The sequence below is a fragment of the Miniopterus natalensis genome, chromosome 2, assembly GCF_054644295.1.
Source record: "Miniopterus natalensis isolate mMinNat1 chromosome 2, mMinNat1.hap1, whole genome shotgun sequence".
NCBI classification, from domain to species: Eukaryota; Metazoa; Chordata; class Mammalia; order Chiroptera; family Miniopteridae; genus Miniopterus; species Miniopterus natalensis.
In genome coordinates this window covers 66,020,606-66,092,694 of record NC_142082.1, presented here as the reverse complement: position 1 = coordinate 66,092,694, position 72,089 = coordinate 66,020,606, and positions in this window count along the sequence as shown.

The window sequence follows — 72,089 nt, the reverse complement described above, 5'->3', positions numbered from 1 at the left end:
CATTTACAAAAACAATGTCAAAAGAATGGTGGGGGTGGGTTATATTATCTCCCTGTGTTGTTGGTTTGTCCTAGTCAGTGCCCAGGAAGTGGAATTTTTCTTAACTGCCTGAAAACTGTTTCATTTGAGAAATGACATTAAACAGTAAAGAAAGCCAACAGAATATTACTATTCTTACTTATAATGACTACATTGAGGACATAGACAGAGTGACAGCCAAGGGAAGCTGCTTCCAGAATGTCAGAATCGCCCAGTCTTTGGGGGTGCTGGATGGGGCAGCTTCTCTTTCCAGAGCTGAGGCTCTGGAGCAGCAGCAGCTGAGGTCCTCCTTGCAACTGGCTTGCATCAAAGCACAAGGCATTATTCTTCTCAAGTTTCCCGATTAGTAAGTTACTTTACCTCCTTAGAGTCAAATTCCTCCTCATGGCAACCAGAAGTGGGGTAAAGGTATTCATTTCTCTCAGTATGAAAAGTTATTTTATTACTTAAAACACATTGATTTCTGCCCTGGCTTTGTAGCTCAGTTGGTTAGAGCATGGTCCTGGTACTCCAAGGTTGCAGGTATGATCCCATTCAGGGATAATACAAGAATCAACCAATGAATGCATAAATAAGTGGAAAAACAAATCGATCTCTCTCTGTCCCTCCCTCTTTCTCTAAAAAAAATAAAATAAATCAATTAAAATATTTAAAAAACTCATTGATTTCTGAAACAAATTTAATCCCCATGAATAATCTTGTTTAAATGATTAGTTTGGTTAGAGAGTTCTCTTTTCATTAAATATTTAAAAGTTTAGCTTTCCTTTTTTAATTCTTCAGAATTCCTAAAAATTCTGAATGTTTTTCAAATAATATGGCACTGACTTGTAAAGTAGCTGTGATAAATGCTTTTTTGTTCTAAAAAAGACCTCCGTGTTAGCTCTATGTTTTCCTTTAATCAAGGAGATACTTTTACTACAAAGGGTTTTCAGAATATGAATAACAGATCCTTATTGGCAAGTATTGATTAATCCTGGCTGCTTAAATTATATCAATTCATTTTAAAGATAATTAGGTCACCCTTACGCAGAAAGCACAATACTTAATATAATTTTATTTTGGAAAAAAAATTTACAATTTTTACTACATGATCAATCATCTTTTTGATCAGCCCTCAAAACATTTAAACCATTTGGAATAAAAGTTTAGATTAAATACTAGCACTAGATTTAAATTATATTTATCTTTGAGAGTATTCATGAAGTTTTAACCAAATACTTAAATCTAATAATTTTATAGTACATACAGGGTGTCCCAAAAAAATGTATATACACTTTGAATAATTATTAATTCCAATGGGTTAAATCTGAAAATAATGAAACATCAATTGAGCTATGTTAAAGTGTGTATACATGTTTTGGGGGAACACCCTGTATTTTTAAACATAGCTTATCACCAAGTGGCCTAGCTGGATAATATGCACACTGTACTTATTTAAAATACTCTCTCTCCCCCTCCCTCCATCTTTCTCTCTCTCTCCAATCTCTGTGTGGAGTATCCTGCTTTTGAAAAATGTTTTCCTGCCCTGGCCAGTGTGACTCAGTTGTTGGAAGTATCATCCCATACTCCGAAAAGTGGTGGGTTTGATTCTCACTCAGGGCACATACCAGGTGGCGGGTGCAGGTAACATGGGGGGGCAGCCAATCAATGTTTCTCTCTCACATTGCTCTCTGTCTCTCCATTCCTCTCTTTAGAACCAATAAAAAAATTAAATAAATAAACAAAAAGTGTTTTCCTCATAGTTTTTTATGAATATGTGTAAATAATGTTTGGGGAATATTTCAGGAACAGGGACATGTGTTATTTGAAGATAATCCGCAGTTGATAATTATATCCTTGACTGTCACTGTTGAGAAGCATTCCTTCCTTAATACATAAATTCTCACCTGATTTCACAGCCTGCTCTTGACAGCCTGAAGGATTAATCATTCCAGCACCTCTCCAACCAGAATCTCTAGTACCTTCATGCTTCAGATCTTCTACCTCATTCATCCTGCCAACATGAACTCTTGAATTAACTTCAATATTGCTCATGAGTTTGCAAATGTAAACTTCAAGGCTGATTTGCAATATTATATCTTCAAAGACGCCTTTGTCAATTCTCAGCATTAGAATTTGTTAATAGACTGTACACTTGCCATACACAGCCTGTACACAGACTGCTGCTTTTTTCCTTGCTTTCTCACATTTCAAATCAAGCTGTTTGAGTAAAGGGAACATGCCTATTGGTAAAGAGAATTCCATCACATTGGAATGGAGAGTGTCACTGGTCCCTTCCATCTTATAACATGTACCCAATCCCCACCACGCGTATGCACAGACCAACAAGAAAGTCAGAATTGATGACTAGGGCTTTTCTTATGTACCTCAATTTTTGGAGGCAGTTATATTTAGGATCAGAACAATAATAGAAATGCATACCACTTGCTACTTATTATATGATATCACATTACTGGTCATTTTAATATTTCAATGGATATAAAAATCTGCATATCTTATATATTTTATTATTCTGTTGCTCAGAAAGAGTCAATAAATTGCTGTATTAGATGTATTTGTTTAGAAACAAAATAAGCCAAGTTCTCTCAGTAGGGGACTATCATCAAGAACTCATCTTCAAATTCCAATTTCCATTTATCTCTTGACAAACTTAATTTCTGAAAGAAAGAAATTGAGTATTCATGTTAGGGAAAATCAAATTCTCTGGTACATTAGCTATGAAAGATAGAGACAGTTTGATATAGCACAAAAATAGCCACTCAGAGTCGTAAGTAGAAAAGGGAAACACATTGTAAACTAAACAGCCACTTGGTCTATAGTGTATTCACGCAGGTAATACTAAATAATGAAGTACTAAAACCAAGTAAAATTTTGCTTTTGATATTTTACTACTATGATATTTTACATGCATGCAAATTTACAATTTTTGTTGTCGTTGAAACAGCTGTTGAGAAACTCAGTTTTCTCTCATGTGAAGTCAACTTTTTATTTTTCATTGCCTATACAATCTATTTTTCTGTGTCCTAAGTATTGACATTGATATGGGTTTACTTTACTTATCCTGCTTGAAATTTGATTGGTTAAGTATATTTTTTCTGAATCTAATATTTTCTTCAGTTCTGAATATTTTCATTCAACCCTTTGTTAAATTGTCCTGTCTCTTGTCTCTATTCCCTCTCTGATGAAGTGTTTATATTTTGTAAGACCTTCTTACTTTACCTTCCATATTTTAAACCCCCAAAGTTTTCTGTCTAATTGTCTCTCTGTGTTGAATTCTAGATAATTGCTTCTGATATATTTTTCAGTTCAATAATTCTTTACCCAGCAGTGTCTAATCTGGAGTCAAATCAGTTCAATGAGTTTTAACTATTAATTATTGTTCTTTTCTATTTCTAGATATATATTTTAGTTATTTTTTTGAAATATGCTGCTAGGTCACTTTTATATTTATTAATAAACTCATTTTAGTGCTATTGATATGGTGATATAGCAGTCCCTGTGATCTTGACATTTACAACCTAATGAAATGAGCTGACTTCTCATCCTTGACCCACTTGTAAAATGTGGCTATTTCTGGCGATTTCTCAATATATTACCCTGATCCTCATGTTTTCTCAGTGTAACCTGCATATGCTCCTGGGCCATCCCCATATACTCGTACCTTCTGCTATCATGTAATTATAACTTCTAAATCTAAATTTCTAGACCTAAACTAATATGCTGTTTACTAGTTAGCTCTTTATAATTTTTTTTCTATTAGCAGATGAAATTAATATAAAAAGAAATCCTGAACATATTCTTTATCTCCCCTCCAACTTTCTTCCTTGCCTTATTAGGCGAATGACCCCATAAGCCAGGCAGAATTTCAAACTGAATCTTGTGAATTGTCTGTAATTCCTCTCTAGTACAATACCATGTTTTAGTAATACTTCCTTTTATTACTTCTCAGATATGCTTTTTTTAAAAAATCCCCTTTGCTATTGCTTTATTGCAGGTATTTTACTTCTCCTGTATAAAGTCTGTATAGCATTATCCCCTCACTGGTTTCCTTAATTTCATTTTGCCTTCTTCTGATCTGTTTCTACCTTATTTCTGGAGTAATCTTTTTGAAACTAAAACCTATCATTAATCACCCTTCACCATCATTCATGAATAGTTTGTCCCTTTCCTAGAGAATAAAATCCAAATTTCTTTCTATACAATATAAACACTACAGATTTTCACTCATATGTTTGACTCTTTTGCACTTTATGTCTACTCTGTTGCACGTTTTGTCTTTTTTTTCCATTCTCTTTTCCAACACATATACAGCCTATGGTAAACACATATTATTATTATTTTTTAAATTTTCTCCAGAAAAGCACTTGCTTTTACATTTCCCTAAGATCATGTCTCCCTAGCATTTCCTTATTTAGTTTTTTTCCCCAAACATAACTCAAATTTTTATATCTCTTTCAGAACTTTGTGGCCACACCCAAACTTATTTATTCCTTGCTCTGTGTTTTTATTCTAATAGTTGAAATTTTGATGATTTGTTTCTGTTGTGTGTTTGTTTGTTTTTTATCTCCCCTGAAGTTCTCACACATAGTGTCTTATTTTATTTTTTCTTTTGTGTCTGATTGTCATTAACATGTGATAGACATTAATCTTTTTCTTTTTCTTTTTTTAAATATATCTTTATTGATTTCAGAGAGAGGAAAGGAGACAGACAGACAGACAGACACGTCAATGATGAGAGTGTCATTGGGGATCGAGGCCGCAACCCAGGCATGTGCCCTGACCGGGAATCGAACCCCGATCGCCTGGATCCTAAGTGGATGCTCAACCGCTGAGCCACGCCCGACCAGGCGACATTAATCTTGAAATAGTATCTATAGCAATAATGTGAGGTCTGGGTTGAAGTTTCCTTTCCTTCAAAATGTACAGGCACTTGTCTAAGCGAAGGATCTGTAAACAACACTAGCTTAAAGCAATTTCACGGTTTAAGGTTTCCTAGTTTGTCCAAGCGAATTCTGTGGGAGAGCAGTCCCCCATTTCTCAGTCTCATCCTAGAGGTGTTGTTTTATGAGATGCCCGCACATAGTGGGGAAGGTAATTGTTTGAACTCACTGCTTTCAGTTGCTTTATGCTTTGAATTCAATCAGCCTCACTTGGTGGAAAGTTTAGATTCTTAAAATCTGCATATGTCCTTAGGGCAAAAGCAGATTTAGAATTTATTTATTTCTCTAAATTTAATTTTTGTTGTGATATTTCTTCACTTCCTAGTTAATTCTTGATACTCTTACAAAAATTTTAATAATGTATTTCATCCTGATGTTATTGTTTTCCTTAGAGGGAGTTGTAGTGTAAATATTTTACCCTGCTATTACCAGAAACAGAAAATCAGAAATGAACCTTCAGTATGTACTACAGAATATAAAACCAAACTCATTTGAAAAGATTCTTATGTTTAAAAGTATTATACTTTTATTTTTTATGTTTTTTGAGGTATGATTGACAATATTTGTATATATTAAGACTGTAAAATGTGAATTTTAAAAGATGTACAATATGTTGATTTAATATAAATATACATTGTGAAATGCTCACTATAATCAAGTTAATTAAAGCACCCATCACCACATATAGTTGCAATATTTTTGGTGTGTGATGAGAAGAGTTAAGATTTATAGTCTTAGCAAATTTCAAGTATACAAGAGTTACTATTAGCTATAATCATTATGTTGTATGTCGGATCCCCAAAACTTATCCATCTCATAACTGAACATTTGTATTCTTTGACCAATATCACCCCATTTCCTCCAAATCTCAGCCCCTGCAAACACCTGTTCTATGAGTTCAATTTTTTTTAGATTACACATATAAGTGCAATCATACAGTGTTTGTCTTTCTGTGTCAGCTTACTTCTCTTAGAATAATATGTTCTTAACTATAAGCTATATACTAGAAATATGATTATTCTGAAATAATGATTATCTTTAACACAATTACCAGAACATTCAATTGGTAAATACATCAGAAAACATCCCCCCCCCCTTAATGCCTTAAATTAATAAGTTTGAAACTGACAAGCATACTGGTAAGTATACCATATATGAAAAAGACTTTTAGATTGAAAGAGCATTCTGAAAAGTCACAAAATACTGAGTCAGCTTTTTCACTGATATAATCTAAACAGTTGTCTGGATTCTTGACAATTTAGAGTCTTAAGGAAGCGAGACAAAACCTCCTAGTTCCGCTTTTTGAAAAATTTTTGAAAATGCTCACCTGAAGATATTTTTTCCACTGCTTTTCAGAGAGAGTGGAAGGGAGAAAGAGAGAAACATGGGTGTGAGAGAGACGCATCTTTTGGTTGCCTCTACTTTGCCCCTGGCTGGGGCAGGATCTAACCTGCAACAGAGGCACATACCCTTGGCTTGAATCAACCAGGGAACAAGGCTCTAACCACTGAGCAAACCAGCTAGGGTCCAATTCTACTTTTTTAAAGAAGACATGATAGTTCTTGTGCTTTTTAATTATAATCATGATTAAAATGGACCTGTGATGAGTTAAAAACCTATGTTCTCCTTTTACTCGGACGACTTGACAGATATTATGGGTTCCAGAGCATGCATGCACTTTCATAAACAAGATGACTTGCTCCTGCACAAGATGACTTGTCAAGCAGAAGGCGGCTTACTAATATTTGTCCCATGGCCAGTCATGGTGAAAAGCCTTTCTTTGCTGATTTCTATAAGCACTCTCTAAGATTCCTCGCTCATTCATTCATTTTAATGGAATACTGCAGGCAGACTATAAGGAGGTCAGTACAGGATCACTTACTAGTTGAATATAGTCTTATATTTAATAAACATTTTTATGATTTGCTTTGCATTTTTTAAGTACCAAATTTTTTCCCTCATACCTTTGTTTTCAACAACAATGAAATAATGTTTTTAGCCCCTGACTCTATATTGTTTGTACTACTCATTTAACAGAGGTGTGTTTCTTTGGACAGCCTAAACTTGATCAAAAAATATCCTTTGTAAATGAGAGCAAATTTTGCACTAATTATGCCTCTTAGAAGGGAAAAAAAATCTAAAATGAAGAGTCATAGATATATGTGTTTTTCTTTTTATTTCAACTTTATTGAGATATTATTGGCACATGATATTTAAAGTGTGCACTGCAGTGATTTGATATACATATACATTGTAAAAAGATTCCCCCTCGGCCACCTAGTAAATAACAGATCCATCACCTCACATAATCTTTTTCTTTAAACTTTTATTTGCTGAAAACACTTAAGTTTTACTCTCTTAGCAAATTTAAATTATACATTTAAATGTATCAACACTGTATGTTGATAAAGTGCTATCAACTATAGTCACCATGTTTTATATTAGATCCTCAGATCTCATGCATCATAAAGCTGAAAGTTTGTACCTTTTTATCAATATTTAATTCTTTTTTTAATCTTTTATTATTATTTTATTTATTTATTTTAAAATTTATCTTTATTGTTGAAAATATTACAGGTGTCCCATTTTCCCCGCAATTGACCCCCTTCATCTCGCTCCCACTCCCTCCCTAGGTCTTCACTCTATTATAAACTGCGCCCATGGGTTATGCTTATATGCATATTACTTCTTTGGTTAATCTCTTCCTACCCTTCAGGCCCCCTCCCTCTTTCTTCTGAAATATGATTGTCTGTTGCATGTGTCAATGTCTCTGGATCTATTTAGTTCATCAGATTCTTTTGTTTATTAGCTTCTTCTTAAAGAAGACCCTTCAACATTTCCTGTAGTGCTGGTCTGGTGGTGATGACCTCCTCTAGCTTTCCCTTGTCTGAGAAGCTCTTTATCTGATCTTCAATTCTAAAGGATAGCTTTGCTGGGTAGAGCAATCTTGGTTGTAGTTCCATGTTTTTCATCACTTTGAATATTTCTTGCCACTCTCTTCTGGCCTGCAAAGCTTCTGTTGAGAAATCAGTTGACAGTTGTATGGATGCTCCCTTGTAGGTCACTAATTGTTTTTCTCTTGCTGCTTTTAAGATTCTTTGTCTTTAACCTTTGGCATTTTAATGATGATGTGTCTTGCTGTGGGTCCCTTTGAGTTCCTCTTGCTTGGGACCCTCTGTGCTTTCTGGACTTGTAAGTCTGTTTCCCCAATTAGGGGAAGTTTTCTGTCATTATTTTTTCAAATAGGTTTTCAATGTCATGCTCTTTCTTCTCCTTCTGGCACCTCAATAATACAAATGTTGGGCCTCTTGAAGTTGTCCCAGAGGCCCCTTATACTGTCATCATATGTCTGGACTGTTTTTCTTTTTTCTTTTCTGGTTGGGTGTTTTTTGTTTCCTCATGTTCCAAATTGCTGATTTGATTCTCAGTGTCCTCTACTCTACTGTTGATTCCCTGTAAATTATTCTTCATTTCAGTTCATGTGGCCTTCATTTCAAATTGGTACTTTATTATGTCATCGATTTTCTCAGTTATTTTTGTAAAACTCTTACAAATATGGTTGAGCATCCTTATAAACAAAACTCTGAACTCTGTATCTGTTAGCTTGCTTGGATCTATTTCATTTAGTTCCTTTTCTAGAGATTTCTTCTGTCCTTTCCTTTGTGACATGTTTCTTTGCCTCCACATTTTGGCTGCTTCCAGGTGTTTGTTTCTATGTATTAGGTAGAGCTGCTATGTCTCCTGGAATTGGTAGAGTGGCTTTGTGTAGTAGGTGTCTTATAGTGTCCAGTGGCTCAGCCTCCTTAGTCACCTGAGCTGGGCCTTCTAGGTGCTCCCCTGTGTGGGCTGTGCACACTGTCCTGTTGTAGTTGAGCCTTGGTTGCTGTTGGTGTCCCTGGGAGGAATTGACCCCCAGGCCAATCGGCTGTGAGGACCAGCTGCAACTGCAGCCAAAGAGCTGCTGTGCTGGAGACACCCCTATGGAGCAGGATTTACTTCAGTGGAGCTTGGGTGTTCACCAAGTGCACCCCTTGAGTGTGTCACTCATGGATGTGGCAGGGTTGTAATCCAGCGTGGTGAAGTCTGACAACCAGGTGCACTGTGTCTGGGGCCTCCCTGGAGGTGCGAAGTCAGCCTGTGCCAGTGCCCTGCCCAGGGCCACCCAGCATGAGCTACACAGCAAACCGCAGTTGGCTGCTACTTGTGCTGGGCTTGTCCAGGAGAGGCCAAGCTATGAGCCAGTGCAACTGCCGCTAGTGCCAGGCCTGGGGCCGCTTATCGAGCCATATGGGGCCCACTGCTGCTTGTTTGAGAGATTTTAGGAAAGTCCTAGGCATGAGGCTCGAGAGGCCACTTGCACAGAAAAGCCCCTGGAAATGGCCTGGATGAGCTGCAGGTGGGGAGGGGCGGGGCCTCCGGGAATCACGGGGCGGGGCCAAAGGCGTGAGTCAAGTGCTGGCGACTCAAACATGGCGCCTGCCTGCCGGCTGTGTGCGGGGAGGACTCGCCAAAGGAGTCATGGCCTCTGCCAGCCCTTCTGCCTGGGAGGAAGCCGCCCCTCCACCTCTCGCCCGGATTTCAGGCAGGTTAGTTCCTCCCCGAGTGTCCCAGGTCCTTTCCGGCTGCTGCCCGGCGCTGGGCTCAGAGGGAGCGCATCAGAGTGAGTCCATGTGCGGGCCCTTTAGGAGGAGCTGCCGGGGCTCCTGAAGCCTCTATGACCCTCAGGGACAGTCCCCGCTGGTTTCTCAGCCCAAGTTTGGGGGACTTCTCCTCCAGGCTCTGGATCCCTGGGCTGGGGGCCTGCTGTGGGGCTGGGGCCCGTCACTCCTCCGGGAAACCGCCGCCGCTGAGATTCCCTCCCTGGTTTAAAGCACGCCACTGGGTGTGGGCCCACAGCTGTGTCTCTGGGATTCTGCCCCGATCTGCCCTCGTCTTTGCCCCTTCTTCCAATCTTGGTGCTTCTTCAGTCCCCTGGTTGCAGGGCTTCTGTTCAGCCAGATCTCAGGAGGCTCAGGAACTGTGGTTCTGTATTTTAGTTGTGATTTTGATGTGGCTGTGGGAGGTGGTGGGTGCAGCTGTTACCTACGCCGCCGTCTTATTTCCCCTCTCAGTATTTAATTCTTAATGTTTGGACAGATAGGTAAGACAAAACAATTTTAGGGTGATTCATTTTATTTCCACTTTTTATCTTAGGGTCATTCATTTTATTTAGTCTTTTTACTGGCTCCTTTCACTTAGGCATTAAATACTAACAGTATCATTTGAAAACTTTGATAGGCGGAATTCTAAGATGGGTAGTCTGTGGTGTACACAGCCTTAAATAAAATCCTCCAGTTGAGTGTAGCAAAACCTGTGAATACAACTGGGTATATTTCCTATGATTGTGTTACCTTTTACTGCAGAACAACTTTCCCAAATGTTATTAAGGCTCCTAATCAAAGGGGAAGTTATCTTGGTTTGGCCGCAGACTATCAGTTGAGCACAGTAAAGAGTCAAGAAGCAGCAGCACAGATTCTCCTACTGATTTTAAAGGAGCAAACTAAAAGTGGTGGAAAGAACCAGGTAGCAGGAAATGGTGGGTGGCCTCTAACAGCTGAGAACAGCCCTTGGTTAATGACAAGTATGAAAGTAAGAACCTCAGTCCTACAGTCACTGGGAACTGAATTCTATTAATAATCACTGAACTCAGAAGAGGTCCTTGAGCTGCAGGTGATTGCAGTACTGACTGGTACCCTGATTTCTGCCAGATGACACAATGAGCAGAGGACTCAGCAAAGATGTGCCAGATTCCTTTCCCAGAAATGGTTAGATAATAAGCACCTGTTGTTTTAAGCCATGAAAAGTTTGGTAATTTGTTGCATAGCAATAGAAAACTAGTTCAAAAGGACACTTGGGTACAAGTTCATAATTTCTTTTCTTCATTATTCATTGTGAGAAACATATTACAATGGATAAATTGGTTATTGGAAAAATTCAGTATCAACTTGCAAATATTAACTTGAAATTGTAAACATATAAATTAAATTTTAGTTTAAAATTTTGTGTCACTTTCTACAGGATTATCTCTCAAATAATAGCATTGCCATCTATACAAGATGATTTCCAGATAAAAAGAGATGAGATTTTCCTCCTGTTAGTCTTCCAGAATTATAATTCCATAGTCTTAGGGGTGTGGGCTAAACCAAGTTACTAAATTTCTCCGTGCTTCAGTTTCACTATCTATAAAATTTAGGTCAATTATATTTCTCAAATATCTCTTTTATGTCAAAAGTTCTATAATACTCTGATACTTTGGTGAAAATGTTATTAATGTATTTTGAGTTAAAAATCAGAGTTTGATCTCTATTAACCAAGAAAATACATAAAAATAAGTAGTGGAAAATCTTTTGCTACTGGGAAAACCAGATTTTCTAATGTGAATCAAGAGCTATATCTTGTTATTCTCTTTTTAAGAAAAATAAACAAAAAATCTTCTATGTAAACTCATAGGAACCGTGAAAAGCATTTGGGTGAACATTGAGAAAAAGGGAAAGAGTACTTGCACCATTCTCTCTAATTCTGGACATCATTTTTCTCTATTACTAGACCTATGAAAGCTGAGGAAACAAAGTAGATATGAGGATGAATTCCATTCCAGTTTAATTCTGTAAATATTCTATAATAATAGATTAATGTGAACATGAAAGTCAAATGAAGTCAATACTATTAGCTCATGGAAAGCATAATTATAATGAGGTCGATTCTCACACAGGGATATTATTCATTTTAGCATATAAAAGAAATATAAGACAATTAACAGTTTCCAAATTAGCTTGATGGGAGAAAACCTACAATAGGGCAATCCATTACTTACTAATGAAGTTACATTCCATAAAGCAGTTCCTCCAAGGAATTTCCTTTTGAAATAATATTTATGTTCAGATTAGCAGAGGTGAGTATTGATTGCTTATCTCAATTGCAAATTTAGCAAGTTCCCCAGAGAAAAAAGCACACAGATTGTTTGACTGAATTGTTTTGGTGATTTAAAATTACAATGAAAGACAATGTAAGAACTGAAACCATGTGGGTTTCATGTAAAAATAGAAACCATGTGGTTTTCTTAATTTTGCTGGAAGGGAATGTTACTAATTTATTTTTTCTATAAAAAGTCAATGAAATTAGAATTTACATTTTGTTTCCAAATTAGCAATAACAAAAGGGGAATTAAACTAACAAGTTTGTTACATTTATTAGTTTTATGTTGTTCATTTTAGCCAGCCCTGAAGAGGAGTACCGAATCCATGGCAGAAAATACTATCTAAGCAGAAATGAATTAAAAAATGATATAAAATAGTGTGGGTTGTTAACTATATATGTGAATATGAATTTAAAACAGTCCATAAAGATTCAGTGACTTTGGGTGATGAATACACAATCCAATATACAGATGATGTATTATAGAATTGTACACTTGAAAACTATATACTTTTATTAACCAATGTCACCCCAATAAATGTAATAAAAGATTCAGTTCATACATATGTGTGTGTGTGTGTGTGTGTGTGTGTGTGTGTGTGTGTGTGTGTGTGTAGCATAGCTAGAAGCCTTGGGGAGGTACAAAGAAGCATATGTATCATCTCTGAGTTTAGACACAATGAAGTTGGTTGTTTGTAAACATGTGAGTTATTTCAAACCTATAATAGTCTATTGTTCATTTATCTATACAATAAACAAGTTCTCATAGATACTTGGTTCTGAAAAAAAGACATAATGGAATTTACTCTTAAAAGAGTAAGACAGAAAATAAACATGAAGCAAAAAACTTTAAAATTAGAAATATTTTTCTCTGGAGATACTGAAAATATTTTAGTGATAGAGAAAAACAGATGAGAGGAGAGGCAGAGTAGATGGAAGAGAGGGCAATATATGCCTTCTGAATAGGTGCCATTTAAGATGAGACATGAAGTGAAAAAAAGGTACAACTATGTAATGAACACACAGAACACCTTCCAAGCAGTGTGAATGGTTTGTGCTGGGATAAGAAAGGACTTAGTGTATTTAAAGAATCTACAGAGTCCAGTGTGATTGGAGCATAGAGAACTAGAGTAAGAGTTGTTTACACTGTGGCTGAAAAGGTATATAAGGGACAGCATTTTTATGCGATGTGCAGGATTTTAGATTACAAAGTTCCACAAGAAGTCAATAAAAAAATTTATGAGGTATGACAGTCTGATTTATGACTTTAAAAAAGATGACCCAGGCTACTTTGTGTTTTAAAGATTATTGGCAGTTCCGAGTATGGAGGACAAGAGTGGAAATCAGGAAACCAATAAAAGACTGGCAACAGTTCAGCTGAGATGTGGCCTGAATTGTAATAGTGGCACTAGATAGAAACACAAGGAGGCAAAAAATAAAAAAATAAAATAATGGTGGCAATAACAACACTCGCCAATATTTTGGATAGAGGAGGATAGAGGAGAGAGATAAATAAGAAAATCCCCCAGAGTTTTTTCACTTGAGAAACTATAGGAATGATTGTGTCATTTACTAAAATAAGAAACACATCCAAGTTTCATAAGCAGAAATTATCATGTCCACTGTGGACATGTTACTTTTGAGATTTGAAAATAAAACAAGAAAGTTGGCATTAAAAATAGGCAGTAAAGAGATCCAACAAGAAATTTGTCATTAGCAGACATAGAAAAGAGGAAAGGACTCAGGAATAAGCCCTGGAGACTCCAACATGAAAATGTAAGGAAGGTTATTGGAAAGGTTATTGGAAAAAACAAGATATGATCAATGTCCTTGAAGCTAAAAGAGGAGATAATTTTCATAAGAAGGGAACATGCAACTGTGATAGAGGCCGTGCATAAGTAAAATTAAGACAACAATGATTTCTGAATTTGGCAAAAGTAAGGTTTCCAGAGATCCTGATCAAAGACATTTCCATGTAATAATAAAAACACAAGCTAAATTATTGAGCCCCGAGGAGCAAGTGGAAAGTGAGAAAGTGAAGTCTGTATGTGTAGCTAGTTCTTTCTAAAAGTTTATATATATGGGTAAGTATAGAAATGAAGTAGTAGCTAGGAAGAATTCTGGATAAAAAATAATGGTTTCTTAAAGAATAGGAAGTAATAAAACAAGTTTGTATGCCAATATAAATATTCTTTTTTAAAAAATATATGTTTATTGACTTCAGAGAGAGGAAGGGAGAGGGAGAGAGACAGAAACATCAATGATGAGGATTGTCACTGATTGGTTGACTCCTGCACTCACCTGACTGGGGATCCAGCCCTCAACCCGGGCATGTGCCCTGACCAGGAATTGAACTGCAATTTCCTGGATCACAGGTTGATGCTTAACTGCTGAGCCATGCCCAGCTGGGCTGAATATTCTTTTTAAATTGAATTTATTGGGGTGACAGTGATTAATAAAATTATATAGATTTTAAGAGTAAAATTTTATAATACATCATCTGTATATTGTACTGTGAGTACACGACCCAAAATCAAGATTTCTTCCATCACCATTTATCCCCCCTTTGCCTTCTTCAACCCCTCTCAAGCCCACTTTACCCCTGGTAATCCCCATACTGTTGTCTGTCAATAAGAATTTTTGTTGTTGTGTTTTGTTTTTTGCTTAATACCTTCTCCTTTTTCACCCAGCCCCCCCAAACCTCCTCTCCTCTGACAGCTGTAAGTCTGTTCTCTGTATCTATGAGTCTGTTTCTATTTTATTAGATTATTAGATTATTTTGTTTATTAAATTACACATGTAAGTGAAATCATATGGTATTTGTCTTTCCCTGACTGGCTTTTTTCACTTAGCATAATAATCTCCAGTTCCATCCATGCTGTCTCAAAAAATAAGATTTCCTTCTTTTTTATAGCTGAGTAGTATTCCATTGTGTAAATGTAAGACAGCTTTTTTATCCAGTAATCTACTGATGGGCACTTGGGGTGCTTCTAAGTCTTGGCTATTGTAATTAACACTGCAAATGAACATAGGGGCACATATATTATTTCTGATTGGTGTTTTGGGATTCTTAGGATACATTCCCAGAAGTGGTATCACTAGGTCAAAGACACTTCCATTTTTAATTTTTTGAGGATACTCCATTCTGTGTTCTACCATGGCTGCATCATTCTGCATTCCCACCAACAGTGTACTAGGGTTCCCTTTTCTCCACAGCCTCAGCAGCACTTGTTGTTTGTTGATTTATTGATGGTAGCCATTTTAACTGGTATGAGGAGGTACCTTATTTTAATTTTCATCTCTCTGATGATTAGTGATGTTGAGCATCTTTTCTATGTCTATTGGCCGTCTGTATGTCCTCTTTGGAGAAGTGTCTATTCAGGTCTTTTGCCCATTTTTTAGCTGGGGTGTTCGAGTTTTTGGTGTTGAGATGTATAAGTTTTTTATATATTTTGCAAATTAACCTCTTATCAAGTGTATCAAAGAGTATATTCTCCCATTCAGTGTGTTGTGTTTTTGTTGTTGAAGTTTTATTAGCCACGCAGAAACTTTTCAGTTTGATGTAGTCCCATTTGTTTGTTTTTTTCTTTTGTTTCCTTTGTCTAAGGAAATACATCAGAAAAAAAAAAAAATTCTACAAGTAATGTCTCAGCTTTTACTGCCTATGTTTTCTTCTAGGATTTTTATGGTTTAGACTCTAACATTTTAAGTCTTTAAATCATTTTTAGTTTATTCTTGTGTACTTTATAAGAAAGGAGTCTAGTTTCATTTTTTGTGAGTGTCTGTCCAATTTCCCCAACACCATTAATTGAGTGGACTAGCTTTACCCCATTGTATGTTCTTGCCTCAAATATTAATTGACCATAAAGGTGTGGGTTTATTTATGGGCTCTCAATTCTGTTCCACAGATCTCTGTGTCTGTTTTAATGCCAGTACCATGCTGTTTTGATTACTATGGTCTTGTACTATAGTCTGATATCAGGTAGCATAGTTCTTCCAACTTCTTCTTTCTCAAGATTTCTGTTGCTATTCAGGGTTTTTGTGGTTTGATATAAATTTTTGGAAAATTTGTTCTGTTTCTATGGAGTATTCCATTGGTATCTTGGTGGGAATTTCATTGAATCTATACATTGTTTTGGGTGGTATGAACATTTTAAGGAAGTTAATTCTATCTATCCATGAACATAGTATATGCTTCCTCTTATTTGTATCTTCTTCAATTTCTTTATTAAGTTCCTTATAATTTTCTGAGTACAGTTTTACTACACCCTTGGTTAAATTCATTCCTAGGTGTTATTTGTGTGTGTTTTTTCAATAGTAAATGGGATTGTTTTCTTAGTTTTCCTTTCTGATAGTTCATTATTGGTATATAAAAATGCAACTGATTTCGGGATATTTATTTTGTTTCTTATTACTTTATTGAATTTATTTATAAATTCTAGTAGTTACTTTACTGGAATCTTTAGGATTGTCTATATAGAGTATCATATTATCTGCAAACAATGACAGTTTTATTTCTTCTTTTCCAATTTGGATGCCTTTATTTCTTCTTGTCTTATTGCTGTGGCAAGGACTTCCAGTACTATTTTGAACAAGACTGATTTAAGTTGACATCTTTGTCCTGTTCCTAATCTTAAGGGAAACACATTGAGTTTTTGCCCGTTGAGTATGATGTTGACTGTGATTTGTTATATATGATTTTTATTATGTTGAGTTATCCCTGAATTCCCACTTTGCTGAGAGTTTTGTCTAAAATGGGTGCTGGATTTTATCAAATTCTTTTTCTGCATCTGTTGATATGATCATTTGATTTCTGTCCTTCATTTTGTTTATGTAGTATATTACATTTATTGCTTTGTGGATATTGTATCAACCTTCCATCCCCAAAATAAATTTCACTTGATCATGATGTATGATATTTTTAATGTATTGTTAGATCAAGTTTGCTAATACTTTGTTGAGAATTTTAGCGCCTATGTTCATTAGAGACATTCACCCATAATTTTCTTTGTTTTCAGTATCTTTATCTGCTTCTGGAATTAGCATAATGCTGGCCTCATAAAATGAGCTTAGGAGTCTTCCCTACTGTTGAATCTTTTGGAATAGTTTGAGAAGAGCAGGTATTATTTCTTCTCTGAATGTTTGATAAAATTCACTTGTGAAGCCATCAGAGCCAGAACTTTTGTTTGTTGGAAGTTTTTTATTATGGCTTCAATTTTATTTATTGTAATCAGTCTATTCAGGTTTTCTAATTCTTCCTGATTTAATTTTGGAAGATGGTATATTTTTAGGAATTTATCCATTTCATGCAGGTTGTTCAATTTGTTGGTGTATAGTTGGCCAAAATAATTTCTTACAATCCTTTTTAAAAAAATATATATATATATCTTTATTGATTTCAGAGAGAGGAAAGGAGAAAGACAGAGAGAGATAGAACCATCAATGATGAGAGAGTCATTGATCGAGCCCACAACCCGGGCATGTGCCCTGACCGGGGATCGAACCCGGATCACCTGGACCCTAGGTCTTTGATCAACCGCTGAGCCATGCCTGGCCGGGCTCTTACAATCCTTTGTATTTCTGTGGTGTCTGCTGCTACTTCTCTTCTTTCATTTCTAATTTTATTTATTTAGATCCCCTCTGTTTTTTTCTTCATGAGTCTGGTTAAAGTTTTGTCAGTCTTGTTTATCTTTTCAAAGAACCAGCCCTTGGTTTCATTGATTTTTGGGGAGTTTTTTAGACTCTATTTTGTTTATTTCTGTTCTAATCTTTATTTCTTTCCTTCTATTCAATCTGGGCTTTGTTTGTTGTTATTTGTTTGTTGTTATTTTTCAAGTTCCTTTAAGTGTAAAGTTAGATTGTTTATTTGAGATTTTCTTATTTCTTAAGGTAAGCCTGTAATGCCATGAATTTCCCTAATCTTAAATCTGCTTTTGCTGTGTCCATAGGTTTGAGGTTGTTGTGTTCTTATTTTTATTTATTTCAAGGTATCTTTTTTATTTCTTTCTTTATTTCATTGTTAACACATTTATTATTTAGTAATATGTTATTTAACTTCCAATGTCTATGTGCTTTTCAGTTTTTTTCCCCACCCTTGTTATGAATTTCTAGTTTCATATCATTATGGTCAGAGAAGATGCTTGATATGATTTAAATAGCTTTAAATTTATTAGGACTTGTTTTGTGTCCCAACATGTTGTCTGTCTTAGAAAATGTTCTATGTGCAGTTGAAAAGAATGTATATCCTGCTGCTTTGAGGTGAAATGTTCTGAAGATGAAATCCATCTGATCTAATGTATCATTTAAGGTCACCATTTCCTTGTTGATTTCCATCTGGAAGTTCAGTCCATTGATGTCAATGTGATGTTAAAATCCTCTACAGTGATTGTATTACTGTCGATCTCTCCCTTTACATCAAACAAGATTTGCTTTATATATTTATGTGCTCCTCTGTTGGGTGCATACATTTTTACAAGGGTTATATCCTTTTGTTGGATTGATCCCTTTACCATAATGTATTGTCCATTTCTGTCTCTTACTATAGCCTTCATTTTAAAGTCTATTTTGTGAGATATAACTATGGCTACCCTGGCTTTTTAAAAATTTCCAATTGCATGAAATATCTTTTTCTATCCTTTCAGTTTTAGTCTGTATGTATCTTTCATGCTGAGGTGGGTTTCTTGTAGACAGTATATATATGAATCTTGTTTGCTTATTCATTCAACTACCCTATGCCTTTTGATTGGAACATTTAAGCCATTTACATTTAAAGTGATTATTGACAGGTATGTATTTATTGCCATTTTATTCTTTATAACTATGTTTCTCTATTTTTTCTTCTTTCTCTTAAATAAGACTTTTTAACATTTCTTGTAATACTGGTTTGGTGGTATTGAACTCCTTTAGGTTATACTTGTCTGAGAAGCTTTTTATTTCTCCTTCAGTTTTAAACAATTTCCTTGCTGATTAAAGTAGTCTTGTTGTAGATTCTTGCTTTTCGTCACTTTGAATATTTTATGACAATTCCTTCTGGCCTGAAATGTTTCTGTTCAGAAATCAGCTGACAGTCTTATGGGAACTCCTTTGCAGGCAGCTAACTGCTTTTCTCTTTTGGTTCTTAAGATTATCTCTTTGTCTTTAACTTTTACCATTTTAATGATGATGTGTCTTGGTGTGGGCCTTTTAGGGTTCGTCCTATTTGGGACTCTCTGCACTTCCTGGACTTGGGTGTATTTTTCCTTCACCAGCTTAGGGAAGTTCTCAGCCATTATTTCTTCAAATAAACTTTCTCTTTTCTCCTTCTGGCATTCTTATGATCCAAATATTGTTACATTTCATGTTGTCCTAAAAGTTCCTTAAACTATTCTCATTTTAAAACTATTTTTCTGTTTGTTCTTATTACTCTTATTTGGTGTTTTCTGCTCCCTTGTATTCCAAAGTGTTGATCTGATTCTTTGCTTTATTGCACCCACTTTTTTTTCCTTCAAGTGTATTCTTTATTTCATATATTGTATTCTTTATTTCTGACTGCTTCTTTTTCATGGTTTCTGTGTCCTTTTCCATGCTATTGAAGTTCTCACTATATTTTTTGGAAATTCTTTAAACTATCATTTTAGAACTGTGCATCTGGTGTATTGCTTGCCTCTATTTTATTTATTTCTTTTTCTGAATATTTCTCCTGTCCTTTCATTTGGGACATACTTATTTTTCTCCCTATTTTGGCTGCCCCTTTGTGCTGGTCTCTACTTATTTGCTAGATATGCTATTTCTCCAAGTCTTGGTAGGGTAGTCTAAAGTAGTAGCTGTCCTAAGGGACACAATGGCACCATCTTTTTGATTATCTGAGTTAGGTGCTCCAGAAATGTCCCTTGAGTGTGTTATGTGAGCCTTCCTGTTGTAATAGAGTCCTGATTGCTACTGGCCTATTTGTGTGTGGGAAGGACCCTCATGCTGTTTGACTGTGAGAATCAGCCGTGACCACAGTATATAAGCTGCTGTGCAGGTGCTGACCACATGAGGCAGGTTTCTCCTCAGGAGAGTCTGGTGCCTGTTGAGATCTTCTTTAGGATAAGCCATTTGTGAAGCTAAGTGGATTGTGTTCTGATATTTTCTGAAGGTTATCGCTGTTTGTGGCTTCTCGGGAGGGACTCTGTCAGATGCCGTTGCAGGTCAATGTCAGATGCTGCCTGTAACTGGCCCTGAGCAACCTGTTTGGGGCTACAGAGTGATCCACAATTTGTGGCTGCCTCTGCTGGGCTTTGGTATGTGTGAAAAGGACCAAACTGCACAACAAGGTTAAATTCCATCAGCTCTGAGCTTGGGGTCTGGCCAGCAAAAGTCTCAAGACACCCAGACATCCATCTTCACTTTCCTCTCACTGTTGGCTGCCTGTTAGGCTCAGTCACTTAAGGAGCCTCTGGTGATACTCCAGTTGCATGAGGTACATTCTCAATGAGTCACCAGGTTGAGGTGAGGAGTGTTCACCAGATTGATACAGGTTCAAACTTGGTGCTAATGCTGGGTTTGAGGTCATTCAGCAAAGTTTAGGGTATACCAAGTCTAGCTGCCCCTCCCCCCCATTGGGTGCCCAAAGACTTTTGTAGTTGGGTGGGATCTCAGGGTGTCATCAGATTGAGGCCAGTGGAGTTAGCCTATCAGGTCCAAGTCTATCTTCGTCTGTTACTCTAACAGATCAAGATTTGGCTATGTGAAAGGAGTCAAGTGTGTGAAGGAAAAATGGTGTCTGTCTTAAAGCCACACAACTCAGTCTGTCCCAGATTCTGTCAGGAGCCTGAGCTCACCAAGGATGGACCAACAGGAGTCAGGAGGGTGGGGCTGTGGGGAGCCTATAAGGTGTGGCTACTGGATCTTCCCTGTGGAGAAGACAGTACTTGTCAGATTCATGGGAAAGTGGGGGAAATAGCTCTCACCCAAAAGACACACAACACATTCACTGACACCTCACAAGTCTGCCCAGACCTCTATACTCTGTCTCAGGAGTTGACTCATCAGCACTTTGTGAGCACCACAGGGTGGGCAACAGGGAATTCACAGCGTGGGACTTTTGCATTCCCCAAGGCTGATGTGATAAGTAGGGGAGTTCCCTACTCAAGAAAGATGGCTTCTTCAGTGTGAGAGAAGGATTCAACACAGGGATCCTCAATGCTCTTCCTTCAGCTCTCTCCCCAGAGCAGCAAACCCTAGTCTTTCCTCACAGGACTCTAGTCTACTCTGCCCTCCCTCTCCTGGATCCTAGGGTGAATGGTTGTTAATGAGGTTTTGTGTGTTGGCCCTTCAAGAGGGCACTTGTATCTCTGGCAGACTCCTGTCTCTCCCTGGTGATGGGATCCCCCTGCTTTTCATAGTCAGATGTTACATGGGTGCCTCTTCCAGGCTCTGGTGCTCTGGGCTGGAGAACCCAGTGTGGGGTTGAGACCCCACACCTACCAGGGAAACCTTTGCAGCTGAGATATCCCCCTGGGAACTCAGCTGCCACCCATGGGAGCAGGGCTAGCCCTTTTCAAGTTTCCACCATTCTTACCAGTTCTATGTGGCTTCTTCTCTAAATCCCTGGTTATAAGACTTTTGTTCCATTGTATGTGTTAGTTGTAAATCCAGTTTGGTCCTAGAAGGTGGTAAGTGCACCTTCCACCTACTCTGATGTCATCTTGAATCCTGAATATCCTTTTAGAGACAGAGAAAGTGATGAGAGTCCACTTGACATCTGTTAGTATAAACTGAACTTAAAACTTTACTTTACATCAACATGGATGGTTATGTGACTTTCATTTTCATCTATCTACATGTGCTTTGGAGGCTAGTGGAGTTCATTTATCTGGTCCAAAGAGACCAAGATTTGGCTGTGTGAAGATGGGTAAAGAGGGGGAAAATGGGAGACATCTGCAGTAGTGTCAACAATAAATTTAAAAAAAAAAGAAAAGGTATAAAGTTGAATTAATATATATTAAGTCCTTATATCATTGAGCTTCTTCCAGATGAGCAGGGAAGAAGGTGAATCGAGTATAAGTTAAATATGTTTGCAAAGGAACATGTATTTTTTATGGATCAGGAAATCTAAGCTGGATATAATGTAAGAGAAGACAGGAAGGTGTTAATAGATACCATGGTGGTTTAGTATGTAGAAGCAAATAATGAGGTTATACTTGAGCAGGTGAGAGGAAAGGAAGAAGATTGGGGCAAATGAATAAGATCAGATAATGTAAAGTTGGTAAATTTGGGAACATATGGCTGAGAAGGAAAGGAAATTAATGTTGGTGGATACATGAGTAAAGAAATATATAAAATAATATATTTGGGGAAAATGATAGGAAATGTGGTAGAGCCACAGTCTTTAGTTAGTATAGAGAGATGATTACCAGGTTGATGAGTGATAATTATACCACTTCTAATTTTAGACCACAGATAATCAAATATTTTCAGTAATATGCTTAAACTGCTGCTTATTTTATTTATTTTAGAAATGAGTGTTTGATTTCCTGCTATGATAGAAGGGGATTTTTAAAAAATCAGTGACAGTCCTTCCCCCAATCTCCAAAAACAATTTTGTCTATGATTTTTGTTCAGCTGCTTTGTATCAGTACAGCCTTAAGAGTTGTTGAACAGGCCTGAAAGTTAGTAAATAGCCACTGCTGAGGACCCTGAGTGCCCTCTGTTGCCTACCTCCACACTTCTCCTAGGACAGAGGGGTTTTTCAGAGCCTGGCTCCAGCACTGATGCTGGTGGGTGGGTGCACTCTGATGGGTCTAACTAGCTATAAAAGTTGACATATTATGTAAATGTCACTCCCATGATATTCTAATCTAAGTTTCTTGAGAGATTTCTGTTGCAATATCAAATGACATATTTAGCACTTTGTTTTATTTTATACCATCTACTATAAAAATATCTCCTGAAACTTCACTCTTAAAATTAGGCATTAGTGCCTAACCCTTCTGTTCACTTACTTTTCCTTGCCTTCTGCCCTGTCATATACAGGCTTTACTTCATTAAGATTGAAAATAACTACATTATAGTCCTTATACATAATTAAATGATAGTAATAGAAAACCATTAACTTGTAATTTCTATGTGCCACTCTATCTCATATCATAGAAATGATTGAAAAATTACTTACCTTTTCCCCCCACTTGTTTTGGATAACAAGAAAAGGTAATTTGTCTGAATGAGTTTTCTGTAATACGTTTTCTCTATCTGGCATTTGCAAATAGCTTAGTGAGCTCTTTATAATGAAAGTAACAATTTACATTTTTAAAATTTTTCAAAGATAGTAATTGAGTAAACAAAATTAAACAACTGCTAAGAAGACACTTCAGTATTCTTGGAATCTCTTATTCTAATGTGGCCTTTTCTTGGTGGTAGTTGTATTCTGTACTTGGATGATGACTTTCGGGTGCAGCTTCACTACTCACTTTGCTTTTTTTTGTTTTGTTTTGTTTTGTTTTTTAAACATGTCATAACACTTTTGTACACTCCCCCTAATGCTATATTGCTTTTAGGATCTACCTCTTTTCTAAAGGACAACCCTCTGGCCTGGCCGGGCGTGGCTCGGTGGCTGAGCATTGACCTGGGATCCAGGCGATCAGGGTTGAATTCTTGGTCAGGGCACATGCCCAGGTTGCGGGCTTGATCAGTGACTCTCTCATCATTGTTGTTTCTATCTCTCTCTCTCCCTCTCCTTTCCTCTCTCTGAAATCAATAAAGATATATTAAAATAAAATAATAAAATAAAATAAATAAAATAAAATAAATAATAAAATAAAATAAAATATAAAGACAACCCTCTGAACACATTATAGTCCACCCTTGAAACGATTGTTTGAACTGTGTGGGTCCACTTATAAGTAGGTTTTTGTTTTGTTTTATTTTCAATAAATACAGTTTGCCCTTTGTATCTGTGGGTTTCACATAGGAGGATTCACCATCCTTGGGTGGAAAACAGTTTTTTCACATTCATGGCTGCGACTTTCAAACCCAGATTCCCAATCACATACCAAAAATACTGTTTTTGACCAGAGGTTGGTTGAATCCTAGATGCAAATGGCCAATGCAGAGGCAAAAGTTATATGCAGATTTTCTACTGTGCGAGGTCCATGCTACTAATCCCCAAATTGTTCAAGGGTCAACTGTATTTAAAATTGCATGAGCAATGATATAGAGAAAAACAAGTTTCCACAGGCCAGCTTAGGAAAGAAGGGGTACCAGAGTTTGCACCTGTGGACATCATTTGCTTGCTCTCAAACTTCTTTCTCTCCTCTGCCTGTCTGAGCTAATTACCATTCTAAATTTGTAGTTTATTATTACACTGAGTTCTGAAATAAATATATCACCTGACATGCATATGTCATTAAATATCGTATAACATGTTTTTATGTACTATAACTTTATTTAAATATTACCATACTGGGCATACCATTCACCGGTTTGCTTTTTCATTCATATTGTTTTAACAGTCACTGCGTCTTATTTTAGATCATTCATTTCCACAGCTGTAAAGTAGTATTTTACTCCATGTTATTTATGCTGAAGTTGACAGATGTTTAAGATTTTTGTTTTTTATTCTTAAAAACATCATTTCTCCAATGACCAGTTTTATATAAATGTGTACCTATGAGTGTCAAAAGGTTTCTCTTGGAGATATATATATATATATTTGTGTATATATATATATATATATATATGTATGTATATATGAATGAGAATAATTGTTGGATCACAGGCATAAGCATATATCTTCAATTTTACTAGATACTGCCAAGTTACTTATCAAATTGCTTTCAACAATTTATACTTTCACAAGTGACATATCATTGCTCCAAATTCTTGTCAGGAGCTGAGGCTGTCAGACAATATAAAATCTTTTGAAACAACAAAGTTTTAACTGTTTTTTTGTTGCTGAGTAATTTGCATATTATTGATTACCAGTATTATTTAGGTTTCCTCTCCTACAGATGTCTTCTTCATACATTTGATCATTTTTTCTAGTGAGTATATATAAATATACAATACATATTAATTCAACTTGACACATTTTCTTTGTTTTTAATTTATTGTTGGCACTATTATAGATGTCCCCTATTTCCCCCCTCTTTATCACCTCCACTTAGCCCCTGCCCCTCCCCCCAGCCATCATTGTATGTCTTTCATTTTCACTTACTTAAAACAGAATTTTGCTCAGCACAGGTTTTTTTAAATATAGCTTTTAACATTTAATGATATTTTCCTTAAGGATTTGTGCTCTTTTTTGTTAGTTTCTTCTTTAAGAAATGTTCCCCTGTTTGGAGGACATCAAGCTATTTTTCTCTATTTTCTTCCAAAAGGTACATGATTTTTCATTTCACATTGAATCCATCAAAAGACTTTTGTGTAGGAGTAAACACAGCATTTTATTTGCTCTCAGGAGATTAACAATGCAATTCTGCCGGCATCGTTGGTTGATGCCTCTCCCATTGAACTTCACTGTTGCCTCTCTCCTCTTGGCTCAAACTGGACTTATGGCTCTTGATCTGCTGCCCAGCTCTCATTGTGAACATCATTCTTCTCAGTTATATCCACTTTTTTACTAGATAGAGTCCGGCCACTTCCTAAGAAAACAAGTGTGGGAAGCAAAATATTTTATTCTTTATATGGCCAAATCATATCACGAAGGCAGATCTTGAAACCTGCCCCTCAGGCAGTGCAGTGTGGTAAAGAACTCCAGGCAATTTGCCAAGATCTGTGTCCTGGCCCTTCCATTTACTACCTATGTGATTATCATGCCAATCTTCACACTGAGCATGTGCACCACTTTGCAGTAACTCAAGATCTTTGAAGAGATAAAAGGGTATAGATAATTCAATGGGATTGATTTCCATACCTCAAAACTACGTTTACATATATTTTCCAAAATTGACCTGACAGTGAAGGCACCTGATTTGACTGAGGTTTGCTTTTTTATTTCCTAAACATCTTTTCTAACAGCTTGGTAGCAAATACTTTTGCGAAACAGATAATATACATTTTATATATGTCAACTGAAAAATTTGCTTTAACATAATTGAAAGATGACTTGATGCAGTTGTCAGTTTAAATATTAAACATGCTTGGTGACAGATACCTTTGAGATATCTAGCATATATCTCAGGAGTCTGGCTCCTGGTCAAATACCTATGTGTGATATGTTAGTGCATGTCTATAGTCAGTTACAAAGGCTTTGCCTGGCAGGCCTCCTGGGGAAATGGTGCCCTCCCCACCCCAGGCTTGTTGCACTGCCAAAGCATTGCAGCCTCTGAAGGGAGTTATAGTCAATAATTCAAGTTCTCTCCTCACTCTCCCCCCACCACATGCATACACTGGCTAGTCAGGCTTTTGCATATTTGCATTCCTAGCTCTTGGAGTCTCCACTCCTAAGTCTCTCCATCAGAGGCCTTGGGCAGTCTTCCTCAGGCTCTTCTGCTGAGGCCTCCTTATGTGGAGAGAAGGAGGAACCTTAGAGACATTTTTCCCCACTCTGACTCACTACCAAACACTTTTCCACTCCTAGCCCACCCTCCCTCACGCTCCCCTCCTTTTTCCCTTCCATCCCTTCTTGCTCATATTCTGCCAAAGTAGTTTCTTCAGAGCTCTGTCAGCAATGTGACAGCCCACATCTGTGATCCACATGGCCCCCTAACTATGAGCCATCCCATGGGGTAACAAGAGAGTCAATGCTTTCTCAGTTTTATATTCCTCCTTATATCATCTCAGTAATGATGTTAAAATTTTAATATATTTTTGTTGCTTTGCAATCAAATTGGACCTCAAACCAAGAGAATATTTTTTGTTTTATCCATTCTTTTTTAAAATTTATTTTTATTGTTGAAAGTATTACAGATGTCCCTTTTCTTTCCCCATTGACCCCCTCCACTCAGCACCCACCCCTTTCCCCCCAGACCTTTTTAACACATAGAACTTATGGGAAAAATTTCAATGTTAATACATATATATATATATATATATATATTTTCACTGAAATATGAAAGAGGATCAATAAAATACTTTCAAGAATGAAAGCATACTACATTAAGTTATAATTCTGTGCGGGAAATGAAATGGAAATATGACTACAAGGAGAAGAGAAAAATGATATAAAATTTCCATTTATTGATGAAGAGATTTTTCATCAATATTTAAACTGGATGATAACAGTGTCAAATTCCTATGGTATTCTGATACCATTGAGAATATATGATTGAGTGATTAGAGAGAAATGCTTTACAATATCTTTTTACAATGCAGAGAAATAACATCCTTTGCAGCTATGTATAAACTTCAGATAAAATGCTTTAGGTGTTAAGTTAAAAATATGTGATGAAGTGCATTGCTTTTGAAATTTATTTTAATGATACATGATCAAAAATATTTGATGGCCACTTATCTAGGAGACCGTGATGTTCTGGGACACATGAGAAACAAAATGGAAATTTCCATTCTGGCCAGGTATAGCTTCAGTGGAAAAATAAACTGAGCAAAAGAAGGCAAAATATTTGTCTCTTACACAGATATCCAGGGAGAGCTGCAAAATTATGTTAAGAACCTAGAAAAAAATTAGACATGAAACTTTTTAGGTACTTCTACAAGCCTCTTAGAGCAAAAGTATAATCTCACACTTGAGAAGATTAGTCCCCTCAGGACTTATCCTTAAATACTCAGAGTCCTTAGTAAAGTCCACTGCACAAATAATGGATACAGCATAGAAAAGATGCTCACTGTGTTAATCAAGGGCCTGGTAGATAACAGATGATGTATTCAAACAGGTGGCTGAAGAGAATATGCCAAAGAATAGCCAAGGAAAAGGGGGCAAGGAATGATGAAACACTAACACAGTTGGGAAGACTTTGACAGCCACTGTCTTTTACCAGATCCCACTGACAGAACAATATGGGGAAAACATGGTTGCTTTCCAACCTTTGGTCTTAGGCAGAGAAACACAGCCAAGCTCAAACTGAGGTTGATAGTGAGAGAAACAGGAAAATAAATGCCCAGAGTATCTTTCCTTCTTTCTTCTTGATATCTTATTGGTCAAACCCAACTGGAAGCTTGAACGCAGGAAATCCTGGTGGTGCAGCATGGTAGAGATCAGACTCCCATGGTAACGGCAGGGTGTAGAAGTCTATAGTGGAGGGGAAAATAGAGACAATCCAACTCAACTTTCAAAGCTGTTAATGACTCTAGTTTTTGAGTAAGTTAAAAGTTTATCCAATGTAAATCCTCCTATATTAACCCTAAATTACAGATACCAACAGAGTAGAAGTGTTAGATACCCAGATATCTTCATTCAGAGTTTATAATAAAGTATGGGAATTGAAGATAATGAAAGGTAAATGACAATTTTAAAATATACATAACTGTAAGTAACTCCATTTTAATGTGTGAGACACTCTTAGTTTTATAGATAAATGTATTTCTTCATTCTAAAGACAATTGGAGTACTGAGAGTCACATATACATTTTTAAAATTTATCGAATTAAGAATGATGTCCAGACATTTCAGGTCTCAAGATCGATAGTCTGTGTGGGAAGATGTTCTAACAAACGCTGATCAATACAAATGTAATGAGAGCCACATAGGTGATTTTAAAGTTTCTAGTGGCCACATTTAAAAAGAAAGAATAAGTTAATATTAATAAAATTTTATTTTACACAGTACATCAAAAGTATCATTTCAACATATAAAGTTAAAATTAATAATGAGATATTTACATTCCATTTTATTTCATAGTGTCTGCAAAAGCCAGTGTGTATTTTACACACATGCTGCATTTCAATTGCCTAAGAGCCCTACATGGTAAGTGGTGAACTTCCTGGTCAATGCTGTTGTAAAATTAAATGGTACTTGATAAAGATGAAGGAACATTTATTGGTAAAAGTATAATGAAGAGAATGTGTTTTAATGTTCCTGTTGAATGTGTTTTTATATTTCTAAGCAGAAAGGCAGAAAGATCATACAAGTGAATTTTATGATGCTAAAAATTATGTGAATTAAAACCACTTAAATTCAACAATCCTTCGTATCTCTTTCACTCTCCCTCGCCCTTGCTCTCTCTTTCTAGTATAATTTTGAGGTGAACTAGAAAATTTAAGCTTGGACTGATAACTACCCACAGTGGGAAGTAGTAAAATAAAAACTCATGAATGGGACTACAGATCTTTGAAAAGAGAGGAGAAAAAAAAAGCAGACTTTTTTCCAGTTGTCTTTTACTGAAATATGGTTCACATACCATAAAATTGAGCATTTTGAAAGTATATAACTATGGCTTTAGGAATATTCAGAAAGTTGTATATGAATCACCACATCAAATTCCAGAAAATTTTCATTACCCGCAAATAAATGCTGTGTCATTTAGCAGTCACTCCCATTCTCACTTCACCTCAGTCCCTGTGAACCAACCAATAATCTATTTTGTCTCAATAGATTTCCCTATTATGGACATTTCATGACGCAAACACATACTGTGCCATCCTTTGTGTTTGGCTTTTTCATTTACCATAATGTTCTCAGTCTCTTTGGAAAACAGTTTGATAATTAATCAAGAAGTTAAATGCTCAGTTACTAATATGACCTAGCAATTCCACTCCTCATACATACTCAAGAGAATAGAAAACACAGGTTCCCACAAAAAGTTGTATACAAATGTTCATAGTAATATTATCCGCAATAGCTAAAAGGTGACATAACACAAATGTTCACCAACTGAAAAAAGATAAGCAAAATGTGATATATCCATACAAGGCAATATTATCCAGTCATAAAGAGAGACAGAGTACTGATACATGTTACAACATGTACGAGTTTTGAGAACAGCCTAGTTTGAATTAACACCAACTTAATCTCAACTTGATACAAAAACTTTGCTCCTATATAACAATATTAGCCACTTCCTTTTTGTTATTATTGTCATACAAATTGCATTTTTCTACATTATATACCCTTCAAAACAGATTAGCATGTATTGCTTTGTATAGCTATATTTTAAGTCATATAGGAGAAAAAGGGATTACAAACAGAATAGCCTTTTATATTTACACTTTTACCAGATCTCTTTATTATTCCATGTAGATCTGAATTACTGTTTGGTGTTATCTCATTTCAGTCATAAGGATTCCCTTTTACCATTTCTTGTAGGACAAACTTTGTGACAGATTTTTTATTTTACCTTACATATAATGTCTTACGCTCTCCTTTACTTTGAAAGGCTAATTTTCCTGCATATAGAATCTTAGCTGACTGTCTTTTCTAGTTCATCAGAGTAATTCTACTGTCTTCTAGCTTCCATGGTTTCTGATAAGAAATTGACTGTTAATCATATTCAGTATTCCTATGTGATGAGTCACTTCTCTTCTGCTGCTTTCATGATTCTCTCTCTCTGTCATTTTACCATTTGATTATGTTAGATATGAATGTCTTCAAGCTTATCTTACTTAGGATCTTAAGCCTCTTGACTGTGTAGATTGTTTTACATAAATAATATTGAACTAATAAGTCTCTAGGTCTTTGCAAAGAGATTCTTTGTGCATGTTGACTCATACACTAAATTCTCAGAGAGACGGTCTACAATTCTGCCTTAGCTTCAACTACTTTCTTGAACAGAGCTTCATGGTCATCTTGAAGTGAGATTTCAGGGCCTTCTCAGATCTTTCCTGGGTATGTGCACAGGTGTGCGTATGTTCATTACTTTTTTTATTTCCATAAATAATGTCAAAGCTTTCAAAGCTCCCAAAGGATATCTTATTTTCTATCTCTTCCTTTTAAGTTTCTTGGTCAAATCCTATTTGCCCCACTGTATTGCCTCAGACAGCTGCATTGTTAAGCAATTACTGTTGATTGTTTTCTACAAATGCCCAGAGGAAAAGACTCTTTGCACAGAACAATTTCAGAGTCAGGTGAAATGAATACAACATCTAGGAGTGTGGATTCCCAGGGAACTGCCAAATAGGTCAAATACTAACAGTTCTCTGGGAATGTGGATTTTGAGTAGTTCCAAGTCCATCTACTTTTTACAGCGTTGCTGTCCTGCTGGCTATCATTATAATTGTGTAGCACTTGGTAATCAAGACTACTGTGTAGCAGCAGAGGGAAAAATAGAAATTGGGCAAATTAAAATGACACAAATCTCACTGCATTTACCAGGAGTCAGCAGTTTTTCTTGCATAAACTTTGCAGATTTCCCCCCCCAAAACTTTGGTTAGTTTTAAGAATTCTGAAAAAGTTATTTCTTTAACCAGTGTTCTGATTGTTTTTATGTAGAAACAGATTTTTGGAAGTTTTCATTTCACTATTGCCACTGATGTTGCTCCAATAGAAGCATATTTAAATCATATTTAATTACAGCAATGACAAAATAACAACAAAGCCTGATTCTGGAAATATGGAGATTAAATATGCTAGTTTTAAGTTTTTACTTAATTTATAACATACCAGCATTTTTTTTTTTTTTTTTGGTATAGTATTGATCATAATTTTATAGGAAAAAAAAAGTGGAACCTGAGAGATATAGCATATTTTTATACAAATTAAGAATTTAGATTTAAACACTAAAACTTAACTAATGTTTTATGTGATACAAAATATCATAATATGAAGTATATTAATCAACTCTGTCATAAATTTAAAGTATATTATAGTTGTTAAAAACATGGACGTTCTTTTATAAATTATTACTAATAAAACTCAAATAATTTAAAAATTATATTAGTGATGTAATATATAACTGTTCAAATATTATTTATTTGTTAATTTTTTTAATATTATGGTTATTTTTTTATTATTTCTATTGCTTTTGGGAATTTGCATCTGTAGAGTAGGAATATTATATCTACACAAGACCTCTGAGACATTGGATTTCTACTCTAAAGTTGTCCATAATTAAAGATATTTTATGTTGTTTACCATAAATTAAATGGGCTTTCAAACCAAATTTTAAGAAATTTTTATTTCTCTGTATTATTCTTTACCAATTATGTCAAATTCTATGATACCAGATATCTCCTTGGTCTTATTTGGAGAAAATTTGTCTCCAGTTGGTGTTGGCTCAAGATAATGCCAACTAAAAGAAGCAGTTGGGTTTATACACTTCAAATCCAAATTATGCCTAAAGTGTTAAGTTAAAATAAAAACAACTCAAAGTGTAAATTTAAAATTTTAATATTAGAGTGGATTTTATCATAACTAAGTTGTATATATGAAAATGTGTGGGTTTAATATTATTTGAAATCATTGAGGCAGACATTGTTTATCCAACCATCACTTCTTAATATCTTGACAAATAAAACTCTGATATAAATTAGGAGAATGGATAGCTCATTTTCTACCACCTAAAAAAAACAAAAACAAAAATCTCAGAGGACACTCCATTTTCCTGTTGCTACATTTCCTTACCTTTCAAAAAATTACAACTGTTAACAATTACAATGCCAATGTCTTCCAATTGAAACACTGAACCAAAATTACCACTACTTAATCATTTATATGATCACTCACAATGAGGAATTATTATTGATTTTAGAATAAATTTCATTGCATTGTTATAGGGAAATACACTTTAAGAACAAAGCATCTACAGAGAAAAAATTGTGAACTTTATATAGTAGCTTTATTTATTGTTTTCATATTTTATTGTTTTAGAAATATTTTGTCATCTTATTACTTGCAGCAAATAGGTAATTGTGTGTCTTTGTTAATACAGTAGTATTTTATTAAGAGGGAAAGGAGATATAATGCTAAAATCAAAAATTAAAGTAAAAACTTTATATTATTATATTATTATTATTGGATTGGATAACATAGACACATTCTTTCTAGATGTATACATGGGAAGATGTTAGGAGTGATGCTACTCTAGATGGCTGAACCTAAATAAAACCTAAATGAGTGATCAGATTGTGATTACTAGTGGTATTTTTCCACTGAAGTTCATGGAGAAATGACTATTCTGTCTGCAGCAGACAGGTTCAAAAGAAGGCTGAACAATCTTGCTATTCTATAAGCAAGAATGCTTTCAAGGATCAATGGGATTTTTTCAAAAGGACAGAAGCCAACTTAAAAAGGCTCCTACAGGCCAACATTTGTTAATTTGAGCATAAAAAAGAGGATAATGATTGTAGATCACAATACATTAAATCTTTGATACCTTAAAATAAAAATTTAACATAATGTTAACATAAAGTATTTTAAAATGAGACAATAGCATAAAATATAATAATTTTAAGCTATATTATTAAATTATATTGGTATATTTGTACTTTTGTTGTAATAGTGAAAACTATAGAAACTAATAAAAATTATATACTTCACTTCAAATGCATTTTATGACTAAGGATCTGACAAAACAAAGTCAGATATCCAGAATTCCATTAGTTATAATTTTAAATATCAATTTAAAAAGCATGGGTTATAAAGGAATGATGTTTATTGAGTGTAAATGCTCTGGAGTTTAATGAATTACATATACAAGCATCTTAAGAATCCCAATCCCAATTAGGAGTTCAGTCTCAGTGGAATCAACAGGTTTCTATGAAATGACAGAAGAATCAAGTACTAGGTATAACTTGACACCAGGTAAATAAGTAATTACTCATATTTTTAAATTATAAGGTCATTGGCATAATCACAAAAGACAATAAGCACATACAATTAACTAGTCTGGAAAAACTGGCCAGAATCAGAAAATCCCAGCTAGTAAACAGCCTCAATGAAATGCTGGCAAATGTCTCTAAAACCTTAGACGATTATGTATAAGAAGGTTAAAAAAACCATAATATTAATATTTTATGTTGAGAAGAAATCTCTAAATAATTAACATTGTATTCACTTGTAATCGGAGGGAGGATTCAGCCTGTTGGAGTGACTGCATTATAACTATGCTTTAAATAAATAACCGAATAACTGATTTATCTTTATGATTTTAAACCTTTCCAAGCTTACACTTAGCATTAAACTATCCCAGAGAATAGTTTATTAAATAGTAAATAAACTATTTAATTTTTTTTTCTGGAGTTATAAGAATTATATAGCACCGAGGAAGGTTTATGTATTTCCAGGCAATTGCACATATAAAAAGGAAATTTAACTTATATATAAAGTTCAAAATCTTTTAAGGTATATATTGACTACTTTGTACACTAGTTGAAACTTTTTTTTTCTTCTAAAACATTCTTGAAAGTGATTGTAGAATGTGGCAAAATTAAAAACAGAATATTAAAGTTTGCTAGCTGCACTTAAAAAAAAAAAGCCTAATTGAGGACCACTAGGCTTTTATGTTTGGTGGTAGCTCTAATCTAGAAGGAAAATAGTTACCCTAGAGCATCCCAGCGGACTGTGGGAAAAACTTGTAGAACTACATGGCCACCCTGAACAAATACCTTTAGGAATTGTAGTATGGTCAGAGAAACCATTATTCTAATTTCCCCTGCTGGAATAAAATTTTATCTTATTTCTTCATATGTTCCTCTCTCACACGTGTCTACTGAGTGATGATTTAAATTTCAACCTTGGGACTGGATAGCCTACATAGTACTTAGGTATAAATGTAGGATTGCATAATGATAAGGGAAGCAAAGTAGAAAAATCAGCCTCTATAATAGGACAGCACTCCTGCAAATAGGAATAAAATGATGGATCCTTCATATGTACTGCACAGCCCATGTAACCTTACCCAAATATGTTACCAGCATCCTTTTCAAATAGACTTTTTAAAGCTTGCTCTTTTGACAATGTTACTTCTGAATAACATGGATTTTCATTTTCTAACTGTCAAAGACCCCTCTCCCCTGATGACCACAGGACAATTTTGAAGGAGATTTAAAGTTTTACTAGTGTGTAAAAGAAAACTTGTATTTTTGATGGGTTAAGGAATCATGTGCTCAGGGTCTTTCTTTCCTGTGATAAGAAAGTCTTAATTTAAATTTGGGTCCTATTTTCTTCAACACTACATTTTAAGAAGAGTGGACAGGATAGAGTCCTTATCTAGGGAAAACTCTCATTGCCAAAATAAGGGCTTAACTAAATCGTCAATACCAAAACTAATTGACCCAATTAAACCCAATTTATTCAATCTTTAAAGAAAAAATATCTAGTTTTTCTCCCCCCTAGGCAAGAGCTAGCTTATAACAGCCGAAGTTGTGAAGAGGCTTGGGGAACTTTAACCCATTCTGCATGCAGACTAAGGAATGCCCATTTCCCTCTCTGCTGTCACTGGGGCCTGGGCCTCACCTGCGGTTGTGAATCCAGCCTCACATGTCCCACTGGGCAGATCAGCCCTTTCCTGGCTGTATTGGGGGCTTCTTCTCTAAGCTGCACCATCCTCAGTGTCATTTTATCCATCAACACTTCATCCAGTTTCTGCTTTTGAGAAATGTGTCACAATTTATTGCCCCACTGGTTACAGTCTCCCTGTTAGCTTAATTGCCCTGGGTTTATTCTCTCTTTTCTTAACATAATATTGTTTTAAGGGTCTTAGCAAAAATGAGGGCCCAGTCAACCACCTAGCTATTAAACTTTATTTAAAACCACCCTTTCCCAGGCACTGTGCTAAGCACTTTTCTTATAGTTCTTCATTTTTCCCTCTCACCAATCTTTCAAAGTGAATTTTATCTTCTTTTTGCATACAAGTATAAGAACTTCTAAGATTAGGGAAGCAGAGTTACCTGCTTGACATTATCCAGTAATAACTCATGGAATCAAGTTTTTAGTCCAAGTTTTTAAAATTCTAAAGCCAGTCTTCTGATTTTTTTTTTTTTAATAGAGAAAAAAATTCTCCACAATTTTAAAATTTTGATGCAATTTTGATGTAAGTATTTTTTTCCTCCTACACCATTATGGCCATTGAAAACCAGGAAAAAGATACTTATTTATATAACAAATTATTGAATATCTATAATGTATAAACTTGATTAGTACTATTTAGTACCTAGTCTATTCTGTATAGTCAATCTCCCCCAACCCCCAAGATGGAGAGAAAAGGTAGAAATATGAATAGTGTAAAGTTTTACCAAAATAATACTAAATTATTTTAAAAAATGTAAGAGTTGTACAAATTAGAGAAAGAAGTAACTGATAAAAGTTGTGGTGTTAATATCAGACTTTGTAAATTACACAGGATCTTTCTTTCCTTTCAATCAAAGATAAGATTAGTAGTTACAATAGTAGTAGCAGTAGTAACAATTTCTTCTACTCCCTTATTCAGCTTTATTTGGGCCTGGCTGGTGTGGTTCAGAGGTTAGAGCATGGGACTGCGCACCAAAGGGTTGTAGGGTCAATCCCAAGGCCCAGTTGGGGCTCATGCAAAAGGCAATCAATCAATCTCTCTCTCTCTCTCTCTCTGTCTCTCTCTCTCCCTCCCTCTCCCCTCCCTTCCACTCTCTAAAAAATCAATGGAAAAATATCCTTGGGTGAGGATTAAGCTTTATTCAGTTGAGGAAGCTTTTACCCTGTTGCTTGATGAAAATTCACAAAGTACATGACTTGTCCTCCCAGTCTTAGGCAAAAATCATTCCTATGGCCACTTTATTTCAAACAGCTTCAAGAAGAGTAGCTAAAATGCTGAACAAAAATATTAATTGACCTATAAGGACCTTGATATCCTAAAATCAACATGGAAGGGAAATTTAACTCAGTATTTCTAAACATTAGTCATTTATATTCTCTTAAATGTGGTAAGTGAAACAAAACCTTAAAAAATAATGAATTAAAAGCATATTCCTAAAGAAAAATGTGTATTTACTAGTATCTATAGTTAGAGAATAATTTTCAGAAATGTTTAATCCCTGAACACTAACTTATCCTATAATTTTATTATAATAAAACTAGTCACATTCACAAAGTTATCAGAAATTAGTATTTTTAGATATACTTTGTAGTATAGAATATAGAATAAATACATTTTATATGATGACCAGTTTGTTTTTAATGTGTATGTACACAGAAAGCAATTGAATTCAGTTGAAGTGTTGTGACATAGCTGATAGAGATAAATAGATAATAGATAGATGGGGATAGATAGATTAGATAGATGATAGATGATAGATAGATAGATAGATGATAGATGATAGATAGATAGATAGATAGATAGATAGATAGATAGATAGATAGATGATAGATAGATAGATAGATGATAGATAGATAGATGATAGATAGATAGATAGATAGATGATGATAGATAGATAGATAGATGATAGATAGATAGATAGATGATAGATAGACAGATAGATATAGATGATAGATTAGATAGATACATAGATTTTGTATGCAATTATAAAATAAAAGAAACATAGAATCTGACCCAGTAATACAATTCTTAGCATTCTAAGTAAAATTCGTGCTTGCACATGTACTGAAACTTTATGACCACTGACTGCTAAGGCTCTTAGGCCCTCCAAGATACTGTCATTTCTTTCTTATTGACACCTGGCATTAATGATTTGATAAGGATGCTATTGCAGTTAAAATTCACAATGGAATGGAATGCTTTAAACCATTTTAGTAGAGTGTTAAAATGCTTTATAGTAGAATTTGCTTGTGATAGATAGCAGTAATGAGAAAACAAGTCATTGGTGGAATGGAAAAAGGACCCTGATTATGAGGCAGAGAAAGAAGCTTGCAAATGTAAGAATGTGACATGAATGGTAATAGAGGACACATTTTTATCTATAAAACAGTTTTCTCCGGAATCATTTCTTGTTGGTGCAATGAGCAAAATGGTGATACTTTGAAATCCATGAATTGCCAAGTACTGTCAAGTGTATTATTACTGTAAGTCTAATATCTGAGGATTGTCACCCCCAGGCATCAACTAATCTTTGATTAAATGTACCACAGTCAATTCTGCCAGTATGCAAAAAAGAATGAAAAAACACAGAAATGGTCTCAGTAAATTTCATTGAATTGTCATCTACACTTAGCCTCTGCCATGGCATCGTGATTCATATTGTCATGGCAACTAAAATTTGAAAGAGAGCAAAGATTAAAATGGACCTTCTTCTTTGTTTGATTAACTAAGAGACATTCTGGAGAAAGAAAAGGTGGGTTTTGATATAATTTTTATAGGGATCTTCAATTTTAACAATGTATTTTCTAAGAGGTTTGCATTTTAATGAAGTAAATAATTTTGAATCTACCTACAAACAACCTAAGAATTATTTTTTATTCAGTATTTGCTCTATGCTCACCAATTCCCCATAATATAAGTGAGGCTTTGAAGACACAAAGATGAATCAAAGCTCCTGACCTCAAAAAATTCACTATCGAATATCCACAACAGTTAAACTTACTGTTAAGGTAATTATAATGCAATTTATATAGCACACACACAAATATCTAAGAATATAAATTAGGGAGAATTTGTAATTCTGCTTGAGAAACCTGAAAAGTCTCAAAGAAGAGCTGAGATTTAAACTGGGATTTTAAGAGTAAACACTTCTTTTCAATCTAGGGTCATAGCTCAACCATGAACATGGCATGATCAAGAACTATGCAAGAGCTGATCATAGGATTGGGAAATAAAAATATTTGTTGAAGAAAAGAGACTACATACTACTGTTTTGACAACACAGAATACTTTGGATAAATATTGGTTTGGAAAGAATGGCATATCAGGCAGAAACAGTAAAACATAAACTCTTGGGTTCTCCTTTACAGATCCATTCATCAGTCTGTTCAGTATTTATCAAAATATGCTTTAGAAACATTATGTGAAAAAAATTCTCATTATTAGACACCACTAGGACAAATATAAGGTGGCAAACAAGCCTTATAATTTAGGTTGTTGCATAATAAAAGGTTTATTGATATTTATTGGGAAACATAATGAAATGTTTAATCTTTGTTTTCAGACTTTATGGTCATACTATAGAATAGTGAAAGAGATCATTCAAGGAGAAATACCTTAGCCTGGATCTGCTCCCTCTGCAAGATATTGATGATAGGACAGGATATGAATTTAATGAATTCAATTAAGATTGTCAAAATTACTCTGTTTGATCAAGTTGTATATAATACTTTAGCAGTAATTGTTTCATCTCTATTTGCATCCTGAAGAATCTCAGAGAAAAGGCAGGGGTGGGGGAGTGGGGGGAGAGATTAGCCAAAATCTTATATGCATATATGCATAACCCAAGGGCACAGAAAATAGCATGGCATGGGGGAGGTACATGGTGGAGGGGGTCAATGGGGGGAAAAGGGGACATATGTAATACTTTCAACAATGAAGATATGTTTTTAAAAAAAGAAAAACCAATAGGCAGAAAAAAAGAAAAAGAATTAGAAATGTGCCTTGAGTGTACTGGTATAACAAAAATACTGACAGTGTAAACAAACTTTTAGTTAAGAAACTTTATACACTTGCTCGGCATGAAGCATATGTCTTACTGCTCCATTTCCACTGGGATTTGGGAAATTACTTTTCTTACTAACTGCAACACAAAGCTCCATGCACCTCTCTTTCTTCTTCTTAAACTGAATCATGCAGTGATTACGTATTTTTAAATTTCCTTCTTTACCGCGTATAACCTCCCATCACCCACACTCACACAAATCACATTTTCATCTTAGCAGTCAGAGTTCCCTGCTAGTTACTTGATGAGTTCTGATGGTAGTGCAAAAGTTCTGGCATATATATATTTTTTGATGTGTGTAAGCAAAGATCATTTTGATGCTCCAGGTGCACAGAATTTGTTGTTAAGACTGAGAAATTTCAGAAGTTAGTGTAATAAGATGGTTGTACTTGACTTAACTCTAAAAGACACGAAGAGCTTTCAAAGTTTTATTGTGCTGAACCACCTCTTTTCATGCCTAACAATTTTACAGTGCATGCAGCCCTTGCTAAGTTTCGCAGACATCACAAAATAGCTGTGGAGAATTTCTGTAAATATAACACTCCAATAATTACTTCAAGTGCAGTACACATGTCATCATATTCATTTGCCATTTTCATGGTGGCTTGTCCTTTCCACATTTTATTATTCATTTATGATAGCTATTATAGGCCTTTCAGATTCTATCTTGCTCTCCTGAGGAATATTTATGGCTATTATAGGGCTCTTATGAGAAGACCCAAAGATAGTTATTGCAGAAATCCTGTGAAATGCTACATTAGTACAAGGATCGGCTGGCAGTAAAGATCTCAAGTTGTGCAGAGTCCCCCTTGATGAAGATAAAGAGGCAGGTCGCTCCTGGTGAAGCTTCCTTGTCAGCCAAGAGAACCAAGTTATTTTTGAAATAGAGGTTAGAACACATACATTAACACAGTTCTGCAAATATGAGCTGTTTTGCAAAAGTTTCCAGGAGGAAAACAAGAAAGGATTTAGAATGTATTTGCAAAAAAATTGGTGAATGCAGTTTAGGACTCTTGCAGAATTCTCACAGAATGTACTAATGGGGAGGTGTGAGGTGCATGAAAAAGGAATGGCAGTGTCTTAGCCAGATCAAGTACAGATTTCATCTCTCATCTGAACGGCACTGTCATGGGACTTAGAATGTAAGCTCCTCAAGGGAAGGATGCTAGAGTGTTTCATTCATTGTGTATCCCAAGCAGTGAGAATAGTGCCTGGCACATGATCAATATTTGATGAATGAATACAGAAACTTATAGCATATCTGCAGAAGATGTTCATTAACTTATTATTCTTCAAAAGAGAGTATTTTTTGCTGTTATTTTTTATTAAGAAAGTTGATTTGCTGTACTAGAATGGCTTAATGTTTAGCTCACAGTAAAAAGCTGATCAGTCAAAATACCTTCCGATCTCTTAAACTGCCGCATTTTCTTTTATTCCATAAAGCTATTAAATTATTTATTTGAAAATGGCATATTATTTCCATTGCTTTCTCTGAACCCCTATAACTGATCATAAGACCTACACATTATAAAATTCATTTAATTCTCAATTCTTTCTAACTTCATTAATGTTAAACATAATGTTCCACATTGTACCTGTCAAATAGTTCCGACTTTGATTGAAGGAAACCAGAAGGGACAAGATGAAATAATTGAGATAGGTTTCAATTTTCACTTAAGTGAAGAAAAATTTTGCCTGTGGTTTTCTCATTTACCCTTTTCTTCTGAGCAATTACAAAGGTGAAATATGGTTCCATTTAGAGGTTTGTTTAATTCTTATATATGTTATTTGATGTTGAATTGTAACAAGTGCCCTGGCCAGTTTGGCTCAGTGCTTAAAGCGTCAGCCCACAGACCGAAGGGTCATGAGTTCAATTCCTGGTCAAGAGCATATACCTGGGTTGCAGGTTCAATCCCCTGCCCTGGTTGGGGCTCCTGCAGGAGGTAACCAATGGATATATTTCTCTCACATCGATGTTCCTCTCTCCCTTCCTTTTTTTTTTTTTCTCTCTCTCTCCCTCCCTTGGCCTTTCTTTCCCCCTCCCTCCTACACTGCCAAAAAAACCAGCAAAAAACAATGGAAAAATATCCTTAGGTGAGGATTTAAAAAAAAAGTTGTGACAAGTGTCACATTATTACCAAAAATATATCAACTGTAGTTACTATTTTAACTTTATTAAAAACAACTCATAATTTATTTACATGAGCATTAAAAATAAAAACAAAAATACTATTGCAGGTTTTGAAAACAAATAAAGACAAAATATGACTTTTTTGCTTGGATTCCAGCCTAGCTACTTACTAGTTGTATAACATACTTTTAACTTTTATAGTCTAATATTCCTCATGTGATAAATGGTAATTTAAACGAGCTGTAATTTATAGGGTTCTTGTGAGAATTAAGTGAAATGAACACTGTGGACACAAAGTTGAACGATAAAATTTAAATGTTCTAAATGGTTAGAAATATTCTGGATTCATAGACACTTAACACTTATGATAGAAACCTTTGGCAAACACTTACAGCAAAAATTGTGTGGTCTGTGTGCAAAAGGGAAGGGCAGAAGTCAGGCATGAGGCTTGGTGGCTGGCTCCAGTTTTCTGCTTATCTGTAATGTCATCCCGGACATGCCAGTCCTTTTGTTTAGACTCCAATCTCTTAATTTACAGAATATTGAGACTTGTCCATCTCACTCAATTATTATCAGGATACCATTAAATAGTATATTGTGTGGGAGCGAGGTGGAGGGGGTCATCTGTAATATTTTCAAGAATAAAGATAAATTTTAAAAAAGAATAAAATTTAAAAAGTGCATTTTAACATTATGTAATTTCTCTACATATATAAAGCATTTTTGCAGCCAATCATGATGTTCATGACCCCTCTTTATAAATGAACATTTCCTTGAGATATTAAAAACATTAAGTTTTATCTTCATTATTCCTTATATTCTCATATATTTCTGGCCATTTCTTACTTTCCCAGTATATCGGGTGTCCCTAAAAATGTTTATACACTTTACCAGCTGATACCTCAATTTTGAAAATGAAATGTATTTTAATAAACATTGCCTTTATAATTATTCAAAGTGTATGTATACATTTTGGGGGGACTCCCTATATTTAGCCATTTTATCACTGATACATTACAATGTCCTCAGGGCCTAATGAGAAAATAAACAGAATTGGCCCCTCAAGGATCATGTCACTGAGAATTTTAAAAGAGTAAAAGCAAAAATTCAAAAGAGACTTAGAAATAAATGTTCTATGTGATGATGCAGTATCTACCCAAAGCATTCCTTTCTCCTCTCTCACACGCCTACTTTCATATTTAATTATTGTTAGACTATTGACCAAGAAGGTCATCTAGGCTCAAGAACATAGGGACCTCTGAGTGTGCTTGGGATTGTTTTTGTTTTCTTCTATCTACAGTTTGTGGATAACACAAGACAGAATCAATGCTTTGAATTTCACTTCAGCTCAGCACAAAGCTCTTTAATGGATCATGCTCGTTCTAGTGATGTGCTCACTGTACCCAACAGCTTGTGCCAGTCATCTTAGTTGTGTTGGCTACCTGTAAATGCAGCTCCCTGCAAGATGAAATGACCTGGGACCAATGAATTGAAAATGAAAAAAACAAAACAAAAAGAAATGTAGTGAATGCTGTTGGGAGTGATTAACAAAACTAGTTATGCATCAGTTGCAGATGGCCAGGACACTGCTTGCCAAATGGAGTTGGCTACACAAAGGAGAACATATTGTTTAAGCAGGAGGACTTGTGAAGGATGCAGAAATTCCAGCAAAATGGGCATGAACAGATGCAACATTACCTAGATGCAGCAAATGTGTCGTGTTTTCTTATTGCTTAGTTGGTGGTGGTGGTTCAAGTAAGATATACATTATGGGGACAGGTACATTAAACTTCAAAAGTGATTTACTAAAGTCATTAAGCCTGGAGCCCTGAGGTCTCCTGGCTACTGCCCACCCTAGAAAGCTATTCACTAATTATAGTCACATGGGTAAGAACCCCATTCTCCAGGTCATTCATACTGTAAACTATAATTTTTAGTTAATAATAAGCTTTCTTGTTTAATCAAAGACAAACCAGTCTGTGTCTGAGAAGCTCTTTTCCATTCTTTAAACAACTTAAGGTTCAGAATCAATCAATCTCACTTCTTTATATGTTAAGTTATGGATTTGAGAAGTAAATAAATTTCCTTGGAAATACTTTCTAGTGCCTTTATAAAATGAACATTGGGCCAAGACAAGGACCTTTCACCTGGTTTTACAAACACATCTTTATTGACAGTTTTTTGATGATTCTTTTTTGCTTTAGGATATCCTGATATAAGAACTTTCTGAATCTGTACCTGAACATTCAACTTAGTGATAATCTCTATGAAGCGAAGCAAACTAGACTGCAGGAACATTTTTGATAAGCAAATAAAATCATCATACACTACTGTTCATTTGTTTTTGTCACTTATAGCATGACTACAACCTGCCAAGGCTATTTACTAATTAGATCTGTCACAAATTCTACTGTTCATCACAGTTGCCTTACAGCGTCTATTACTCAGTAATCTTTTCATTTTAAGCCAGTGCCTTTAAATATTATCAACTCTAATTTTTTTCCCAAAATAATTGTTACTAAGCTAGTCAGTAAACCCACAGTCACTCTAAGATTGAAAAGTGGCATGGGAATATTACTTCTCACTTTCTGTGCCATATACTTTCTGAAAGTTACATGAATGGCATCAAAAGACAGTTTATACTATTAGAAAATTATTTCTGGAATAATTCATCTAATGTGCTGGTACTTAACCATTTCAACCCAATGCCTGGGACATTCATGAGCTACTGGTTCATTTTTGGTTGCATTCAGAAAGACTACAACACATTGAAAATTATCATTCATGACTCATTTTTCACTAAGGTACCACAAGTGTCCTCTTAAAATGTAATTTAATGGACAAATGACACATGCATACTAAACTAGTCACACAAATGAAATCAGTTTACTCTCTTGAGTTCCAAAACATAGGAAAATGAATGTGATTCTCTCAAGACCCAGAAAGAATCCTTCCATATTCCTAAAAAAGAATCTGCCTTTGGTGGGTTTACATGAAAGAGAAGATCCATCTTAATCTTGTGCTAATTCAAATCATTACAACATATGCATGTAAAAATATTAAACTTTGTTTCTTGTAATTTGGTTCTCTTTGATGCCCCCATCCCTTTGAGTTGGTTGGAAAATTAATCTCAACCTTTAATTCCAGCCATCAAATTCCACACCATCAGGTTCGGTCATGTTTATAGGGCACTCAGTTTTTTCAAAAGACCTGGGGAAAAGCTCATAGTCTTTGGTAATCTGCCCATGGATATTTCTAGAGACATCTCTCACTTTTTTAATTCTAATATTTTCTACCCAGCAGCACTCTGTGTTTCTCTGGTACTTTCCGGATACCAGAATCTTCATGAGAGTGAAAATATATACATTATAACCACATCGTTAAGGGTTTCTTTGCTCTGATTGTCTCACAGATTTCACTGTGGTTTTATTGCCTCTAAACACACTGAAGAAATTGAGACAGACCTCTTTCTTTTGGTCTCTTTTCTGCCAGAAATGGGAGATTGCCTTCTAATTTCCTTTGGGAGATTAAGAATTGGGTACATGTACAATTTTTTCTAATACTCTGGGCAAGATATTTTTTCAATACATGCAAACTCTATTCCAGCTCTAGAATATTTTTAAATTGTATCATTTCTACCTTGATACATTACTGACAATACAGTAACAACAAGATGCTGGATCTCACAGAAAAGAGAGATGAGTTCCTACATAGTCAAAAACAACAGACTCCTTTTAACATTGATTCTAATGTGTGAGTCACATTTGAATACATAGCTCATCTTAAAAACCGTTTCTTCCAAGGTCCAAGTCAAAGGGCATAGCATGAAAGAGGCTTCAAACATCTATGCATCGAGTTCAATTTGAAGCTTTTACACATTCTCAAAGGTTCCTTTGAAGACATCTGTGATCTAAAATCATGATGAGTTCAAAATGCGTTCTGTGTTTTGGATACTATACATCAAATCTGTAAAGATATCTTGGGAAGTCATAATCCCTCCAGAATTTTTAGGTATGTATGCAGTGCTACCTGGTAACTCTGATGAAATTTCAGACAGCCTTTAAAGAACAAAGAGAGATGGTACTTTACAAAGGCATTTCTGAAACAAAAGGACACATAACTTGTAGCCATAAGGGACTGAAAGTAATAGTTTTGGCTCACTATTTTAAAATCAATTCATACTTGACTGTAGAAAAGTCCATTACAATTTGTGGAAGGAATGAAATAGCAGTGAGTTTTATTTTCATGGGAGACTAAAGAGAATAAAAATCTCCACATGTATTTACAAATAAAGCAAAACAAAAAAACAACTTTTGCTACAATGATTGCCAGTGATAGGAATATCTGCACAGATAATCTAGCAGTACACCCCTTGTTTGAGGTATTTGACTAATTTTCAATTTATTTTATAAATAACTTGATATAGTTTAAGAACAGAATTTGCTGTTTTTCTGTTAGTGATGAATATTTGCAGTCACTTTCTATTATGTTGCTTTTAAATAAAATATCCTGAAACCATGTGTTTGGAAAAAGCACAGAAAGACTTTGTGAATGTTTTTGATGTGTATTTTATGAAAGACAAAATAGTACCTGTCATGTAAGAAACCTATCCTGTTTCCAGTATGCTGCCAGACAATATAAATACAGGCATGAATAAACCATGGGCCATGCTTTTAAGAAGTTTGCAATAGAATGAGGAAAGAGTGAAGCCCATAGAAAAGTACAATACAATATGCATGATAAAATATGGGTGAAAACTCAGAAAGAAGAGAAACTAACTCATCACTGGAAAATAAAATTACAATTGCACAATGGAAATGGTATTTGAGATGCATCTATTGAAGGATGAGTGCCAGCTCTTTAGGTGAACGAGTGATGAGATGGAATTCTAGGTTGAGGGAAAAGACTATGAAGAGACAATGTGCAGAAGCAAAAGGCGTGAGGAAGTCTGTGGGAATTTCTGTGGATCTTATTATTTTTCAGGTAGATTATGACGGAACCAGGTATTAGGTGAAATATAAAAATAGAAATCAAATCTTTCCACTGAACCAAATAATTTTTCCTCTAAGGTATAGTTGCAGTGCCTTCATGAATACGGTAATAGTAATAGTGTAATAATAGTAATAATAGTGATAATCTCTGCCATGCCTTCATTAAATGGTTACTACGCATTAGCTATTTGACTCCTCATAATCATCTTTCATTTATAGCTGAGAAAACCTTAGTCAAAGATGTTAGGTAATGTGCTCAAGAGCCAGCAGTAAGTTATAGAGGAAACCTTTTAAATCTAAGTTGTATTTGCACCTCTATCACTGAGCTGAGTGAAAGCAAATGAATGATTTGGCCTCCACAATTTTCTTTATCTATAAACTGGTAGTTATAATAAAACCTAAATTCCAAGTTTATTGTGATCAAATAAGAGAATGCGAAAGAATGATTTTTGTAAATAACAATGTGTGGAATCATTGTTACTGATACAAATAAAGGATATTCTAGAGATCAAACTATTTTAAATATTAAATATGATAAAATTAGGTAAATTCAGGTGGACTAACTTTGTATTTTTCAAACAGCTTATTCATAGAGAAAATGTTTTTCAGAATTCATTAGCTAGAATATAATTTCTATACATTATGAACAGGTTTAATTATGGGGAAAGTGTTTACACATTTAGAAAAAACTTAGCTAAATATATTTAATTTTTTTTTTTAATTTTAAGACTTCTCAGAGCATTTAATATATGGTCAATGAATCTCCAAGGACTAATCAAGTCTAAAGGATTTATCACACTTATTGTCCTCAGAAAATTATTATCCTGTAAATTATTATGGGACTAGGATTTTATGGAATCCATTTTGGAAATTCTGATCATGAGACATGGTTTTAACATTGGTGTCTATGTATTAACATTAGTGTAGAAATCAATTTAAAATGATAATTATTATAATGCTTTGGTAATACTTGAATTCATGTTACTTCACAGTCACCTAGAATATTAACAAAGAAATGAGCCTAAGTCTCAGTAAAATGGGACTTCTAATATGTCACATTTAGCACTGTGTCAGACTTTTGATTATCAAGTGTTGCAAGTGAAGGTTATTGGCCTTTTCTTCCATGCCTACCTCCCAGTATTTTTCTTTCAGATATACTTTTTCCCCCTGACCTTCCTTTGCAGCTGGAATTCAGTTCAGTTCTGGCTAATTATCTATTATGTGATGCTGGCTTAGGCATGTTCCATTGAAGACTTTTGTCTCCAACAATGGGAGAAAGGTATGTGAGGTGAATGATCTTAAAACCTTTGCTCTTATTTCCTGCCTTTGAACATAGTGTGCTTGGAGGTGATGATTTGGCCAATCCAGTCAGTCTGCAGTCGTGAAGATGAAACAGGACACACTGGGAGTTCACAGCAGATGGTCAGGAAAAGCGTTGGGCCTTGACGACATTGTCAAGCTATCAAAAAACTCAGGACAGCTCACCTTCCACTACTTGTTACTGACAATCACCAGCTGGCATGATTTAAACCATGATTAATTTCAGTTTTCTCTTTATAGTCCAGTGCCTCCTACTTGGTAGAATGCTCTACAGATGGGCTTTTATATGTGTGCTTGAGAGTTTGGGTTGATTGAGTATTGCTTCCTTGCATAGCATCACAACAAATATTTGTTCTCCTTTGTGTCTGTATTCCAACTCTATACCACATGCAATATAAATATGATATGTGTGGGAAATTATTTTAGAACAGTGAGATAAAAATAACAGGTTTTTTCTCCACACACCATCATCACAATAATTTTTTTTAATCAACCTTTTTTTTTTTTTTTTGCTATTGGAAAGGGAGTACACATAACTTTACTCCCTATTTATAATACAAACAAAGGCAGGCCCTGGAAGTTGGAGAGATGTAAACACAACGGATCAGGCCTTGGGCCATGAGGTGTGCCATGCTGGCGAGTTTCTTAGGTTTCCTTTCTGCTTTATCCCAAACCTGGAGGTGAAGATGCTGGTAGCATGGATGAAGAAAGAAGACCTAACCCTGTGTTGTCTATAAGAAACTCACTTCAAATGAGTTTGAAACTAAAAAGTTATAAAAAGATATAAACAATTAAGAGTGACTATATTAATATCACAGGAGATAGATTTTGGAGCAAATAAGATTAACAGACAGAAAGAGACAATATATTATGATACAAGGTTAAATCCATGAGGAACACATAGTAATCCTATATGTTTATGGACAAAACTATGGAGCAGAGAAATACATGAAGCAAAAATGTATACAACTGAAATATTAAGTTGTTGGCTCTGGCAGATATCAAAATTTTAGCTGGTCAAAAATAAGTAACTTCACATAGCAAGCAATTTCTGAAGAGAGTGCTTAGATTTTCTGTAGCAGGCCTACTTAACACCCTAACTCAAACCTTAGAACAGTGCACTCAGACAGACAGAAGAGAGAAACAGTAGAGACCTTTGATTCTGTCATTATTCTAGCCAGAGAAATTGGAAAACAAGAATAAGGTGGCCCATCTGACCCAATAGGCTCAGACTTGCCTATGACTGAGTCAGAAAGATTGAGACAGAAGATTCCTGCATTCCTACCTTTCAGAAATAGTAGTCCTTCCTATTAATACACTAAAAATATATTTTGCTTTAAAATATTAAATACAAATTCCTCCTTAAAAAAAAATTATTTAAAATAGAGGAAGAGAGGGAGAGAGAGAGGGAGAAACATTGATTGGTTGTCTCCTATATGTAGGATGGAAGTGGCAACCTGGGTATGTGTCCCGGCAGGGAATCAAACTTACTACCTTGGGTGAACAGGACAATGCTCCAACCAACTAAGCCACACTGGCCAGGGCCTAAATTCTTTTCTTTCCTAGCATGAGTTGGAAGAGTTGCAAAATGACTCTTATAGGAAAAGAGTGGTTAAAAAAAACTCAACTTCATATACTTTTTTTTTTTTTCTGGTCAGCTTCAGTTTTGTTGTGTTTTACTAAGACAATACTTTTAGGATATTTTAAGGTTCATAGCAAAATTGAGAGGAAAGTACAGAGATTTTTCATATATTCCCTGGCCCCAGATACATAGCCATCCCCAGTATCAACACACCCACCAGAGTTGTACTTTGTTTCAACTGATGAACCTGAACCTGTATTGACACATAATAATTGCCTAAGGTACAGTTAACATTGAAGTTCACTCTTAGTGTGCATTCTATGGGATTGAAAAATGTGTAATGACATGGTTCAGTCATGATATCATACAGAGTATTTCACTGCCCTAAAAATCCTCTGTTCTTCAACTCTTCATTTCTCTCTCCCGATCCCTGGCAACCACTGATCTTTTTACTGTCTATAATTTTGCCTTTTCCAGAATGTTTATATAGCTGGAATCATATACTTTGTAGTCTGTTTAGATTGGTTTGTTTTACTTACCAATATGAATTAATAGTGTATCCATGTCTTTTCATGGTTTGATAATGTATTTCTCTTCAGTGGAAATAATATTCCACTGCCTGGATGTACCACATTTGTCTGTCTACTCACTAAATGGAGAACATAATGATTTCTTCCAAGTTTTGGCTATGGTAAATAAACCTGCTATAAACATTATTGTGCAGGATTTTTCATGGATTTAAGTTTTCAACTTCTTTGGGTAAATACCAAGGAATGTTATTGCAGGCTCATATGGTAATAGTATACTTAGTTTTGTAAGAGACCCCAAAACAGTCCTTCAGGGTGGCTGTACTATTTTGAAGTCCCACTAGCAAGGAAGGAAGTTCCTATTGAGCTCCACATTCTTGTCAACACTTGGTGTTGTCAGTGTTCCAGACTTTGGTCATTCTAACAGGTACGCAGTTGTTTCTCATTGTTGTTTTTATATTCATTTCCCTGTTGACTTGTGATGTGGAACACATTTTTATATGCTTATTTGCCATGTGCATATTTTCTTTGGTGAGGTGTCTATTAATGGTCTTTGGATCATATTTAAAATTGTTTTTTTTTTTTCTTTCCTTATTGTTGAGTTTTAAGTGTTCTTTGTGTATTTTGGATAACAGTTGCATATCAGATGGTTCTTCTGTAAATATTTTCGCCCAGCCTGTTATTATCTTGACATTGTTTTTTCACAGAGCAGAAGTTTTTAATTTTAATGAAATCCAGCTTATCAATAATTTCTTTCATGGATTGTGCCTTTAATACATCTAAAAAGTCATGGCCCTCCCCAAGGTAATCTAGATTTTCTTGTATGTTATCTTCTAGGAATTTTACACTTAGGTCTGTGATCCACTTTAGATTTCTGTGAAGGGGGTAAAACCTGTGTTTAGATTCCCTTTTTGGCATGTAGATGTCCAGCTTTTCCAGCATTTTTCGAAGAGGCCATTTTTGCTACATTTTATTGCTTCGTTCCTTTTTGACCAATTACGTTTATGTAGGTCTATTTCTGGGTTCTCTGCTATAGTCCATTGATCTATTTGTTTATTATTTTTCCAGTAGCACACTGTCTTGATTACTGTAGCTTTATAGTAAGTCTTGAAATCAGGTAGCATCAATTCTCCAACTCTGTTCTTTTATTTCAATATTGTGTTGGCAATTCTGGGTGTTTTGCTCTTCATGTAAACTTTAGTATCAGTTTATCAACATCCACCGAATAACTTGTTGGGATGTTGATTGAGATTGCATTGAATCTATGGACAAAGTTGGGAAGAACTGACACCTTACTCTCCGTGAACATGGAATAACTCACCATTTGTTTATATATATACATACACAACCAAATACATATATATTTTGGTATTATTTTGAACAAATTGTTATTTGTTAGGTAGATTAAGAATAAGAAAAATGTGTTTTGATTACTATGACCTTGTAGTAAGTTTTTATGTCAGGTGGCATGATTCCTCCAAATTTGTTCTTCCTTCTGAAGATCACTGTTGCTATTCAAGGTCTTCTCTGGTTTTATATAAATTATTTGAATATTTTTTCTAGTTTTGTGAAATATGCCATTGGTATTTTGATAGGAATTGTGCTGACTCTATAGATTGCTTTGGGTAGTATAAACATTTTAATTATATTAATTCTTCCTATCCATGAACATGGTATATGCTTACACTTATCTGTGTCATCTTCAATTTCTTTCTTCAGTGTCTTATAATTTCCCAAATACAGGTCTTTTATATCCTTGGTTAAATTTATTCCAAGGTACTTTATTATTTTTTTGATGTAAATAGGATTTTATTTTATTATTTTATTTTCTAGCTCAGAGAGTCTTTCCTCTGCCTCCAGTCTACTAACAAACCCATCAAAGGCCTTCTTCATTTCTGTTAGTGTGTTTTTTATCTCTAGCATTTTTTAAATTTTTCTTAGGGTGTCCATCTTTCTGCTTACATTACCCATCTGTTCTTGCATGCTGTGTACATTATTTATGAGAGGCTATAGCATATTTTTCATAGTTATTTTAAATTCTTGATTTGATAATTTCAACACCCTTGCCATGTTTTGTTTTAATGCTTGCCATGTCTTTACAAACATGTTTTTTTTTGTTTTTGTTTTTGTCCTTTTAGTATGCTTTGCAATCTAGTTGCTCTCTTAGAGGTAAATCTCACAATATGTGAATGATTCATATGTCTGGGTTCTCCTGAAGCTTTAATTCTCATAATTGTCCATACTGAGTCTCCAGCAATTTGTTAATTATAGTTCAGATTTTCTTACCTTAGCACTGGGTCCTTTGGCAATTTCTGCTCTCTCTGTATTTGCCTGTCTGTCTCTTCAATCTTGGTGGCAGCATTTGCTCTGTGTCCTTTCCTAGCTTATAATTTCAAGAAGAATTGTTGATCTTTAAGTTTGCTCAGCTTTATACTTGTTGTTAGGACAGAATGACAATTTTCAAGTTCTTTACATGCAAATGTTAAAACTGGAAGTACTCTCAGTAATACTTAATATTGAGCAAAGCATATCATCTTTCTCTGAATAAGTTTGGGCGAAAAAACCCTGGCATTTGAAAATAAATTAAAAGTACATCATGGAGCAAAGTTTTCCACTATCTAATTTTTTTTTTTTTTTAAAAAAAGGAGAATGCTAATATAAATTCTGTCATTTTAGGTTGGGGTCTCTGGTATCAGTATGAACTCATGTATTTCCTTAAATACATATATATGCAGATATATAGATGTGTAAATAAATATATATATGTGTGCGTATGCATGAGTTAGTATACATACATGTGTCACCTAGCCCTGCCAATTAAGAAAGCCTAGAAGTGACACTCCAGTAGTAAGAAGCTCATTCAACACCCAGGTCTTCATTTATATATGTCAGTGTCCAGAAAATGAAAGTAAAGCCCTTGAAGTAGTCAGTGGTTGTTTGTACAGCTGGAACATGGGAAACAAAAGATGAAACTGAAGATTTTAACAATTTGAGCAGCAAAATAATTATAGTATTGGATTATAACTCAAAGGATATCTACTTTTTATATCTACAAATCTACATATAAAAACTCATGATACATATTTTGGGAACAGTAAGGTAGAGCAGTTAACCACAAAGTTTCTAAGCTTGTTTTTTTTTTTCTCTTTACTTTCATGTTTTAATATTTTAAATATGTAAATGACTACTCCGCATTTAAGAGTACTTAAAAAGCTTATAAAGTAAAAGTATAGAATTTCCAGCAAGGATATATAAGAAGCTTAAATGAAAAAATATTCTTTCAACCTTAATTTCAGCAAATCTGAAATATTTTAGATATGTACAAAGTAGTAGAGAAATATAACATTCATGTACAATTTAAATAAAGTGTCTCATATAACAATGTAATTTAAATTTAATAAGCCAGTTATTACAGGTTAATTAAATGGCACTTGATAATTAAAGCATATTTATTTAGATTATCAGCTGTTAAATGATCTTATCACACCTCTTATGGTTAGTTTTGTTTTAAATATATATTAAATTTTTAAAAATTTTGTCTTGTCCCAACTTCCATTTGAAATGGTACTTTTAAATTTTGGGGTTAGAACCATTAAAAAAAAAGTCTATTTAAGCCCATCTAGTTTTGCTCGGTGGTTGAACATCGACCCATGATCCTGGAGGTAACAATGGTTAGATTCCTGATCAGGGCGCATGCCCAGATTTTGGGCTCAATCATCAGTAGGGGGCATGCAGGAGGCAGCCAGTCAATGACTCTCTCTCATCACTGATGTTTCTATCTCTCTCTCCCTCTCCCTTCCTCTCTTGGTAATCAATAAAAACATTTTATTAAAAAGCCTATTTAATCATTTGCAAACTAAGTTATTATTATTATTAAACAGAAACCATTTACCATAATGCAAAATAACACAGAGACATTTAAAATCACCAACACAATTAAAATAAGGTAAAATAAAAGCAAGAAGATTCATTTTTCAATGGATCATTCTTACATTTAATACCTTTTAAATTATAAAATTTGTCTAGTAAATCTTATATGTTAGCACATTTTATTATTAACAACAATTTAGCAAATATATATTAAACACATTTATGTCTTACAAGTTTTTAAAGACTGTCGCTTCCAAAAGGAAACAACCCTAGCTGGTTTGGTTCAGTGACTGTGGCCCGGTTGGTGATCGTATAGGAGGCAACCAATGGATGTGTCTCTCTCACATCTGTGTTCCTCTGTGCCCTCCTCCCTTCTACTCTCTCTAAGAAAAAAAAAAAATCAATGGAAAAAATATCCTTCGGTGAGGATTAACAAACAAACAAACAAAAAACTCATTTAATCTTCTAAACCAAGGGTAGGAAACCTTGTTTCTGCCAAAGGCCACAAAGGCCATTTGGATATTTATAACATCAGCTGAGGGTTGCCTTGGCAGGACCAGATCAAATGATTTCCAGGCAGCATATGGCCTGTGGACCAGACATTCCCCACCCCTTTAAATCATCCAGTGATGTAGATGTTATTGTAATTACCTTTATTTTTATATATGGAAACTCAGAAACAGAAAGATTAAAATTTTCAATGAAAAAGAACTAGTCATTGACAAAGAAGGCAACCTGGCACGAGGCTGTTTAAACACTAGGCTGTTTTCCCATTCTGTGGTTGAAATGATTTTTTTGAGACCTTTTGAGCAATAGGTACCAAATTCCAGTGAGGAGCTGCAGCTCAAGAATGACTGAAACAATGATCTTTAACCTCATAAAGTCAATTGGAGCCCTAGCCAGGTAACTTAGTTGATTGCAACATCATGCCAACGAGCCAAGTTTTCTGGCTCAATCCCTGGTCAGGGTACGTGCAAGGAGCAACCAATGAATACACAAATAAGTGGAACAGCAAATCAATGTCTGTCTGTCTGTCTCTCTCCCTCAAAAGCAATAAATAAAAATTAAAAAAAAAGACGAAGTCAATTTGAGATCAGCTACCCCCCTACACACACACACAAAGATGTACTTGATGGAGATAAGTAGGAAGCACTTAATACTGGTAGAACTAGAAAACAGATGCTGAAGAGCTTTAGTTGTAAAAGAGAACACTGGACTTTGTATTTAAGAAAGAACTAATTGGGATCATGCTTGATTTGAACAAAGATTGGTCAAAAAAATCAGCCTCATTCATTCTTTTATATATGATATCTTAGAAAATGCTGAAAATGCTATCTGAAAAGAAATTCTGAAAACTCTTGGGCTCTTTGGTAAGTGGAAAATTACTTCCCCAAAGCAAGAAACACTGAACTAAGATTTGGCTAGAAACTTCGCTGATGAGGTGAAGAAATGGATGACTTTGGAATGGGCTGTGATAAAAAGAAAGAATAAGAGTTTCTGTGGATCATTAAAAAGGGAAGTCTAACTGTCGAATTGTGGCTATTTAGACCTATTTGTTTCCATTTTTGAAATCTTACTCTACCTTAAGGACAGAGAATATTGCCTCTTCACTTTCCTGACCTATCTGTACAACTATATCAAACACAATTCAGAGTGTGTTAGCTTAAAATCCTGGATACCATCACTAAATTGCCTGGATCCAATTCTAACTGCAATTTACCAGCTGCATGACATTTTGCAATTTATACTGTGTCTTCGTTTCTAAGATGAGATAACAATAGTATATATACTCTAAGCAGAGATAACAAATAGTACCTCCCTTGTGGAGATTTTATGAGACTAAAAAATGTTACAATTTTTAAATCACATTAAGCATTTCAAAAGTGGTAATTAAATCAATTTTAGTATTTTCAAGTGATTTTAACTTGACAGTTTTATGTGTAACGACTTGTTCATTGCTTTAATCATAAAACCAGATTGATTGCACATTATATTGGTGGGACCATCACTTTTCATCACTTCACTCAAATCATCCATTAATACCAAGAAATGCCATACTAAATTTATAAAATTCAATTTAGATTTCTTTGGTGGTCATGACTTATGCTGCTTCAAGAAGCCACCACCTGCCCTGGCTGGGTTGCTCACTTGGTTGGCATGTAGTTACATGCACCAAAAGTTGGGAAGTTTGATTTCAGGTCAGGGCACATTACTCAGGTTGTGGGTTTGATCCCTGGTTGGGTTGCATAGAGCAGGCAAATGAGTGACTGATTTTTTTCTCTCTCTTTCTCTTCCTCCCTCTCTCTAAAAATCAATAAAAGTAAAAGAAGCCATCCCTTAAATGTGGCTAATAACCCAGTCATCCCATAGGCCCAGTGACAGTAATATATATATATTTTTTGACTTGTACTGTTATTGGGACTAGAAAAAATAAACAGCTTTGAAGTCTAGACTTGCCTTTTGAATTATAGTGGATTGTACAATTCAGAGGGCTCTCTGTCTCCATCACACACACAGAATTCTTCATTATTATTGTGCGGATTATTTACTTCTTAGATTATTCTAACAAGGTTTTCATTGAAACTAGCCATTTTTCCTTTACCCTGTTTGCACCTAGACAATGTAATAACACTGTCAGGCAAACTAGTGATTTTTATTATGGTTTTGTCAGAAGTCAGGACTTAGTGCTACTTCTGAGAACACGTAACATATTGGCTCTTGCTTGTCCATCCTGCTCTCCTGCCTGTGGCTTGACCCCACTGCACCTTTTGTGAACTCTAGAGAATATCCTGAACTTAGAGAGTGTTCTCCCACTTTGTAAATCCCAGTGAAGTTTCTCATTGTAGTTTGCACATGTGTTAATGCTGTTTGTTTCCTATGTTGTAAATGAAGTCCTGTTTTGGAGAAAAAAGAGAAGCAATTGGTGGTCATTGCATTAGGCTTATGAATAATACATTTAAAAATTTTGTGGTTGAATTGTTATTTGGCTTCTTTTGTATCTACGTGAACAAATTCATGGAGTGAGCCCTTTCTCTCCTGAGTTTAGTCTTACTTCTATTTAACATCTCCTCCCTTCCCTTCCATTTTTTTTTTTTTTCTTTTCAGCTAAATGAACAGTATTGTTTAGACCAAACATGTTTTTCTACTTTGGTATCTTTGGTGCACAGTATTGATAGAAGGGTATTAAAGATAAGGCTTTGTGGGAATGTGATCTGTTGGCAGATTATTGGTAGTCTTGTGCCTGTGAACCTGATGAGGAATGAATCACAGGAGCCATTTCAGCATAGCTATCCCAGATATGGTAGAAATAATTATTTTGAAATAGTAGTGAAACAAAGAGTACTTTGTTCCCACGTAAAACCACTAACACCCACACTGCGACTTCCACATAATATTTATTCCTGGTCAAAATTTTTGTTAGCAGAGGTGTTAAAGCAACCTCTCTTTATATAATAGTTCTTATGGTGTTAAAGAAACCAGTATTAATGGAATAATACACTATTTTTAAATGGGATTTCAATAAGAGTTTGAGGAAACTTGAATAAATATGAATAACTTGATATTTAAGTTATCTTTACCTTAGTATATATTATTTTCCCAACTTATACATAGACCACGGGACACAAGAATCTTCAAGGGCTTGTCTCAAAGTGGACATGAATTTGCACCTACCCCATAGACATAACTGGAATGTCCTAGAAATATTAAATTAGCTCTTTTAACTGTGATTCAATTATTTCCCTAAAGACTTACTCGCAGTTTTATCTCTACTTTTACTTTTCTGCTTTAGAGGAAGACATGCACCCCAACATTTTTCATGTCACTGAAGAGTAATTGATGTTGATGTTTGGATTTAATAAGAGATTTTATCTGAAAAATAAAACTCCTAGTAAATATTAAGTTGTATCATTGATCCCAGGGGTCCTTTGAAGAATATTTTAACAGAATATAATAATAGTACATTAAACTCAGATAAAGAAATAAAATGAGAGGAGTCCAGCCAGCATGGCTCAGTGGTTGAACATTGACCTATGATCAAGGAGATTGAGGTTTGATTCCCGGTCAGGCCACATGCCTGGGTTTCGGGCTCGATCCCTACCCCCAATGGGGGTGTGCAGGAGGCAGCCGATCAGTGACAACTCTCTCATCAGGGATGTTTCTCTCTCTCCCTCTCCCTTTATCTCTCTCTGAGATCAATAAAAATAAATAAATAAATACATAAATAAATAAATAAAATGAGAGGAAATTTACTAAATTATTCAGTTATGATAGCAAAATAAGTAGAATATATAATAAAATATGTACAAAAAGTAAAATGTCTAATACTATTAAATGCAGTATTAATTGTGGAGATGATAATTTGATGGTATATTTGTGTGTATACCTGAGAGGGAGAGGGAACACAAATGGTGAGAGGGCACTGTGGAGTGCAATTCGGCCACATTTAGTAATGGAGCAGATACCGTATATCAAGATGGGTGGGTCTTTAGCACATGGAACTCAGTGGAATGAAAGTAAAAAACAGTACAAAACATTTATTTATACATATAAAACAATTTTATACATTTTCAAGGAAATACAAACAAAATGACATGTATTACACAAGAATGGTTGCTAGAAGTAGGGAGTGGGGCATGAAAATGGGAATACAACAGGCAAATGATAAACTGAACTTCCCATCCTCTTGACACTGAAAATATAACCTATAAAAATTGTTGAGTAATAAGAGACCTAATTAAAAGGAAACACAATGAGAAGATTATTTATAAAGCTATAGATTCACCCACTACAATTCCACTGGAATCTTAAATAGAAGGTGATAGACTATATTTGGATAACTTATATAACAAAGTTGGGAATATAAAATATATTCTATTCATAAAATTTTAAAATGAAATATATTATAAAAGCTGGGGAAATTTTTCCCAATAATCTTAATTTAGTGTGCATATTTTACTACACCTTATTATTAGGTGATTTACACTTAAATTTAGTAACATTGTTTATTCTCTATTGAGTTAGCATCATTACAAAATGTAATTTTTCCTGTGCTTTTCAAGGAGTGTTTGTATCTCCTTGCTAACTTGTCAGAGAACCCTGTCACTAGACTGTTATACAATTTATTTAGGTACACAAAATTTTTGTTTACCACTAATTTTCTGATTGTTTGCAATATGCTTAATTTGGTATTTTTCTAAGAGCAAGTTATGATGACAGTGGATGACATCAGCTCATAAACCATTGGTGCTGTAATAAGGTCAAGTCAGCCAGGGGGATGCACACAGAATCAGGATCTCAGCCGCGCCTGTGGGATGGGCTCTCCAGAGAGGCTTCAACTTTACATTTCTTGTGTAGATTTCAGAGACCTAAGGAGTATTATGTAGTTCAAGTAAATGCTGCCTAATTACAATCCTTATACTTTTGATTGTATAACTACTCGGTTTTGATATTTAGGGAGTATTTGGTAATTTATTTTGCAATATAAAAGTTGCATTGCTCTTTTCATTTTTTTTTTTTTTTAATTGATGGAATACTTTTTGATGATGCTTAAAAAGTTCAAAAGGTTGTTTTTCTAGATACTAAAAGTTATTGATAAAACTTAGAGTCTGGCTAAATTAACACACAAATATACAAGACAAAGAATTTCTTTGTTCTTAGTCTATGTGTATATTGTGATCTAAAAAATAAAAATTTGGAGAATGGATCGTGCTGCCCAATGTCATTCATTGACTGTGGACAGTTCTTTTGGATCTGAGACACTAAATAATAGGCCAGTTACCTTTGTTGCAAATCTGGGTCATTCTGTTTGCCTCAGAAAGGAACCCATATCTTTGAAGCAGTAGAAATCCTGATTCCCGGAATAGCAGTGACGATGGAAACGTGTACTATCTATTATTGTTAAGTGAATTTGGAAATGGATAAGATTGAAGAGTATTTGAACACAAAAGGACAAAAGTGAGCAATGAAAAGACAAAACAAATATGAAAATACCTAAATATTATAGAACAGGAAGCTCAGCATTACTCTATTAAAGAAAGCACAAGATCAAAATTTTTAATATAGTCGTGTCATGGATTCTGAAGCAAAGTGCTTGGGTTCAAATCCTGGGACCTGCAATTTCCTAACTATATTACCCTAACTGGGCAAATCACCTAACCTGTTTGTAACTCATTTTACTCAACTATAGCATGTTACTTGCCTGAAAGAATTTTTGAGAAGTAAATGAATTAATATACGTAAAGTATTTAGGAAAGGGCCTGCTATGTAGTAAGCATTATGTTAGTATTGAATATTTGTACTCTTCCTTCTTGTTCTGCATATGGACAGAGAATTTTTTAGCCTATGGCATCACTAGGACATTGGGCCTCCTGGGTAAAAGTCATTGCTTTTGACCTGTCCTGTCTTCTTGACATTATCTATGAAAATCACATCTGCAGGACTCTTAAGAAAATTCTAGAATAGGATTTTCATGTCCAGAAATTATATGATGGTCTCCAGGCTTTGATCTATAATCTATTTTTCTCTTGTCATTCTGTCTATCTGTTTACCTTCAGGTCATCCAAAAACCTTAGGGTTGCTGATATAAGGAGTGATATAGCAAAAAAAACTAATGGTTAATGGATCTTTATGAAAAACATATCTATTAGTATTGATGAGCAATGGAGTACTAACATTTTTATCAGAAAACATTTGTATTTGTACTGGGAGTTGAGAAAGAGAGAGAGTGAAGTGATCACACCCTAGGTTTAAAAAAAGGAGCTGAATGGAAATCACAGGGCCTTTGAATTCCAGTCCTAACCAGTGAAGGCTGGAGGTCTGGGTAGGTAAGCTATGGATGGTAGAACTGGAGCCAGATCAAATTCATTGTTTTAAGGTGAGTTAACCTTGTCCAAACTAATTCCCTGTGATCCTTTGAACAATAAAAGCACTGTGCTATACTTTGAAAATGTCCCTGTAGCTAAGTTGAAATAAAGATGATAAAAGACTACTTATCTTACTTATTAAAAAACACAACTTATATGAAAATATCCCAGTCTTCCTGATCACTTTGGTGAGACTATAAGTATCTGGAGAAGTGATTCAAGTACTAACTACAGAAAAATTAGAATTATATTCTCTTTCCCTCTCTCTCTTCTCTCTCTCTCTCTCTCTCTCTCTCTCTCTCTCTCTCTCTCTCTCTCTCACACACACACACACACAAACACACACACACAATCACTCTCTCTCTTTTGACGGTAAAAAAGAAACTATCTCATAGATCATTGCCTAGAACACAACTCTGCAAATTCCCAGGCATCTGTTCTTTTTACTACACAAAACTGTAAACCATTTTTTTATAACTCTTTTGTGTAACATTAAGCCAATATTTGCAAACTATAATAATAATAATAATAAGTGTGAATGCCATTTGCAATTAAATAATTTTAAATATAATTGATTTTTTGGTGAAGATAATAGTTTAAGGAGGAAATCACAGTGTCTCATTTTAAGAATGTCACTTATTTCCATTGAACTACTTAATTTTGCAAGATTTGCACTCACAGCATATAATGAAATCTTAAACAAAATGGGAATAAACATTATTAATTTATTTTGTGTATTTATATGCAAAGATAGTTTAAAACCTTTTTTCCCCCTTAACATGTGAGGCTTTTCTATGATGATTGGATTCCAAAGGGATCCATGAAAAATTTGAAGGTTATCTCTTGTGTGAAGCCTTCATCATTTGATTCTGAACAAATATGCCATTGATTCCATTAGAGTCTTCATGAAATAATGATGGTCTAATATGGACATAGAATTGCTCTTGATGTGACTAGTTGTCTGTCTTTGAATATGACTACTTTATTTTAAGCCAAATGTCACACTTTTTTAAAAAGAGTGTCTAAAGCAAACATAAAAACATACTTAAAATTTTAGAATTTAGTTGGCGATTACATGGTTATTCACTGTACATTTTTTCAGTTTTGTTTTATGTTTGTAATTTTTATAGAACAAAATTTTAGAGACTAAGAAAGCTTGACATAAACATTTAATTAGCAAATAATGGCATAGTCTAGAACTGCCGTATACAGACTGATGTTCATTGGCTACTGGGATGCTATGAACTGCTGTGTCGTCACCTCTTTGAAAACTATGGATAGCATTAAAGTCATTGGTCAACGGGTGAGACTGCTTTTCTCTTGAAATAGTGCTAACTACCCTTTTGTTTAGGGTATAGCAAATAATGCAAGAAGCAAATTTAGATGACTATTTAGCCTTTGTCACTAACTCTTTGACTAACTTGATTTGACAGAATTTTAAAGTCCTATTGTTTAGGTTTGTATACAAATTACATGAGGACGACAAGAGTGTATCCAGTGTTTACCACTCAGTCTCCAGTGTCCAGCAGGAACCCTGACCTGGCAGCTTCCTATCCAGTATTTGTTGCCTTTGAATTTATATTTAGTAACTGTGTATCAGAATATTTAATGCCTATTATATTACTTAGTCCGTAGCAGGTTCATCATTAAATGTTTAATAAAAGGAAAAGTAAAGGAAAAAGAAATCAAAAACAAACAAATGAAAAACCCCAAAATGAAGAAAGAAGGAAAGAAGGGAGAGAGGAAAGGGGATGAGTAATTCCTGCTCTTTGCTTTGATTCGGCCAGTGCCCAGCTGTGAAACTAGTAAAGTCCCCCTTGCCTATGGCCGCTCAATATAAGCTTCTATTAAAAATCAAATTAAAAAAAAATGTTTTTCTTAATTTCTTGATTCCATTCAGCTGCCTTGCCTTTCCTCGTGTTTTTATCACATATTGTCCTAGATCAGAGAGAGAAACTATGATGTAATAGCAGTAAGCTGATATTTTTGAAAAAATGGAGGTGGGGTAGGGAGAGGAAAATATCAGCAGGAATCCTTAGTTCCTCGTGGTGTGAACTGAATCTTTGACTACTATGCAAACAGTAAGTTTCACTGAGGTAAATCGTTTCAGAACATAATTCACTAAATGCTCTTTGTGCTGTTTAAAAATGTTTACAGAAGGCCTTCTGCCTAACTCTCCTAATGTGTAGTTTCTTAAACAATATAGCTTGTCTTAATTTGACCACATTTAAATTTAAACCAATGCAACCAACTGTAGACCTGACTTCTATGGGCAAGGTGTCACCGTATACGTGGTAAAAAAATGTAACAGGAAGAAAAATCAAGTTTCCGATTAGATTGTTGTTTAGAGATATGCTAAATGGTTAAAGAATAAAAAATAACTCAGCCTCGGTCACCAGGGACCTTTTAAAATAATTAGAAGGAAAAGACAGAGATGGACATTGTGTGCCTACCTCACTGGCAGCCGTCTGTGTCCTCAGGATTGACCTTCACCTCTCCCCTCCACTGCCCACACAGTGTCTGCTTCTACTTTTGTCCAGTTGTAAAACAAATTAAAACCTTTAGCTATGAATGCTGCAGTTGGCAGAGTTAGAGCAGCGACAGTTCAAAGAACCCCATCTGGCAAGCAAGCTCCAAAAACAAAAATAAAACCTTTTTCCAGCTCACAGAAATCCAGAGAGAGAGATTAATTAAAGTCAAAGGAGGAAACACACACACACACAACACTTCCTAGAATTGTCATGATCGCGATTAGTTTTCTCCCCTCCGCTTACTAAGCCTTTCATCTTCACAGTAAGTTCTCTGATAAAACAATAGCCTCTTAATGTAAAATTCAAAACATTACAGTGTTTATGAATAAATCTCATAAATCTCATATTTTAGGAATGCTAAACGGGTTGATAATATAAACTCTGTCACATTTACATATTATGTTCTTTCTCACCCAGTTTTAACCTGCAGTCATTGATCTGCGGGGCGGTATTTTTTGTAAAGTTTCACATTTTCCTTGTCTCTCGACACAGTGCATCGTTTGCTTACCATGTTTTGCCGTCTGAGCTCCTCAAGTACTTATTTAAATGGCATGGATTGCACTAGATTTCTCCCACTCCAAGGGGCAATTTGCATAAGCATCCTCGGGGCTCTCTGAAGTTCTTGGGGAGCATAACATTGCCAGGAATAAAAGGCTGCCTGGACTGCGGTTCACCCCTTGAATTCTGACTTTTACGCGTCATTTCAGGAAAAGCCTAAACTTTCTTTAGGTTTTTGTTTCTGGGAGGAAGAAAAAAAAATACTCAATCAAGCTCGATAGTGTGCTTTCAATTCTACATTTTAACAGACCCTAAAAGCTGAAGACCTGTGCTGTCTCTGAAGTATTGTCGGGCCCAATGGCTAAGGAGGAGGAGAGCCCTGCTGCTCTGTGGTGGAAAAAGAAATCCAGGGATCCTTTGTGCTGAGTGAGATAACACAGCCTTTACATGTTCTACACAGCAGGCAAAAGCAACTTGCTTCCCTTAATGCTTTCCCTTCCCACCTCCGCCCTTAACTCGCCTTACTGGCTCAGTTGCTCACTGAAAGAAAGAGTAGTTGTTATGCAAACTGAAGGATGCATTGAGGAGGAAATCCTGAGGTCACACACCTGTATTTTGTAAGGTGGTTTTAACATTGCCAAATACCAGGATAATCTTGGTCAGGGAAACTTTTCATTAAGTTATAAGATTTCAGAATGAAAATGGTAGTTTAGCGGCGTATAACTTAATATATTTATTTTTTGTCTTGGCTTTTTTCTTTTGCTTTGATTCAGGTTTTATTTTTATTTTAAAATATCAAAATATGGTCACAATGTACTTTATGTTTTTATTACTGATATTTCCAGTGTAAGTATGCAGCGATGAATGCAAAATTATGAAGATATTCCAGCACCACAACATGGGTTAAATCATGGGTGAATTAAAGTTCAGCTTACTGCCACAAATTATACTCTATCAAGATGCCTATGGTTTTTAGGTGAGCACCAGTGGTTCCAAGTGCTGGGAAATTTAAAAAAAAATCCTTTCAGGTTTTTTTCTTCTAATTTTTCAGTTTGAAATTAAAGCAGACTGTTTTGCAGACATGAACAAAGCTTAAGTATGTTTGGTAGTTAATGGAATGTAACTGGATCTCTAATACCCAGTCTTTAAAGGGATGCCAAGTTGATGTGCCAAGAAAGACCCTGGATTGAAATTTAGAGTAAGGTTTTGAAATGTACAAAAGTCCTGTCACTTACTAACTGTATGATTTTGATCAAGTCACTTTACCTCTTAATCACCAGTTTCCAGGTATAAAATTCACTGTTGTCATATTTATTAGGGGAAGAGATAGGACAATTAGAGTTTCACAGCATGGACTCTGGCAGGAATTTCCCATCCTGCCCGAAACAGACATAAACACACACGTAGAAACACACACATCATGTGGGTGTGTTACTAGCTTAGATAACCTACAGTGGACTAAAAAGCCAATTAATTTTTTCCTGTTTATTTATTAAGTATAAAGTACTGATACATTTATGTGAGTGAGAAATAAGGAAGTTAAAGGCATGGATGATGTCATCCAGAAAAAATAGGTATGCATAAAAAAGATAATTAACAATATAAGACCTTTTATAAATGTGTCCCAATTAATGATAGCTGAGTTAAGGCTAAGGGATAGCATGTGTTTTGAACAATCTAACTTTAAAGAGGAATATTTAAGGATGAAGATGCTCTCACCACAGTGCAGGAGAAGCTGAGTGAAGCTAGGCTTGAGTAAGGGCAGGAAACAGGTCGGCTCTGCGCGAGGGCTCAGCTCTTTCATTGCTTTGTGATTTCACAGTCCTAAGCTGATCTTAGCATGTTGGTTACTTCTCTAACATCTATGCCTTCCTACTGTGTGCATGCAGTTGAACCCTTTCTCCCTTCCCCCCTCCCTCCCTTCCCCCCTCCCTCCCTTCCCCCCTCCCTCCCTTCCCCCCTCCCTCCCTCCCTCCCTCCCTCCCTCCCTCCCTCCCTCCCTCCCTTCCTTCCTTCCTTCCTTCCTTCCTTCCTTCCTTCCTTCCTTCCTTCCTTCCTTCCTTCCTTCCTTCCTTCCTTCCTTCCTTCCTCATTTTGCCAGTCATTGACTAATTCAGTTGCTTCTTTTTATTGAGTTTTCTCCCCCTATAAGACATTATCTAGTTTACCTCTGGAAATATACAATTGAACAAGACATACTTTTGGTTTATAAGAAAATTGAGGACTACGGCTGAGAGAAAACAGAATGCAGTAAATATTGAAGGAAAATGAAGTATTTCAATAAAAGTAGTGCATACATATTACACAGGTGTGACATTTTTTTACGAATTGAAGGCAAGGCCCTCCATCAGCAAAAACTATTACCACTCGCTTTGCTGCAGTGATCTGGAACCAAACACACAATATCTCCAAGGTATGCCTGTATATTAAATGAATGCCTTGGAATCAGGGTGGGAGAGTTATTTGAGCTGCATTTAGAAGTATAAATAGCATTCCATTTCACTGAGAAGGGAATGTATGCGTTTCATGGAGAAGGATTGGCACAATTAGTGCATAAAAGTAAGAGAATGAAGTATTTATTAGGAAATGATATGTATTTTTATTTAGGGAGCACAGAATGAAGAAGAATAGCTGTAGATAAGATGTGAAAGGTAGGTCAAGTTCAAATACACAATATGATCTTTAAACATTAATCCATTTACAATGAGATCTAGTACACTTTTTTTTTTAATCAATGCTGTGCTTGATTAAAATACATTAAAAAATAATAAATCCAGCAGGATAAGAAATGATATAATAGAAAGTACAGACAGTAGAATCCGGGAAACCAGTAAGAACCGTCATAAAGATCTTCACCAAGAAATTGGCATCAAGACAAAAGGTGATTATGAGATAAATTAATGACTTACAATTAAAAACACCTGGCTGCAATTTGGATTTGAGGGCTAAGACAGAAATAGAGAATAAAAAGACGAATCTGAGGTTATTTAGCTTGAACATATATGCAAATTGTTTCACCAGTAACAGATATACAAAGGTAGAATAAAAATTAATACGGCAATAAGGAGATCCTGGATGTCATTTGAGTTCAGTATTTGACGCATGAATATCAGCATATCTAAACTGCTAAGTGAAATTGTATGCTTTAAGAAATATTTCAAGTAGCAATCATAACATATCAATTTAAAAATATGTCTTTTGACTGATACTTAAAGAATATAGAAGAAATGCAGGATATAACTTCTGCTTTTAAGGGGCTTATGATATAAGCGAAGAAAAAAAATGCCACCATAATTAAAACAAAAATTAACTGAAAAAGAGATGCAAACTAAATTGTGTAACGTTAACTGAAAAGATAAAAAAATCTCTGAACAGAGAAAGAAGAGGGTTTATCACCTCATGCAATTAAAATAGGTCCCTTTCATCAAGTTAGGCAAAGCAATAACATTTTAAAAGAGACAAAGGAAAACTGTAGACTTACAACACTTTTCTAAAAGTTTCAGATTATATATAAAAGCATCATAAAAAAAAATTTTTAAACCCCAAATCTTAAAGAATGATTAAATATGAATGTTTCCTTATTATAGTTTTTAAAACTCCTTTATTCAACAATCATTTACTGAATACTTGTTATAGATTGCATGTTTGTGTTTCCCAAATACATAATAAAATCCAGTTACCTCATATGATGTTATTGGGAGATGGGGCCTTTGAGAGGTAAGTAGGTCAGGGGCAGAGAGTCCTCATGATGGGATTGGTGCCCTTATAAGAAGAGACATCCGAGAGCTCACTGGCCCCTGTACCCACACCCCAGCCCCGTCCATGTGAGGAGGCCAGGAAAACGTGCACTCACCCAAACCCAGCATGCTGGTGACATGCTTTGGGATTTCACAGAATCCAGAATTGTGAAAAATAAATGTTTGTTTTTTAAGCCACTCAGGCTACAATATCTTTTTACGGCAGCCTGAACTGACGAAGCAGTGCCTGTTAAGCTCAAGGCACTGCTGCATATGATGAAAATATAATTTGATATGTCAAAGTGGGTCCTCATGAAATTTATAATGTAGTGTGAGAGATAGACAATGAACAAACAAATGCTATCTCTAACCTAATTTCAAAAGGAAAAAAGGCTATTAAAAAAGATCAAGGAATAAATTACAAAAAGATGGGTTTGTAGAGATATATAATTTTGTACAGAATAATCAAGAAAGTGTTCCTTGGCAGGTGGCATTTGAAAAGGCACCTGAATGAAATGAGCAACTAAGCCACAGAGAACACTTTGGGAAGAGGCTTCCAGAGAGATGAGATGCAGCAGCAGATGAGAAGGCTTGAAGTGTAGAAGGTGGAGAATGGAGGGGAGAGAGAAAATGAGGAGTGAATGAGCCAGGGTAGAAGGCTATGAGGCCAAATATCACTTGGTAAAGCAATAAATGTTTATTGTACAAATGAATGAATGAAGTATGAATAAATGGGGCTCAGGTGAACTTTAATAAACAAAGCAAAATGAATAAATGACAGCGATAGAATTCAGAGGTCACTCCAAAAAAGAGATGAATTATGCTGATTGGTTCAGCTAAAAGCATCGGCCACAGACATCTCATTGCCAATTACATAAACCAGTGATTTCTAATTCTGGTTTTGAGACATACTTGGGGTAGTTTTAATTATCCGAAGTGGCATAATATGATTTTCCAAATAAGTGATTAAAACTTAGAAATGGGAGGATATTCCAAGATCAAATTAACCTCTCTACAATGCTAATAATTTAAACTTATGGTAAGAGAAAAAAATAGTTTTTGCAAATGAATTTATCTTTCAACTGACTTTTAAATAGAAATGCACACAACACTGGAGACATTGTGAAATGCTTCTAGTACCATCAACCTATTGTGTTATTTAATTTTAACCTGTAACTTGAATGTGTGCTTAAAAGTTTAATTATGTTCACCTATAAATTGACAGTAACCTAATATGTGTATTATTTGTGCCTTTTGCTTACTTTCTTTAACTCATATCCATTATATATATAATGCCTGGGATGACACTGACAGAAGCTTTCTCTGCTTAAATATTGAAACAAAATGATGCTAAATAAGGATATATTCTTACTCCTGCTGAAAGATACCCTCCCATTTTGTAAGCAAAGACTTTCCATTTCTTTTCCCCTCACTCTATTACAGCCCTTTGCAACTTTCCAGAAAGGCAAGGTTTTTAGTCTGCCCTCCAGCTAGGGAAACTCTTTAGAAAATTGGTTTCTTTTAGTTTGGCCCCATGCAGGCTTGACCTATTTACCTTGTTACAGTGATGGAGAACTCCATTCCTGCAAAAATTTAGCTTCAAAGAGTTCTGTTAATGAAAGAGGTACCCCCCTCACCAGCAGGTACTAAATTAATGTGTTAAATACATATTTTAATTCAATAAAGTGGGGATAAGCTACTAATAACAAAGTAATAAAGATACGTCATATATTGTCAGACAATCCACAAGGAGCCATGATTTAAATCTATAAATTTTAAACTAACTTTTTAAAAAAATTATCAATAATAAAACAATGTGATCTACAAAATTAAAATGAATTCAGGTAATAATCTTGATATTTTCTAGCATATATTTTAAAATAATGTCTTTTTCACTGCTTAAAATAAGAGTCCCTCTCAATTTCTAGCAATCTGCTTTCCCCCTTGTCAGCTCAATAGATACTGTGAAGTATGAATACAGTTTGGTCTATAAAGAGAAAACTGTTTATTATTTTTTTAATAGAGAAACAATTCTGAGCAATGACTAGAGAGCACATCACTAACCTGGGCCAGCTTCATTAATAAGCCAGCCATTTTTTTATTCACAAATAAGAGAGTGAATCAACACAACCCAGTGCTATATATATACCTGGGAACATACACCACAGCATATTCTACAGGAATATTAACTTATTACTGAAAAACAGGATCCTAATTATTTGAGTACAATTACTAAATTTTGGCCAAAGTGCTTCTTTAATTTTCTCAATATATTAATGTTGCTTTGGTTGGCCTAACTCAAGGTAGCTGAGTTTGCAGTAAGGCTATTTCATAAAGTTTTCTTCAAGGAGCAACACTGTGTTATCAAATTTTCTTTAATAAAAGAAAAGGTTGGAATTTTATTCACGGCATTGACTACTTGAGATTTGGTGTAAGTGCACTCTTTAGTCCGCTGGCTACACAAACTTGTTCAAAAGCTATTCCTATGCCATTCAATCAATATTATTATAATGGTAATGTAGAAGTCTATATGGAAACATAATACCTAAATATCAACATTATATCTCAACAAATTGTTTCTCTTAGGATATAAGAGTTATTAAGTATTAGAGAATTCTTATTTCAAGTTTAGCATAAATTAAATAATAGTGTTATTCATGTTTTAGTTTATCCTGAAGAGAATGGAAAAAAGGTTTCTTAGAAAGATGTCACAAATTTGTTTATATTGCCAAAGAAACACATTTTACTAAACACATGTTTGAAACATCTGTTTAATGTCTCTGAATGTTTTTCACTTATAGTAAGCTTGTCAATAAAGAGGATCATCTGAAGAAAATATAACAGAAATTCATGTTTGAATATATTTGGAACTAACTCAATATATCAGGTGTAAAAAGCTTTTAAATAATAAAACATTTGCACTTATACTAGCAGTACATAAAAACTGATAGAACGAACAACTGATATGGGGGGAAAAGTTTCACAGGAAGGACTTTATTTTTGTAGCTGGAATGCTTTCTCAACGCCTGTATGTTACTGCTGTCAGATCACCTACATTTTGGCAGTCTTGCTAGCGAATCTGGTTTTTCCTCTAGTGAAAAACTCCATCAATCCAGATTTCTAAATTTGTCTTGATAAGGCTCCTTCATTTAATTCAGTTTTGCCCAGTCTTCTACATTTAGATTTCTTATTCACTTATCTCTTATATTACACATCCCTAATATATTAATAAAGATAATAATAATCTAAATGATATTTAAATATCAACTATAGCTGTACATCATTAAGCTGGGTCTGTGAATTTGCATTTAATCTTCACAGCAATGCAGTCAGTCTTTTATTACATTTACATTAGAAATAAGGAAATAGAGGCCCTGAGAGAGTAACTTTTCAAAATTAGAAGTAAGGGCTAGAGCCGACTCTTGGTCTATCAAAATCCAGAGATCATGTTCTTTCCATTGAGCCACATGACTTCACTCAGTGTTTTTTGTGTGTTTTGTTTTGTTTTTGAATCTATCTTGCTGTCATGGATCAAGACAGGCTCCTGAATAAGACAGGCTCAGTTGCACTACTGGCTGCCCTCTTTTGCCACCTCTTTATCTCTTTGCCTCTTCATGAGGTCGGTCAGTTATGTGGGGTCATTAGACAGAAGACGACGCTCAAAATCTGAGAGGAATGGGTGGAATGAATAAACCTTTCTCAGGTAATTTTTTTTTTTTTAATATATCTTTATTGATTTCAGAGAGAGGAAAGGAGATGGAGAGAGAGAGAGAGAAACATCAATGATGAGCGAGTCATTGATCGAGCCCACAACCCGGGTATGTGCCCTGACCAGGAATCGAACCCTGATCGCCTGGATCCCAGGTCCACGCTCAACCGCTGAGCCACTCCCGGCCGGGCCTCAAGTAATTTTTAAAGTGAAATTTCTTATTTAAATGAGACCAATTTGAATCTATAAACAATCTGCATTTCCAAACATTTCTACTTAATTGATAAAAATAATGAAAACATTTATAAAATCTATAAATTAATTTACTCAAAATCTTGATTTTTATAGTAATGAATCTAAAGCTCAAAATGATAAATGAGCTGCTTAAAGTCTATGTCAACCATCTTTTACCATTAGTAGGGATTTAGACTGTTTACTCAATTCATATTCTTTGTTGTAAAAGGTTTTTTAAAAATATTTATTAAGAAGATATACAGAATGAATTAGTTTTATGCATGAAAAGATTTTGAAACTATTTTCAACATAATTACATGTACATGGAATCACAGTCCCCTAACTTATGTTATAACCTAATATTTAATAAAGCACATACATTCTGGGATACCTTAATTTTAATATTGCTTTAATTAATTTCATTTCTCAGCATAACCTTAAGTCAGATTGTAAACTGATGATAGTGTGATACAGTGGAGGAGTTCAGGTTTCAGAGTCCTTCCTGCTCTGATGTTATCTATTGTACACTACATCATATTTCTCACACATTCAGCCTGTTTGAGCTTCAATTTATTAATATTTAAAACTAAAAAATATTCTCCTCATCACCAATGCTATAAAAATGAAATATAACTGACATAAAACGAGTGCCCTGATTAGCCTGTGATTGAATGAAATGGGATTGTAGTTCACAGTATAGGCTGGGGCAAAAGTAGGTTTACAGTTGTTCACATGGAAAATAATACAGTGATTAATAATTAAGAATAAAAGAATAAACTTTGAGTTTTGTGTACTCACCA